A 72,089-nucleotide genomic window follows, 5' to 3' on the forward strand; every position below is an offset into this window, starting at 1 on the left:
GTCCAGGTGCTGGAGTGTACCCTTGTTTTGTCTCCTGCTAAATCCTGGAGGTTTGGGGAGTTCTTTAGACCCCCAGTAAACTTGTTTGTGGAGGTCTGGGGAATTTCTTCAGGCCCCCAATAAAACTTGTTTGGGTCCTGTTAAGAATTCCTTCATTATCTTGTCATAGACCCATTTCAAGACCCAGGAAAGACCTGGGCAAAACTCTTGGTGAGCGTTTGTTACATTCCAGACTTTGTAAGGGCACTGGGTCTATCAGCTTTTAATATTTAACTTCACCACTCAGTCAATGCTAAAACAGTTGTTACAGAGGCCTGCATTAGTGAGACGTGACCTGCCACACTCATTCTTTCTTCATAGAATTGTTACAGGAAGTGACAAATATGTAAATGATGAAGCATTTATTAACTAATCAAAACCATTGACTAGTATTACTATTTTAAAAGGTTGTACTTCCAAGGCTGTAAAAGAGAAATTTATCTCCTTTATCTTCATTTCTTCACCTAATTTTTATTTATCTTTCAGTTCTCAGCTCAGCTATCATTTCCTCATTTGCTCTGCAATCTCTATCACCTAATATGCTTTAAGATCTTTTTTTTTTTTTTGAGATGGAGTCTCACTCTGTCACCCAGGCTGGAGTGCAGTGGTGTGATCTCAGCTCACTGCAAGCTCTGCCTCCCGGGTTCATGCCATTCTCCTGCCTCAGCCTCCCGAGTAGCTGGGACTACAGGTGCCCGTCACCATGCCTGGCTAATTGTGTATGTGTGTGTGTGTGTGTATTTTTAGTAGAGACAGAGTTTCACCGTGTTAGCCAGGATGGTCTCGATTTCCTGCCATTGTGATCTGCCCACCTCGGCCTCCCAAAGTGATGCTGAGATTACAGGCATGAGCCACTGCGCCGGCCAGCTTTAATGTACTACTCCTTCCCTTTCAGATTCTTTATCAAGCACATATCATACTGTATTAAAGTTACCTATTTACTGTCTATCTTTACAGCTAGTATATAAAACACCTTAGGTTACAGAATGTGTGTTAGTCACCATTATATCACCAGGAGATAGAACATCATGGCATGCAGTAGTGCCCAATAAGTACTTATAGACTAAATGAATGAACAAACTTCATAAAATACCACCTCACCTCAGAAAAAAATTATATTGGGAAATGTAGTTCTGTAAGAAAAATAGAAGCAAGTTCCATCTAAATGTCACTAATTATCACATTCTGGTTGAATTAAAACCACTATTTTCTCCTTCAGGAGTGTTTCTGATTAACTGTGTGACTTTAGCCCAGGAATCACCAAGCAGAAAAGCAAAAGTTAAAGTAGGTTTGTAAACTTTATCTAACAGATGACAAAATTATTTGCTTTTGCTGTGTCTTCATTTTCAAGAGTAGCCAAGATTCCCACTAAGAAAGAGAATTCAGGAGTTTATATTTCACCTTTGTGAGCAACTTCCACCTCCTCCATCAAAGCTCCATGGTGTCACTGTAAATACCCACTTCCTGACGCAGGCAGCTTCTCACTCATTGTTTCTATTTTGTTAAGTTTAGAGGTCATGAAGTTCTCACTTGTGGGCTTTGTGTTGGGCACGCAAGGTGCAAGAAAAAACAGCAGACTTACTTCCACGAAGAGCTTTTTGCCATTTGTAAAAACCCTCTTTGTGAAGACCAACAAAAGAGGCCATGACTTTGAAGTGATGTTAGTCTTTTAAATATTCAATACCATATTTGTCCAACAGGAAGGCTATTAGAGGTTTTCTAGAAGTAAATGAGTAGAATGCTTCATTGACTCATACTCAAACTTTTCCCCAGCTACCTTACCTTAGGTTGAAATAACTTGCAAAATGGGGAGACAGAGTACTGGGCCAAAGACAATAGACAATGTATGTATTTCCTAATCAGGCATGCGGTAAAGATAGGACATGCTATAAAGATGGCCCATAACGCTGCCTGATTACATGCACCCACCACTCATGCTAATTGTAGAGCAATCCATATCGCCACTATCAGGGTTAGTGGGCAGCAACAGCCCTACTACAAGGTCAGACTTTCTCAAGCATGTGCAGAGCTCAGTGTGAACTATAATTCTGACTTGTATTTTTATCTTTTCTCTTGGAAAAGACAGTCACGAAGCAGTTCCTATGACTTTGTCATCCCCATATCCTACTCAAAATGATTTAATAGACTGGTTATGCAAATACTAAAGGTTGGATTAAAATATATGAGAAGTGCTTTGCAGTCATTTCTATAACATTCATTGCTGGTGTTTTAAAATTCTTCTCTCTGAAGAATTCAAGCCATATTGCCGGCATTACCTAATTCAACCTGCCAGTGCTGAGGGAGATATCAGGTTAATATCATTCTTTTCTGTTTCATCTCAAGGGAAACTGAAGCATGGAACATTGTCCAGAATGTACATGAATCCATAATACACAAAAACTAAATCAGAGAAACCCTGGAACCCTACCCAGAAAGTTCAACTAGAATGCCTCATGTAAAATTGTTATCAATGTCCTAACTGAATGTTGCAACATTACAGCACAGAGCTTACACTACCCTCATAATATAAAATTGCAGCATTCTTATTTGGTAAATAAGAGAGGCTCTTAAAGCTCTCAAAGTAGGTTGCGAATCAGTCCTAGGGTTGAGGCAGTGCCTCAGGGCACAGCAATGTTATAATGCAGTGTTTTCCAGAGTGTGTTCTAGGAAAAAAAACTCAAACAATATTTTACAAGAAAAGGTCAAATAAATATAGGAATTGCCACATGTATTACTCCCTTTGAATATTTACACTAGCATACAAAAGAACTTTGAGAAACCCTGCAGAAACCCTGCAGTACAAGAAACATGCCAATAAGATACGTATCATTTTTCTTTGTAAACAATGGAAGTAGGCTTTCGTTAACCAGAAAGAAATTTTTTGGAAGGATATTGGACAGATTGCTCATGGATTCTGCTTGGGAATGAAGAAGCCCTCTAGAAGGACAAGAACCAGTCAAGGCTCACATGGGCATTATAACCAAAATTTATGGATCTTCTTTAGGCCACGTCTGTCAAATAACATGACTCCAGATATCTTCCCCCTTCCATGCCCGTGTTTATCATTACTTTACTTTAGTTGACTAGAGAGTCTGGCTGGTTTATTGGGGAATGGAAAAAAAAAAAAAAAAAAACCCACCTCTGACAAGAATATGTCACTGAATTACAGTTTGACCTCAAGCAAATCACTAAATGAAGTGATTACTATGCATAATGGACAAAATTACTTCAACAATTGTTTATAGCTCTAATATTATCATCCAAGTTGAATTTTAAGCCTTTACATGTCTTAATGGTCTTAAGAAACCTCCCGAATGATTCTTTGGTTATTTTCCCAAACCTCTTTTTAAACTGTGCTGCACTGTGAGGCTCAAAGCAGTTTAGTTTTATTTTTCTCTTTAGTGTTTTCTCTGGGAAATCTGAAATGTGGTCAAAATAAAGCAAAGAGGGACCTGACCTCTAAAATGGAAACTTTTCACTAAAAATTCCTCTTACCATAAAAACCAGTAACAAAAAATAGGTGAAAAAACAAAGATGGAACTTTATTTTAGATTTTGATTCCATAAGATGGCCATGCCCCCACATTTGCTTGCTGTCACACATGATAAAAAGATTAGTTGCTCCTTTGGCCAGTTTAGGCTTAATATTCCCTATAAAGCTCTAATGAAATAAAATCGTAGTCAGAAAGAAGGAAGCTCTCTCTTCAACCTCTCCTTTTTACCCCCCAAAAAAGGAATATTTGTCATGTTTCAAGTCAGCAGTTGAGAGGCATTTCCAAACTGTAGGTTATCAGTGCATTAAAAATGAATTAAATGGGCCGGGTGCAGTGGCTCACACCTGTAATCCCAGCAGTTTGGGAGGTCGAGGCGGGCGGATCACCTGAGGTCGGGAGTTCCAGACCAGCCTGACCAACAAGAAAAAACCCCGTCTCTACTAAAAATACAAAACTCAGCCAGGTGTGGTGGAGCATAACTGTAATCCCAGCTACTCGGGAGGGTAAGGCAGGAGAATCGTTTGAACTCGGGAGATGGAGGCTGCAGTGAGCCAAGATCGTGCCATTGCACTCCAGCTTGGGCAACAGAGTAAAACTCAAAAATAAAAATGAAATAAATAAATAAATAAATAAATAAATAAATAAATAAATGTGACACTTTTCTTTTATCCACACAGTCATTGCAACAAAACGACACATGACCTTTTTTTATTTGCAAGGAAGCTCAGCCATGCCTTTGATATTCTCTGTCTCCTGTACCCTTTGTGTATCTTATAAGTTTTTCCCTTTTGCCATAAACATTCTTATCTCTTTCTTCTTTCTATGCAGATAAAGACAAAAGACGACCATGGCCTTTTCCCCTGAAAACAGGCTTAAAGTTACATAAGATTCTAATATTAGGATAAGTGGTAGAAATAGGTTGCCTCCAAGTCAAACAACCCACTCTAATTGAGTTTACGATATTTCTACTTGGAAGATTGGATTCAATGTACTAACAGTGAACTCTGAATTTGTTTCCCTTTGCTGTGATTTCTGTATGAAATATGATATACAGAATGGTGTCATTCTGGTTCAGAATTCTAAAATGGATTTGGGTAGCACTCATTCTAAGAAAGACTGCCTGCACAACCTGCAACCTTGAAAAAAAACAGTAACTTTGTTGAACCATTGAACTGGACCAAACTGCCACAACACCAACATCTGAAAAATAGCTGAATTTCAGCAGTGCTGCAACTCTTGAATAGCAAAAACCAACAAACTATGGACTTATGTTTAAGCCAGTTGCCTTCACCAATAACAGTTCTTTCAAAACAAGCTTATGCAATCACCCTCTGCTTCCTTTTAAAAATCCCTGCCCCATTCCCTCTCTTCAGAACACAATTTGGCTTCCAGCCAAGTCTGTGCCTCCCAAATTGCAGTTCCTAACACCCCAATAAATGCCTTGTCTTATTCATTTGCAGTCTGTTCTTTCACCTCTTCTTAGTTGACACTTGTTTGTATATTCATTTCTTCAAAAATTCTTATTAATAAAGTACACTAATGGGAACTAGGAGATACAATAGTATAACAAAAACCTGACTATTGACCTTGGAGAGCTTGAAATTCTATAGACGATTCAAAAATCAACCATATGTGGAAAGATAATATTTTGCTAAACAACCAAGTTGATGTTTTTTTCTCAAAATTATCCTTTTTGTCCCAGGAGAGGATTAATCAGCTTGAAAAAAAATAGTAAGCTGAGTTTCTGAATGGCTTTTTTGAAAGCTAATTACAGGAATAATTGCCTTGAAAGCCAGTGAGAAGAGGCTTAAAATGAAAGCTTGACTCTGAATAGCAAGAGTAGGCAAAATATTAAGGAGGTGGGTGCAAAGTTTATCCATAACTTTCTATTAGAATGACATTCAATGAAGTTGATGGTCATAGCACCCTATATGCACCCCATCTTTTCTCATCTCAGACAAAAAGCATTTAATAAGTATTTCCACTTTTTTGCCTGGAAATAGGAGCTTCAGAACTGAGAGAGAGAGCAAAAGAGTAAACCTGTCGTTAGTATGGATTGCACAGAAAGGGCCCCTTGACTCTGCTTCCTCTGAGGCAAAACCACAGAAAATTAGGCTAGAGCATGATCTCCCTGCCTTTGTTGCATCCTGGGAAGAAGGCAAGATTTGCAGGAAAGCCAGATTCTACATGGTACCACAACCCTGTGGCTAAGATGTCTAGGGAAATGGGTCTGCAGGCAGCCTCACAGAGTGCAGCGGACTCTAGTGGGATATCGTCTTAGTCCATTCTGGTTGCTTTAATGATGTACCACAGACTGGATAGCTTATAAACAACAGAAGTGTATTTCTTGCTATTCTGGAGGCTGTAAATTCCAAGATCAAGACAGATTCAATATCTGGAATTAACCCACTTCCTAGTTCATAGATGGTACTTTATCACTGTGTCCTCGCATGTTGGAAGGATTGAGAGGGGATTTCTCTTGAGCTTCTTTAATAAGGGAACAAATCTCATTTACATGGGCTCCACCCCATGACATAATCACCTCCCAAAGGCCTTACCTCCTAATACCATCACTTTAAGGGTTAGGATTTTGATATATTTTGTGGGGGCACCAACATTGACCATAGCAGGAATAGAAAATCAACTAAGTTTGAAAGCAACCTTCCTCACTCCCAGCCCTTGCCAACCAAAAGAAAATCAAGTCCTAAAATCAGTCCAGTAGGTCTCCAGGGTAGGATTGTAATGGGACAGAGAGCATGGATGTCCCTATAAGAGATTATTGCAGGATCAGGAGTAGCAGCAAGAAATTCCAGCATAGGTAGGAACAAATTGATCTCAGCACAGCTTATAGAGACTAGAGAACCACTGTGAACAAGGTATCCCTTTCCCTCTCAGATCCAGGAACTCATATCCTCCCAGGAAAAGGGAAGGAGATGGGGGAGAGAAGGCCTTTAAATTGAAAGAGTAGTATTTTTGTGAAAGGGACTAAAAAAAGTTGTAAGAAGATTATAGTAAGATCTAATTGCACCACACATGGAAATGGAATCCCAGGAGCTAAATCCTGTTGGACAGAAGTGAAGGAAATTATGTCTTTGTAAACATTTGTACTTTTTGACTATGAACATTCATAATAGCACAATTTATAATTACCATATAAAAGTACTATAAAGAAAAAGTACAAAGTGTCATGCAAGTGTACAATAGGTCTTGTCTGGGGTCTATGAAGTGGTTTCATGGACTCTGTAGAATTGACATTTGAGATGAGACTTGAAGGATGTATGGCAGGTATGCAGGAAAATAGAAGAAGAACACTTCACACACATGGAACAGCAAGTGCAAAGTCCTCAAGACAGGAAGAAGTATGATATATCATCGGAAGAGAAAATCAGCCAAAGAGGCTGTAAGATAGAGAACCTACAGAGGTGCAAGAAGAAAGCAAGATACAAGAGTTGGGGAGGAGGAGCAAGAACCAGATCCTGCAGGAACTCTTAAGCCTTATTATGCATCTTGCTCTTTGTGCTAAGGATGACCCCTTGAAATATTCTAAGTGTAAAACTGATCCAATTGAATTTATGTCTTGTAAGTAGTACTCTATCAAAATATGAGAAATGGATTATAGGTGGGTAATGATAAAGGCATGGAGACTGTTTGGGGGCAAGTGCAGTGGGGGAGGGATGAGATGATAGAAAAGGACAGGAATAGAGGTGAAATGCAGATACATGTGAACAAAATTAAATGTTAAAAATCAAAAGGACTAATTGAAATGAATTGCAAATAGGAGTGGGGAAAATGCAGAAGGATTCTGTCCTTGACATTAACATTGACAGCCATATTTGAACATTCTTAGAAACCTTAGTATTAATACTACCAAAATCCTATTATTCCTTTTCATGCATATGACATTAATCCTGAAAATAATAGAAAGAATATCTATAGATATTCTATTATAAATAATAGAAAGAATATCATTCATGAATTGTGCTTCATCTGACTTCCTAACGATAATGGTTTATAGTTCAAAGTTTAAAAAGCAGTTTATCTAAAAGAATGCTTGAAAATTACTGAAGATAAAATTAATCAATCATCCTATACTTAAGCAAGCAATTTAAAAACTTGTTTTCAATTTCCAGGTTATTTTTAAGATGTAAAATGACAATTTCCATTTTACGTTTCTCTTCTACTAGGAGTAAAGTAGTCCACATGTGCACATACAAACCTTCAAATATGCAGAGTTATCACACACAGAAGTAATTTATTGCCATTTTTCCCCTTAGCTTTCTATTTGGTTTCCCTTAAACTTCTCATTTGTTTACTCAAACTTTAAGAATATAAATATGCTCAAATGGGGTAAAATACTGTACTTCTTTTCAGTGTTCAGGAAGTGGAATATGTACTTTCAGAACTTCTTTCTTTTCAAAGTGGTAAAGTAGACACATCTGTACATCTGTGGGGTAACAAAGAGACACACATTAAAAATTCTGTGCTTGTCTAGACTTAATCAAACCCATTTCACAGTAGGTGTTAAATGTTTCTAATTAAAGTATTTAAGAAATTTTTAAAAATTCAAGAATCGTAGCAAAATGTAAACATTCAAAAATCAAAATTTTTATTTTCTACAGGCTCCACTTTGGTCTCCATAGTAACAAGAATATTTACTGGCTTGATTCTCTAATTGATTTTATATATATATATATATATATATATATGTACACACACATATGTATTATATATATATAGAGAGAGAGAGAGAAAGAGAGAAAGAAGAGAAGTATTAGCAGAGAAACAGGCTGTGTAATCTATATTCTTTCTTCTCCATGCTTCCCCACATTTCTTGCTCGTAGCCTCCTAACCAAAATAGATTGATCTTTTCCAGGTGGCATTAACACTTCCAGGGTACTCTTCAGTGGGTGTGATGGACTGGAATGAGAAAGCGAACCGCTTCTCACAAAGGGGATAGGCTACAGAATTTGACATATTATTATGTCACTTGCCAAAATGGAATAAATTGCAAGACTTCCCTTCCATTAGACCGGACAGACACCCTCCCTTTTATTTAAGCTAAAGTATTGCCACCTGAACACATTTATCTGAAGACCACACTGCACAGAAAGGCAAAGATGACTCCATAGAACTGGTCTGTCTGCTTTCTTTCGTGGATGGTAGTTAGGAATTAAAAATTAATCTCATTACAAAGGCTTTTTCCATCTCACTCCTTCAATTCTTTCTCATTGCTTCAGCTGTGCCTACTGCAACTCCTTTTTATGGTTATTCAAAAGGCACACCCTTGTAAGTCCTCCTCAACTTCATTTTTCTTGATCTCAAACCAGGAAAAAAATTAAACAATTATTTTCTCAGTGTTCTATTTAGACAAAAAACACTGTAGAAAAATGAAAAAAGAAAGATTCAAGAGACTTGAGAGTGAAACAAAGAAGTGAAATAAAAATCAAAGTTTGAAGCAATATGGTACAGAATTTTAATTCACCTTGAGGATTATTCATTTCAAAGCTCTAGTGAATTTTCTGACTGTCGTATGTAGTTCTATTCTCCCACAACATTAGAATGCTAAATGCAATGCTATCATAGGAACTGATGACTCAGAGGATTTGTTCGTTTATATAAACTGTTTATCAGAGGAAGTATTTTGGAAGGTGTGTCTTACTCTCATCTGAACTCCAGATTATTATTTCACCAATCTCAGTTGTTATACAAACTTCTGATAGCAATGTATTGGGTGTTACAGAAGCAGCCACTTCCCTTCACAATTTTGTACAAATATAAAAAGTACTTTGTTTTCACTGTTTAGTCATTTTAATTGCTCAAGTTTATTAATGATATATGACTTTATCTCATTCATCTATCATGTTAAGCTAGATTATAGTGTTATAATAAACAACTCCAAAATGTCAATCACTTAAAATAACACAAGCTAATTTATTGCTCATGGCACATATTTAGCTTGGTTTGGTAAGGAAGACTTTGCTCATGATAACCATTCAGGGCCCCGGGATGATGGAGTTGACCACTTTAGGATGCTACCAGTGCAAAAAGAGGTTTGAGGGACTCCATGGCAAGGGAAAGAAGAGCTAGAGAATTAAGCACCAGCATTACATGGTTCATCCTGGAAGTGATGCTGCATACTTTTGCTCATATTTCATTGGCTTTTAAGTGGTAGACAAGTAGAAATCAAGGAAACCCTAAAATTGACAAATATTGATAATGTCTACATCATCCCTTCTTCTCCATATTAAGCTATTTGGAGTTGTACCTCATAGCAACAGGTCCTAGGCGGCTCACATGATTCCTGCCCCCTGCTGTTGATGCCCTATATAACCCTTCAGGCTTTGTGTTTGGGCTGGACCTGCTGATAGGATTTGGCTCTGTCCCCACCCAAATCTCGCCTTTAATTGTAATAACCCCCACATGTCCAGGGTGGGGCCAGGTGGTGAAGATTGAATCATGGGGGTGGTTTCCCCCATATTGTTCTCGTGGTAGTGAATAAATCTCATGAGGTCTGATTGTTTTACAAATGGGAGTTCTCCAGCATAAGCTCTCTCTTGCCTGCTGCCATGTAAGACATGTCTTGGTACCCCTTCACTTTCCTCCATGATTGTGAGGTCTCCCCAGCCATGTGGAATTTTAAGTCAATTAAACCTCTTTCCTTTATAAATTACCCAGTCCCAGGTATGTCTTTATTAACAGCGTAAGAACAGATTAATATACCTGCATATTAGTTTGCCAGGGCTGCAGTACCAAAGTACCACAGAATGGACAATTTAAAAAACAAAAATTAATTTTCTCACAGTCTTGAAGGCTTGAGGTCTGAGATCAAAATGTTGGTAAGGTTAATTCCTTTTGAGACCTCTCTTTATGGGTTACTAATATCCATATTCTCCTCATGTCTTCACAGGGTTGTTCTTCTATATGTGGCTGTGCCTAATCTCTCCTCTTCTTATAAGGAGACCAGTCATATTGGATGAGGGCCTACCATAATAAACTCATTTAAGCTTACTTACCTCTCTAAAGGCACTATCTCCAAATTCAGTCACATTCTGAGGTACTGGGTGTTAGAGCTTCAACATGAATTTTGGGAAGGACACAACTCAGCACAACAACCTGTGACATGTCTCTATCCAGTAGAATATGGCAAAGGTGATGGGGTCTTGTGGATGTAATTAAGTCCCAAATCAGTTGATTTTCATTTAATCAAAGGGAAAATTATTCTGGATAACACTGAGTTAATCAGACCTAATCCATTAAAAGGAAGACTGAGCTTTTTCTAGGAAGAGAAACTGCCCTCATAGCCTTCATGAAGTAACCAGCCATGTGTCAAAGAACTGTAGATGACCTCTAGGACCTAATGCAACTACCAGCCAATAGCCAGCAAAATTCTGGGGCCCTCAGTCATACAGATGTAAGAAAATTAATGTTGCCAACAACCTGAACTAGCTTGGAGATGAATTCTACCCCTGTTTGGCCTCCAGACAAGAATGCAACCCTGCCAGCACATTTATTATAGCTGTGTAAGATCCTGAGCACCAACTGAACTGTGTCCAGGATCCTGACCTATGGAAACTCTAAGATAATAAATATGTGTTTTTTAGCTGCTAAATCTGAGATAATTTGTTACGTAGCAATATAAACTAATACATAGCAGTAGTGACTTTGTTCCCATTTGAGGTGTAGCAATCTGACAACTTGGAAATATGATTTTAGGCAATAATTTACTCAACTTTAAAATGTGTTTCAATGTGTGTGTGTGTGTCTGTTTTAGCAGTCTCATTCCTAGTTCCTGTGATGCCTCAAACATTATTTTCCCTTTGCCTCATTTTTCTTTCCTAATGTTCATTATCTTTCTTTTATAACTTTATTATTAATATTTTTGATTGACAAATATTAACTATATTCATTTATGGAGTACAATGTACTGCTTTGATATATGTGTACAGTGCAGAATGATTTAATCAAATTAGTTAACATGTTTATCACCTCATTTACCTATCATTTTTATAGTAAGACATTTTAAATTTGCTCTTAGTTATCTGAAATATGTAATACATTATTATTGACTATAGTCATCTTGCTGTGCATTAGATCTCAAAACCTATTTCTCTTGTTTCTTCAAAACTTTGTAGGCTTTGATCAATAACAACTTCCAATTCTCTCCTTCCCTACACTCTCAGCCTCTGGCAAGCATTGTTCTACTCTGTACTTCATAAATTAAACTTTATTTGATTCCACACATAAAGAGATCATGTAGTATTTGTTTTTCTGTGCCTAGCTTATTTCACTTAGCATAATGTCCTCCAGCTTCATCCATCTTGTTGCAAATGACAAGACTTCTTTTTTTAAGGCCTAATAATATTCCATTGTGTAAATATAGTCATGCACTTCATAATGATGTTTTCATCAATGACAGACCACATATAAGATTGTGTCCCCATAAGATTAGACTGCTGTATTTGTGCTCTAACTTTTCTACAGTGAGATGTGATTAGATATACAAATACTTACCATTTTGTTACAATTGCCAAAGTATTCAGTATAGTAACATACTCTAAAGGTTTATAGCCAAGGAGATATAGACTATACCACACATCCTAGCTGTGTAGTAGGCTATAATCTCTAGGTATAAATACACTCTATGATGTTTGCATAACAATGAAATTGCCTAACACCACATTTCTCAGGATGTATCTCTGTTGGTAAGTGAAAAATGTAACTGTATGTCACATTTTCTTTATCAATTTATACACTGATGAACACTTATGTCGTTCTCATATCTTGGTCATTGTGAACAACGTTGCAATGAACATGAAAATGCATGTATCTCAACATGTTGATTTTATTTGTCATATATATTTATGTGCTCCACTATTGGGTACACATATATTTACAATTATTATGTCTTCTTGGTGGATTAACCCCTTTATCATTACATAAGGACCTTCTTTATCTCTTTTTATAGTTTTTGACAGTCTATTTTGTGTGGTGTAAATATAGTTACCTCTCTTCTCTTTCAGTTTCAAATTATGTGGAATATCTTTTTCCATTTCTTCATGCGCATTCTTATGTGTGTCTTTATTAGTAAAGTGAATCTCTTGTAAATAGCATATGATTAGAAACTGCTTTTAATCCATTCAGCCACTCTACATCTTTTTGTTAGAGAATTTAATCTATTTATATTCATAGTAATTATTGATATGTAAGGACCTGCTATCATCATTTTGTAATTTGTTTTCTGACTGTTTTCTGCATCTTTTGTTTCTTTCATCCTCTCTTACTCTCTTTCTTTGTGGTTTGATAGTTTCCTGTAGTGGTTTGCTTTGAATCCTTTTTTTTTGTATTTTGTGCACTGACTATAGGTTTTTTCTCTGTGGTAACTATGAGGCTTACATATCCTCAAAACAGGCTACCCTAAGCTGACAACAACTTCACTTGAATCACCTACAAAAAATTCTACATGTTCACTCCCTTCCTCCCAATCTTGTATGATTTTGGTGTCAAATTTTACTTTTTGTGATTTGTATCTCTTAAAATGTGTTGTAACTATAGCTGTTTTTAAAAATCTTGTCTCTTATTTTTCCTAATAGGGATAAAAGTTATTTATACACAACTCTTAAGAGTATTAGATAATTCTGCATGTTACTATGTATTACTTATACTATTGACTTGTTTACTTTTATATGTATTTGATATTAATTAGCAGCCTTTCATTTCAGCTTGAAGAACTACCCTTAGCTATTCCTGTGAAACAGGCCTAGAGGTCATGGACTCCCTTAGGTTTAGTGTGTCTGTGCAAGTTTTATATCTCCCTCATTTCTGAAGGGCAGTGTTGCTTGGTAAATAACTTTACCAGAGTAAATACTTTGAATATATGATCCCACTCTCTCTCCTGGCCTGTAGGGTTTCTCCTGAGAAATCTCCCAAAAAGCAAATTAGGGCTGCTTTGAATGTGATATGTTTCTTATGCCTTGCTACTTTAAGTATTCATTGTCTTTAATTTTTTATAATTTGTGATATATCTGGTGAACTCCTCTTTATATTGAATTTGATCAGTGATCTCTGAGCTCCCTGTTTCTTGATGTCATCTTTCCCCAAATTTGGGAAATTTTCAACTATTATTTCTAAAAATATGTTTTCTAGGCCTTTTCTTCTCTCTTTTCCTTCATTCATTCATATTACGAGGAGGTTAATTTGTGATGGTATCCCATAATTCCTGTAGGCATTTTTTATTTCTTTTCTTTTCTTTTTTTTTTTTGAAACAGAGTCTCACTCTGTGGCTCAGGCTGGAGTGTAGTGGTCTAATCGTAGCTCACTGCAACCTCCGTGTACCAAACTCAAGTGGTCCTCCCACCTCAGTCTCCCAAGTAACTGGGATTATAGGTATGCTCCACCACACATGGCTAATTTTTCTATTTTCAAATGGGTTTTTTCTTTTTTTCTTTTCTCTTTTTTTTTTTTTTTTTTTTTTTTTTTTTTGAGACAGAGTCTTGCTCTGTCACCCAGACCCAGGCTGGAGTGCAGTGGCACAATCTCTGCTCACTGTAAGCTCTGCCTCCCCGGTTCACGCCATTCTCCTACCTCAACCTCCCTAGTAGCTGGGACTACAGGCACCCGCCACCAGGCCCGACTAATTTTTTTGTGTTTTTAGTAGACACGGGGTTTCACCGTGTTAGCCAGGATGGTCTTGATCTCCTGACCTCGTGATCTGCCAGCCTCGGCCTCCCAAAGTGCTGGGATTACAGGTGTGATTACAGGTGTGAGAAAAAGCCCGGTCTCAGATGAGCTTTTTCTTCATGTTGCCCATGCTGATCTCCAACTTCTAAGTTCAAGCGATCCACCTGCCTCTGCCTCCCAAAGTGCTGGGATTACAGCCGTGATCCCCTTCACCTGGCCTACTCCTTTTTCTTTTTGCTTCTCTGATTGTATAATTTAAAATCTCCTGTCTTCCTACTCATAGGTTTTTTATTCTATTTGATTAGGTTTGTAGCTGAAGCTTTCTATTGAATTTTCATGTAACTTATTGTATTATTTATCTCTATGACTTCTATTTGTTTTTCTTACAATTATTGTTTTTATTTCTTTGTAAAACTATTGTTCATGATCATTTTCCAAGTTTTATTTAATTTTCTACCCATATTTTCTCATAGTTCCCTGAAGTTCTTTAAGATATTTATTGTAAATTATTTGTAAGTAATTTTATAGATCTCCATTTCTTCTTGGCAGATTAATAAGCTTTATTAGTTTATTTTGGTAGTGTCATATTTCCATGATTTTTCATAATTCTTGTGTCTTTATTTTTATACCCCTACATTTGAGGGGATGGCCACCTCTTTTTGCCTTTGCAGGTGTTATTTGTTAGTAATAGACGTTTACAATATAGTGTACCTTGGGATTCTGGATGGACCAGCTGGTAGCAATCCCAAACATACAGTCCTTGGTGTCAGGTTCGCTAGTTGGGCTGGGTCACTTCCTATACTCAAGTCAAATGGTATGGCTGGCTGCTCTATGGTCCACTGAGACCACTGTCTGTACTCTACCATCAGGTGGGACTGCTGGCTGTACTCTGCAATGGTCTTTGACCAGGCGGGGCTACGGGTTGTTTTCCCTGGCTTAATGGTACTGTTATTTTGAATCTATACTTGGGCAAGGCTGTGTGATGGGTTCCAAGGCTGGATGAGGTCTCTGAGGTTGCTGCTCAGCCACAAAAGATGGCCAAGACCAGAGGCCATTCTCCACAGATATGTTTAGACTTGGGCTTGCCTTCTGACCTAGGGTGGGCTTAAGCAGAACACCAAGGTTTTGTGGAGTCATTGCTCTTCAGCTTGGGTTGAGCAGGGCCAGATGCTCTCTTCATGGGTAATCACTGACCTGCAGTTGCATTCTGGCTTTGGGAAGATTTAACAGCATATGTGCTTACTTGGATTACCTCTCCTTCAGTAGATTTGGACAGAGCCAGATGCTCACTCTGTGGGTCATTGTTGACCAGCAATTGCTTTCCAATCTGGGGATGACCTAACGTGACCACCAGAACTTAGTTGGGTTATTTTTCCGTCATTAAGATTGGGCATTGGGCAGGACCAGATGCTCCACCCATGGGTAATCACAGACCTACAGTTGCCTCATGACCTGTGTGAGAGCACCACGGCTGTGTGGAGAAGATGGATAGGGATTTAACCCTAGAAAACCCATGGACCATGTCTCCTGTGACATAATACTGTGGCTGGCTTCTCTGGTGTGGCACCTCTGTTGGCTGGAATAGACACTAACCACCAGTATCTATGTTTTGGTCAATGTGACTCCCACCCCTGTTCTTTGTTTCTAACTGAACCCAGGTGGCCTGGCCCTGCCAGATTCCCAATGTCTCCCATGGGACAAGAATGGAGTAAACCTCCTGTAAAGGTTCCCAGAATGGTGGAGAAGATGAATATCTGCTTCCAACTCACTTTTCCCACTGTAGAAACCATGGGTCCAGGGGAATCCTCTGTAGAGCTGTGCGGGCTTGAGGTAGTGGTGACACGGTCAAAGAAACTCATTCTCTTATTGTTCAATCATAGGTTTTTGCTCTGTAGCCCAAGGGAGTTTCTGAGTCTCATTCCCAAATTCTAGGCTATTCATAGTAGTATTCTTGCCTGTGGATAGTTGCTTGTTTGATTTGGGGGCCAGTGGGGAGGGGGTGAGGAGTAAGTGAAGCTGGAGAATTCCTATTCTGCCATCTTGCCGATGTCACTCTTATTATCTAAATTTCCGTGTGTGTGTGTGTGTGTGTGTGTGTGTGTGTGTGTGTGTAACAAAGTAGTCTGTGTATTCTTAAATAAACCCTGTCACTAGATTGTCATGTAGCATTAGATAAGCAATTTGATTACAACTCCCTCTCTCTCTGTTTTTCCATACAGCTAGTGGAAGCTGTCAAACAATGCTTGTTGAACTTCTGGAAAGAATCAGCTTTCAGAAATTGCATTTTGCTACCTAACTGCCATTTCAAGATGGCATGGAATCCAACATTCATTGGGCATTAGTAGAGGCTGTACTTCCAAGGAACTGGCTTTAGATTGTAAGGAGTTTCAGCAAATGATTAAATAATGTCACAACTGATGCTTTAGGAAAGTATAGACCTATAAAGTTTATGAGGAATTATTTATACATTTAATAAAAGGATTTTAGACTCTTAAAGCAATGCCTGGCATAATAAGTGGCCAAATATGTTTTTTAAATAAATGAACGGGCTTTAAATATAATTATTTAGAATAGTCACCCACTTATTCAGTAAACATTTCTGAATGCCTATGACATGTAAGCCCTGAGCTGTGTGCTGAAAAAGTGTCATGAAAGAAAGAAGGAAATAACTGTTTAAAGCTATGATGAAAATCAGGAAGTTTCAATTTTTAAAAAATAGGTTTTAAAAAAATGAAGAGAAAGCTGTCAATTGAAGTTGAGATGGGGAAAGGGAGTTGGGAAAGAAGGAAAAAAAATTCAATGCAGAGGACACCACGGGAGCAAAAATTGGGAGATGTGTGAATGACTGATTTGTCTGAGATGGGGAGTCATCCCATATGTTGGCAGAAGTGTTTAAAGGAAGGAGCCATAACCAGGAGCTTTCAGACCAGATTTTATTCGTAGACAGATTATGTTTTGACTATACAATGATTGCTACAATTTTGAATTAGCTGTCGCATTGAAAAGAGCTTAAAATAATGCATAGCCCATATATATGTTATGTACATGTTTGCTGGTATTATGGAAAAAAATTAAATTACAGCAAAACTCTAAATTTCTGAAAGATCAAAACTATGGAAACAGTTTACTGGAATAGATCCTTCAAAGAGGACATGATGCCTCACAGTCATCACACACTGTATGCACCATTCCTCACTCATACTCGAAGTCATGTCAAACATTTACACCATTCATTTGGTCCCTGCAGGCGTTCGAGCTTTCAGAAACCTGGTCAAGCACTCAAGTTCAGGGTCTATCATTAACAGAGCATGTGCTTTTATGTCATGCTGAGGAGTTTAAACATTTTCATAAAGACAATAGAGAACTATAAAAATGATTGCAATTCAGGGAATAACACAATTTAACTATGTTACATTAATACTAGGTTTAACCACATGAACTTGTCTCTTTTTTTACTAGTCAAAAATAGCCAAATATCAGCAACTTGCTTTGGTTCTAACTAATAGAAGCATCATTTTAGTTACATGTAGTAAATGTACTAGAAAACAGAAGTGAGGAAAAATTGAAGGTAGAAAAACTAGATAAGAAGAAATTATAATGACCGATACAAAATAATGACAGCCCAGATTTGGCTAATGTGAGGTAATGACAGTGGAAATGAAGCAACACCATAATTCCATTGGAGAGCTTTCCTATTACCTAGAATTTCATACATCATATTACATAAAATTATCTGAATAATCGAAGTCTGGAGGAGAAGACAAGTTTTGCCTTCATCCTTGTAGCTACTGAAAGGTACAAATAACAGCAATAAACCACATTATTTTAAAAACTGAGTTCAAATGACACTTTTCCCAAGGATGTCCAGATATTTATAAGCCATTAGCTCATAAGTGAGAGGATATCTTACGTACATTAGACAGCTGTTTGCCCACTCTCTGCCTCATTTTTCTCATCTAGAAGAGAAATAATAGCATCTACTTAAAAATGTATTGTAAGGATTGAATGAACTAATAAATAAAAAGTGGTTCAAATATTGATTAGCATATAGCAAACACCCAATAAATTTGACCATATTATTATTACCATTATTTTTAGCAATTTGGTTAATTTACATATGAGAAAAATTAATGCACAGAGAAATAAAGTAATTGATTTGAGCTGTTCCAGGGAATCAATAATGAAGTCAAAACTAGGATGTAGTGAAGAAGTCCTGAGAGTAGTGAGAAACAAGAATATAGGATTGAAAGATGGAAAGTCCTCATGAATATGAAGTGTTGCTGTAGTTGGAGTTTACAAAGGGTAGTAAGCCACAGAGATATAAGTTGGTGGTGCTTAGACAGTATATAAACTTACACCTAAAAAGGAGCTACTGTTATTGGTAATGACAAGATGTAGGGTATGACCGTGATAGTGTGTAAGGGAAGGCAGAATAAAATTATTAGAGAAGATTCCAAAAGACTGAAAAACCATGGTTTTGTGATGATCATTACTGTGTGAAATTATTAAAGAAGTAATAAAGGGTTAGTGTTGGAAAGTGAAGATGATCCAGAAGCTAAAATCTCTGAGAAATGAGAGGAAGTGACCCAACAAATGGAATAATGAGTGGTATAGTCTGGAGACATCTAGTGGTTTTGTGAAGGATAAAGGAAAAATGGTATGAAAGTAGCAAAAAGAAATATGGATGCCATCTATTCTCTTTCCAGGGTCTATATAATAGGAAAGTTTTGGGAGATAGAACAGCCTGTGATTGTGAGGAATGTTGGGGAAACATCTGAGAAAAACCAAGTTTTTGTTAGAGTGAGAGGATAAAAGAAAGGCAATTCGAGGTAAAAGATTTGCTGGTGATTAGTTTTAGAGAGCCCCAAGAGAGTTTCAGGTGCCAGGGAGGTTTTGGAGATATGGAAGGTGTGGTGTTTTAAATGTTTGTGTCCCTTCAAAAGTCATGTTGAAACTTAATCCCCAATGCAATAGTATTGCACTGGGGTCTTGAGTTGGTGATTAGGTCATAAGAGTCAACCCTCATGAATGCTGTTAGTGCTTTTATAAAAGGGCTTCAGGGATTCTATTTGGCCACTTTTTGGACTTCCACCATGTGTGAAGACACATAGAAGGTGTCATCCATAAGAAACAGTCCTCCTCAGACACCAAATTGGCTGGCATCTTGATCTCGGATTTCCCAGGTTCCAGAACTGTGAGTAATAAATTTCTATTATTTATAAATTACCCAGTCTAAGGTATTTTGTTATAGTAAACCAAATGGACTAATACAGAGGGTTAGAAAGTGACTCAGAACCACTGGGGATTAGAGTCTTGGGTAATGAGGTTTGATTGTGGTTTTCTTGGGGTGACTGACCTGATTTGGGATAAAGGTCATAAGGAGATTAGTCCTGAAGATCCCAAGGAAGATAGTGATGAAGAAGCTATGAGTACATAGGAGACAGAAATATGGGATAGGGAAGATATTTTCCAGAGCAAGAAGAGTTCTTGGCCTTCCCTTGATTGCTAATAATAAATGTGAGGTATCCTGCTGAAGAATGGTCTTATTTCAAATAGAAGCACTCTTTTTCTCTCCAGTCATATGGCACTCTGCAAGACAATAGTTCTACCCCAAGCAAATTATATCACTCTTGACTTTTAGGACAGCCTCCTTAAAATAGGATCTGGACCACAATCCTATGCACATTCTCAATAGTGGCCATTTCTCATCTGCTGAAAAATTTTAGAAATGTCCAGGCCTTCAGAGTAAGAGTGTACTAGTCCATTCTCATGCTGCTAATAAAGACTTACCTGAGATTGGGTAATTTATAAAGGAAAGAGGTTGTATTGACTCACAGTTCACCATGGCAGCAGAGGCCCTACAATCATGGCAGAAGAGAAAACAAACAGGTCCTTCTTCACATGGCAGCAGGAAGAAGAATGAGAGCTGAGTGATGGGTGGAGCCCCTTATAAAACCATCAGATCTCCTAAGAACTTACTATCATGAGAATAGCATGGGGGAAACCACTCCCATGATTCAATTACTTCCCACTGGGTCCCTCCCACCAAACTTGGATATATTATGGAAACTGCAATTCAAAATGAGATTTGGATGCAGGCACACAGCCAAACCATATCATTCTGTCCCTGGACCCTCCCAAATCTCATGTCCTCACATTTGAAAGCACAATCATGCCTTCCCAACAGTCCCCCAAAGTCTTAGCTGATTCCAGAATAAACCCAAAAGTCCAAGTTCAAAGTCTCATCTGAGACCAGGCAGGTCTCTTCCACCTACGACTCTGTAAAATCAAAAGTAAGTTTTTACTTTCTAGATACGATGGGGGTACAGCCATTGTGTAAATATACCCATTCCAAAAGGGATAATTTGTCCAAAACAAAGGGGCTATAGAACCCGCGGGAGTCTGGAATTCAATAGGGCAGTCATTAAACCTTAAAGTTTCAAAATGATCTCCTTTGAGTCGATATCTCACACCCAGGTCACACTGATGCAAGAGGTGGGTTCCCATAGCTTTGAGCAGCTCCACCTCTGTGACTTATCAGGGTAGAGCCCCCCATCCAGCTTTCACAGCTGGTGTTGAGTGTCTGTGGCTTCTCCAGGTGTATGGTGCAAGCTGTCCAGGTGTATGGTGCAAGATCTACCATTCTGCTGTCTAGAGGATGGTGACCCTCTTCTCAGAGCTCTACTAGGAAATGCCCCAGTGGGAACTTTGTGTGGGGCCTCTGACCCCACATTTCGTTTCCGCACTGTCCTAGCAGAGGTTCTCAATGAGAACTCTAGCCCTGCAGCAAGTTACTGCCTGGACATCCAGGCCTTTCCATACACCCTCTGAAATCTAGGCAGAGGTTGCCAAACCTCAATTCTTGTCTTCTGTGCACCCGTGGGACCAACACCACATGGAAGTTGCCAAGGCTGGGGGCTTGCGCTCTCCGAAGCAATGTCCTGAGCGATACCTTTGCCAATTTTAGCCATAGCTAGAGCAACTAGGATGCAGTCTAAAGGCTGCACAAAGCAGAGGTGCCCTGGACCCAGCCCAGGAAACAATTTTTTCCTCCTCAGGGCCTGTGATGGGAGGGGCTGCTGTGATGGTCTCTGACATGCCCTGGAGACATTTTCCCCATTGTCTTGGTGATTAACATTTGGCTCCTCATGACTTATGTGAATTTCTGCAATCAGCTTGAATTTCTACCCAGAAAACGGGTTTTTCTTTTTCTATTGCATCATCAGGTTGACATTTTTTTCAAACTTTTATGTTCTACTTCCTCTTGAATATTTAGAAATTTTTTTAGAAATTTCTTCCACCAGATACCCCAAATCACCTCTCTCAAGTTGAAAGTTCCACAGGTCTCCAGGGCAGGGGAAAATGCTACCAGTCTCTTTGCTAAAGCATACCAAGAGTCACCTTTGCTCCAGTTCCCAATACATTCCTCATCTTCATCTGAGACCACCTCAGCCTGTACTTCATTGTCCATATCACTATCAGCATTTTGGTCAAAACCATTCAACAAGTCTCCAGGAAGTTCCAAACTTTCCTACAACTTCCTGTCTTCTGAGCCCTCCAAGTCTCTAGGACATTCCAAACTTTTCCACATTTTTCTGTCTTCTTCTGAGTCCTCTAAGCGGTTCCACCCTCTCCTTGTTACCCAGTTCCAAAGTCACTTCCACATTTTTGGGTATCCTTATAGCAGCACACCACTTCTGGTACTAATTTACTGTATTAGTCTGTTCTCATGCTACTAATAAAGAGATACTCGAGACTGGGTAATTTCTAAAGGAAAGATGTTTGACTCATAATTCAACATGACTAGGGAGGCCTCGGAAAGTTATAATCATGGCAGAAAGGGAAGCAAACACGTGCTTCACATGGCAGCAGGAAGGAGAAGAATGAGAGCTGAATGAGAGGGAAAGCTCCATATACAACCATCAGATCTCGTGAGAACTTACTATCACAAGAATAACATGGGGGAAACTGCTTCCATGATTCAATTACCTCCCACTAGGTCCCTTCCACACACTTGGAGATTATGGGAACTACAATTCAAGATGAGATTTTGGTGGGGATACAGCCAAACCATATCAAAAAGCACCCTTATAATTTGTTTGCACATATATCTCTATGCTTGATTATGAACTACCTGCATTCAAAAAGCATATTGTAGTCATATCAATACCCCTAAGTAACTAACAGAATATTTTTGTTGAGATATTGTTGCTGAATATTTTCATATCTAAAAGGCTTTTACCATGTCTATGTAACTACCTGTTCTATCATTAAAAGTACTTATGTTTTAATGTTTTCTAATAAGGATAAATTTCTTCACAGAACTCAAGGCAATGAATATTTAATTAAATTCAATATATATTGAATACTTGTTTTATAAATGAAACACTGTTATGCACTAAAAGGAATATAACTATACAGAAAACATTGTTTCTCTCCTTGAGAAGCTAACTTTCTAAAAAGAGCATTAAAATTGTAATCTGAATTAATCAGTCTAGGCAATTATCATTTTGGAATTGTTTAACAGATTCATTGCCCATGAAAATTACAGCATCATTTATATCCATCCTTTGAAGATAAACTTGATTTTTGGAAATGCAGTAATATCAGGGTGATGATGTCTAGCAAGGCATTAAGAACCATCTCCATCTGCAGCAGTATCCCAGGAGCATGGTTGGTGAGCATTGTGCCAGGAAGGTTTTGGGAGCTATGTTATAACACCACCAACAAAAAATCCCCTCTTACGTTTAAATATTTCATATACATTTTTTAACAGAAAAGGAAAAGAGAGGCTCGGTTTCTCCTTATAATATACGTGATATTTATGGATTGTATTATACCTAAAAATACATATGCTCTAATAACATCCTCAGTAATATCTTGAGTCCTACTGAGAAGTGAGTGCTTTGAAAGCTTGACAAAAAGAAAAGAAAGGAGTTTGGCAAAAAAAAAAAAAAAAAAAGTTAACAGAAGTCACACCTCATCAGTGGGAGTCAAAATAATACAATTTACATGATCCTGGGAAACAGGGGGGTTTCTAACTAAGCAGCCACCAATAACACATATATTAGTCAACCTGCCAGCACCCTGGGAAACTATCAGTTTGTTGATGGAAAAAAATAAAAATAAAAATAAAACCACTGCCTTGAAAGTAACTTAAAATTGCTGTGTGGGCAGGGTCATGAATGATCACCACAGATTCCTGCCCCCACACGTTTTAACAGGACTTTATAAAATGCAACTCCACGTACAAATATGCTTTATTTTAAAAATTCTCAGCCATGGGGAGGTCTTCATACTCCCGGAATGCAGATCCCACGTGCTGCCTCTGTCTGCCCTATTTATTGGACAGAGTTTGAGGCAAAAGTGATCAGTTCACCAAAAGTATTAACTGTGTCAGGGAAGAGCACCGAAATGGATAAGCTTCTGGGGAGCTCATTTTGTGATGGACACTTGAAAGACGTGTATGTGGTTCACAGGTCATTATGATCTGAGAGCAGCGTTACATGTCCATTGGAACAGTTTTGTCAGCCAAAGCCTATTTCTTTCTAACAATGCTAGACTGGTCATTCTTCATTCAAACCATATTCTTCAAGCATCTATTATGTAACAGGCATGCAATACAGTGCCTCAGATAGTGCAATGCATGAGGCGGAAGTGGTGTCTTCCTTACAGATCTTCCAGTCCTATAGTAACTCAAGGAACTGAAATATGGTTCAGTTCTGATAACTGAGCACTCTGATAATGGAAACACATGGTTTTACAAGAACTCAGAAGAGACTAACCCAGAAGTGAAGGTCAGAAAAAACATGAAAAAAGACAGTAAAATCTGGAACCAGAAGAATAAGTAAACATTAGCATAATATAATAGAGAAGAAAATAGGGAGAGGCACTATTTCCAGGAGAGAAAACTGCACGGACTTGTTAACTGAGTGCTGAGACAAGTTATATCACCTCTGGCATGGAGTAATCACTATAGAATGCTCATAAAAACAATTAGCACTTTGTATGGTTTTCTGGGTCAAAACCAACAGGCTTAATCCCCTTCTTATTAAGTTCTAACCATTGTATTAATTCCAAAAACCTAACATTTGAAAACTTGCATCCTTTCTTCTTTTGAACCTAAGAGAGTCCTATGTTATGACAACCTCACCACTTTCTTAACAAACCAATAGACATGGCCTTACAAGCATTTTCCAGTAGAGTTCTCTGAATCAGGTATCTCTGACAAAGTACCATCATCACCCACTTTAGAAAAACCAGGATCTCTAAAGCCTTTGTGGCCAAAAGCTTCCCAGCCTTACTTGACAAATCTCTTGTTTCAACCTTTAGGTATCTGGTAGCCTTCAGCTGTCTCTGAAAGAATGCCCTTTAACAAACATTTACGAGGTATTCTTTCCAAATGAAGCACATTAAGCCTCTGGATCTAATCACCTATTTACAGGAAATATAGGGGATAGAGTAATATTTTATATGACATCATGAGAATCCAATCTTGAAGATCTAGAATGTGGGAAAGTACAGGACGAATGATCCCATTTCTTTGCTAAATAAATGTTTAAGAAAAATAAAGGAGGAGAAATCTATAGATCAAAACAATCTTAAGAGACATATCGACCAATTCAATGTGGCAGCTTTTCATAGGACCCGGATTTAAACAACAAAAACAACTGCTAAAAACGGACAACAAAAAAGACAATCATGAAAATTCAAATGCTGAATACTTGATGATTTTAAGAAGCAATCAATTTAAGGGGTGTGAGAGAATCAGATTGTTGCTACAAGCCTTATGACTTCTAATATTTTAGAGATAATTACCAAATTATTTATAAATAAAATGATATATGGATTGTCTTTAAAACATCTAGTGGCAGAAGGTTTATAGAGAAATAATACTACCCATAAATTAATAATTGTCAAATTGGTATCATGGCTAAGTGAGAGTTGTTTTTTTTTTTTTTTACTTTTTTCTATATTTGAAGTTTTCTATAATAAAAAGTCAGAATTCCCTCAAATGTAAAAATGTCTTTAAAAAATCGGTTGTTCATTCCCTCAAAATATATTGAACCAACATCACAGTCTTTCTCAGAGATGTCGCAAGTCAATGGTTGTTAAATGTTTTTGCAGGAATAATGAAATTGATGGCATTTCAGTAGTCTGAACACGTGGAATGAAACTGGGTATCTGCAAGGGTAGCACCATCATCACTTGGGAGCTTGTTAGAAATGTACAATCTCAGGTCCCACCTCAGACCTACTGCATCAGAATCTCTACATTTTAGCAACCTTCCTTATGGTAGATATGCCCATTAAACTTTGGGGCTCAGTAGGCTGGAGGTCAGGAAGAATTCCATAGCATTGCTTTAAACTAAAGTCACAGTGCATGGGTAAAAGAAGAAGAGAAAAGAAGCCATTATATATGAAATCGTGCAATTTACATAAGAGATGTTATTTTATTTGTTTATTCAACATATATTTATTGAGCACGTGCCATGCGTAGGGTACTGTTTTATGTGCTGAGGATATTACAGTATATAAACAGACAAAAATCCTCAACCTCATAGAGTTTGCAGTATAATTCTAACTAGCTAACTCATACTGAGTGCATAATAAGTATTAAGAACTGTTCTAAGTCCTTGATAGTCATAGCTCACAAGAAAAAAAGAGGTTAGTAACTGAAGAAAATGTTCAAAAATCATGATGTTAAAACATGTTATTAAACATTGAGCAGGTCAACCTAACCTTATAAGCAGAGTGGACTAGCATTTCAAATCTATTATACTCTGTACCTCTTCCCTTATGCTTGGCATAGTAGCCCAGGACATCTTAACTTCTACACACTACACTCATGGCGCTCTGTTCATTCTTGTTCCCCAATTCCTTGAATTTTCCCTGTGGCCCAGTTTCACCAGAAGTCACACAAAAGTGGAAGGACAAGAGAAGACATGGTTTGAAATATACTCTGTGACTGGTACTTTATAAATAAATAGAAAACAAAAAAAACACTCACTCAAATTCTCAAAACAATGCCAAGAAGTGAATAACTCTAACATTTTGCTGAAAAAATAAATCATCACTCAGAAAAATTAAGTAACTTGTCCAAAGTCACAAAGCCTCAAGGGTTAAGCCCCTCTAGACTCAAAGTCCAGTGGTTCTCAAACTTGATGTATATCAAAATCACCCAGAGGACCTATAAAAACACAGACCTCCAGGCCCATCCCCAAGGTTTCTGAGTCTGTAGGTCTGGACTAGAGTCTGAGAATGTACATTTTTAACAAGCCCCCAGGGGATGGTGGAGCTACTGCTCCCACTTTGAGAACCACTGCGTTAGTATATATTTGACCTACTTCAAAGTAAGTTCGTTCTCTCCACCATGAAATGGTCCTTTAAATATTTTAAGCAGCCATTATTTTTAATTTGTGTAATTTTAAGAGGTACAAGTACAGTCTTCTTACAGGATCTGTTGCATAGTGGTAAAGTCTAAGCTTTTAGTGTTACCATCACACTATGACGCACGTTGTAATCCTTAAGTATTTTCTCATCCCTCTCTGGTTTTCCACCCTCCCACCCTTCTGAATCTGCCATGTCTATTATTTCACAATTTATGTCCACATGTACACATTATTTAGCTTTCACTTATATATGAGAACATGCAGTATTTGACTTTTGTTTCTGAATTGTTTTACTTAAGATAATGGCCTCCAGTTCTATCCATGTTACTGCAAAAGATGTGATTTCAATCTTTTTATGGCTGAGTAGTATTCTATTGTATGGGTATGTACATCACACTTTATCCATTCATCTGCTGATGAACACTTGGGGTGATTCCAGATCTTTGCTATTGTGAACACTGTGATAAACACACTAGTGCAAGTATCTTTTTGATATAATTATTTCATTTTTTTTTTCTTTTTTGAGATGGAGTCTCACTCTGTCTCCCAGGCTGGAGTGCAGTGGCGCAATCTCAGCTCACTGCAAGCTCTGCCTCCTGGATTCATGCCATTCTCCTGCCTCAGCCTCCCGAGTAGCTAGGACTACAGGCACCCGCCACCACGCCTGGCTAATTTTTTGTATTTTTAGTAGAGATGGGGTTTCGCCATGTTAGCCAGGATGGTCTCGATCTCCTGACCTCATGATCCATAATTATTTCATTTTTTAGAAGATATCCAGTAGTAGGATTACTAGATTGAACAGTAGTTTTATTTTTAATTCTTTGAGAAACCTCCATACTATTTTCCAAAGAGATCATACTAATTTACATTCCCCCAACAGTATATAAGCATTCCTTTTTCTCTGAATCCTTGCCAATATCTGTTATGGTTTGACTTTCTAAAAATAGCCATTCTGACTGGGATAAGATGATATCTCATTGTGGTCTCAATTTGTACTTTTCTGATATGCTTAGTAATGTTAAACACTTTTTCGTATACTTCTTGGCCATTTGTATGTCTTCTTTTAAAAAAAGTCTATTCATGTCCTTTGCCCACTTTCAGTGGGGTTATTTTGTTGTTCTTATTGTTGTTGAGTTATCTGAGATTTTTGTGGATTCTATATATCAGTCCCCTATCACGTGTATAGTCTCCACATGTTTTCTCCCATTCTGCAGGTTGTCTGCTTACTTTGTTGATTCTTTTGCTGTGCAGAGGCTTTTTCATTTAATTAAGTCCCATTTGTCTATTTTTGTTTTTGTTCCTCATGCTTTTGAGATCTTAGTCATTTTATTGGTTAGCATAACAATAAGAGTTGCAACCAATATACCCCACAATGTAGAATGCCTCAAACACTAGAAGGGTTTATTTCCCGCTCATGTGTCAGTCCAACTCAGATGTTCCAGGTCAGCATATAGGTGCAGCTCCTCTCCAAGTGGACATTCAGGGACTTCAGCTAAAGGAACCACTGAAAATTTCAACATGTGGTTTCCAAGATCTGTGATCATCTCCATTTCAGCCAACCAGAAGGGAGAAAAAGTATGGAGACAAATTAATAGGAATTCCCTGTGAGAGAGGCCCAGAAGAGCACAGGGTACACACTACTTTTGCAAAACAAAATCACATGGCCACACCTAGGTGCATGTGAGGTGTCACATGTACCATAGCCTTGTGCCCCAAAAGAAGACAATGTGGATTGTGGTGAGCATCTTTCACTCTTTGTCACACAACTCAGTTCATTTCCCTGTCTCCTTTCTTTATTCTCTTTGCCTGAAGTGAAAGAGCCTAAATTTCTTGGGCAACAGATATTTATTAATACATATACGGTAGTCACTATGTTGGATCCTAGGAGTTTTTACAGCAGTAAATGCAATATGATTTCCTGAAGCTTACCATGTACCTAAGATTTTACATTAAATGATAAGTACAATTATTATAACAGCAATAAAGAAGCAATATAGGTTGTAATGGGGTCCTGACATAGTCAGGGACCAGGGTAAGGGTAGGTGTAAAGGCATACAATACAAGATTTTCCTGAGGCAAATCTGTTTAAAGGAGATGCCTGAAGAAAGAATAGGCATTTGCTGGGCAAAGATTGGAGTGGGAGGAAGCCAGGAAAACATTCTGTTCCAAGTAGAGGAAATAGCGTGTGAAAAAGTCCCAGAAAAACAAAAAGCATGAAACCTTTAAGGAACTGAGAAAAGGCCAATGCGATTGTAACAGGGGAGTGATGAGGAGGATGGCTCAAATGGGGCTGCTAATGCAGGCAGAACTGTGTAGGCAATGCTAAAGTTGATTCATTCATCTAAGAAACATTGAGTGAGTGCCTCTCATGGTTTATGTTTTCGGTTAGGTGCTAGAAATACAGAAGTGTACAACACAAACAGAGTCCCTAACCTCATAGAGCTTACAGCTTAATAGGCAAGACTTTAAACAAATAATTACCTGTAAAATGAAATAGCATAATTTATTTTAACGACCATATATTAGGTTGGTGCAAATGTAATTATGGTTTTGCATTGTTGAAATTTGCTGTTTGATATTGGAATATATTCTTAAACAAATGTGGTTACGTTATACATAATTTTAATGCACATTTTACACTATGTTTTTTGCTAATGACATTAGGGGCTGTTTATTGTATATTTATTTTAGACTATGAAAATAATGTTAGACAAAAAGCAAATTCAAACGAATTTCTTATTTGAGTTCAAAATGGGTCCCAAAGCAGTGGAGACAACTTGCAACATCAACAAGACATTTGGCCCAGGAACTGCTAATGAACGTACAGTGCAGGGGTGTTCAAGAAATTTTGCAAAGGATACGAGAGCCTTGAAGATGAGGAGCATAGTGGCCGGCCATCAGAAGTTGACAATAACCAATTGAGAGCAATTATCAAAGCTTCTTCTCTTACAGCTACACAAGGAGTTGGTGAAGAACTCAGCGTTGACCATTCTGTGGTCACTCAGCACTTGAAGCAAATTGGAAGGGTGAAAAAGCTCAGTAAACGAGTGCTTCATGAGCTGACTAAAAAATAAAAAAAAAAATTGTTGTTTTGAAGTGTTGTCTTCTCTTATTCTACACAACAACAAGGACCCATTTCTCGACTGGATTGTGACATGCAATGAAAAGTGGATTTTCTACAACAACCGACAATGAGTATCTCAGTGGTTGGACTTAGAAGAAGCTCCAAAGCATTCCCCAAAGCCAAACTTGCACCAAAAAAAGGTCATGGTCACTGTTTGGCGGTCTGCTGTCACTCTGATCCACTACAGGTTTCTGAATCCCAGCGAAACCATTACATCTGAGAAGTATGCTCAGCAAATCAATGAGATGCACCAAAAACTGTAACACCTGCAGCCAGCATTGGTCAACAGAAAGGGCCCAATTCTTCACGACAATGCCCAACTGCACATCACAGAACCACCATTTCAATAGTTGAACAAATTGGGCTACAAAGTTTTGCTTCATCCGCCATATTTACCTGACCTCTTACCAACCAACTACTGCTTCTTCAAGTATCTCAACAACTTGTTGCAGGGAAAATGTTTTCACAAACAGCAGTATGCAGAAAATGTTTTCCAAGAGTTTGTCAAATCCTGAAGCACAGACTGTTACACCACGGGAATAAACAAATTTATTTCTCATTGGCAAAAATGTGTTGATTGTAATGGCTCCTATTTTGATAAATACAGATGTGTCTAGTTATAATGATTTAAAATTCACAGTCCAAAACTGCAATTACTTTTGCACCAAACTAATATGATAAGGACCTGGTGGTCTGAGAGCATTTTAATAAGGGAGCTAACATCGTCTGAAGCTTCAAGGATGGCTTCCCTGAGCAGTTGATCAGAAACTAGACATGAAGAATGATTATGTTTATAAGGGAAAAGTTGTTCTTGTCCCCAATTTACACCTGAGGGATAAAACAAATGCTTAGTACATGACTAGTTCATGGCAGAGCAGATAGTTGATCTGAGCCTGTCTGAGTCTAGGTTCTCTGATCTTTCCATTATCCCAAGCATGTAAAGGTGCCATAGAAGACAAAATAATGAGACACATGCCCTATTTTAAAGAACTTTATGGATCATAAAACTAACACACATGAATCAAACAAAAATAGTTCTAATACTATTTTTCAATTCTTTTGTGATACAGACTGAAATAGTCAATGCTGGCCCCGAATGTGAGACATGCCTCAGTAGACCCAGAAAGAGTGAGAGGAAGAATGAATGCATTTATTCTGGGAGCAGAAATTCTATTGTGTAGATGTTTAAGTACAACTATTCAACCGGCTACTAATCCAATGAATACTACCTTTATCCAGCCAGTGTTTCTCCATCTGGTCCAACAGCCTATCATAAGAATCTGTCAAATGCCTTGCTGAAATGCAGATAAATGTCAGGATAGATTTTACATCTCCCTTTTTGTGAACTTGCTTCACTATTCCTCCAGTGCTATGGGAACCCCATAGAGAACAAAAAAAGTCAACCATTAAGGTTAAGCAACTGAGCAAACAAAGATATGTTCCTCTAAGACTGGCTGTTTGTCAAAAGTGTTGTTAAAATGTTGCCTTGTCACAACTAACCAAGTGTGGTCTAGCAAAAAGACACATGGGGCTGGATACAGTGGCACTGTGAATTCCCATATGAGCTCTGTCACTGCTAACTCAATCATTTATTGGACTCATTCTTAACAATACAGAAACGGGTGAGGAAATCAATCAGTGAATTTTATTCATTCAATCAGCCAGCATTTACTGGGAACATACTCACAGTCAGCCATTGACATTTATTGAGGATACAGAGCAGAATAAGTCAAGGTACTTTCTCTTGAGGGACTCACATATTCTAGCAAGAAGGGCAGACATGAAGTAGAGAATTGTCTGTGAAAAGCTAAATTCATGGAGAAAGAAGAATATCACTGATCCTGCATAAAGGAATCAGAAAAGCTTTCACATAGGGGATAACATTTACCGGGTCTTAAAGAGTGTGAGTCTGAAAGTGTATGGAGGGTGTAAAGAGGGCTATAAGAACATTCCAGGTAGAGTATACAATAAGCAGAGGTGTGAAAACCTGATAGGCCTTTGCCATATTCAAGAAATGGTAAGAAGACTGGTGTGGCTGGAATAGGTTGGGGTTGGGGTAACTGTCCAGAGATATAGTTGGAAGGGAAGGCTGTGCTGATATAGTCAAATATCATGTTAAAGTGTTCATATATGATATGGTTTGGCTCTGTGTCCCCACCCAAATCTCATCTTGTATTGTAGTCCCATAATTCCCACATGTTTTAGGAGGGACCCGGTGGGAGATAATTGAATCATGGGGTCAGTTTCCCCCATCCTGTTCTCCTGGTAGTGAAAAAGTCTCATGACATCTGGTTTCATTAGGGGTTTCTGCTTTTGTGTTTTCTCTCATTCTCTCTTTGCCTGCCACCATCCATTTAAGACGTGACTTGCTCTTCCCTGCCTCCCACCATGATTGCGATGTTTCCCCAGCCACAGGCAACTGTAAGTCCAATTAAACCTCTTTCTTTTGTAAATTGCCCAGTTTTGGGTATGACTTTTTCAGCAGCATGAAAATGGATTAGTACAATGTCCTACCCTGAAAGCAGTGGAGGAGTACTGAAGATTTTTATGGCAGAAATGACATGCTAGGATTACATTAACTTTGACAATGAGATTCCCATATGTTTGAATCAATCCAAATATAATCAGTAACTCATCAAACTGGCATAAAATAACAAAAGAACTTAACTCCTCTATCACTTATTAGCAATATGACCTTGAGTAATTAACTTAGCTTCTCTGTAAGGCTTCTTAAGCATAAAATGGGTATAACAATAGTTTGCATTTTATGTACACCTAGAATTGAGTATGATTTCTGTAAATATTTGTTGGGGTGGTTTTCTAAATCTAAAGCTATTATTATTATGATTCATGGGCACCTGCTTTCTATTATTATTAATAACAGTAACACCAACAATAATAATAGTTATGTTTATTGGGGGCCTACCATATGCCAGGTAATATTTACATTATTAATATTTTAATTTTTATGTCTTTAAGGGACAGATATTGTAATTCCTATTTTATAAATAAGGAAAATGAGGTTCAGAGACACTAAATACTTTGGCCCACAGTCAACAGAGTCAGTATTTAGTGAAGCCTGAAATGAAAGTACTTGTTCCATTCTACCATGCTATTTCTTGGCTTAGATAAATGACATATTCCTCCAATTACCTGAGCCAAAGATATTTTTGAGGTCATAGTTTAATTAGAAGACAGGAACGCTGTGCCGTGAGGGCTAAAGGTAATGCTATCTTTTCTTCTTTTATTTGCTACTATATGGACCAGTAAAAAGGCAAAGATTCTTTACTATAAAAGTTGGTTCATACCTTATCCTGACCTGTTTACCTCCTGACCAGATGTTCAGTGTCCATAGTTCTACCGCCTTTTGCATTTTTTCCTCTTTCATGTAGCAAGCACACAGCACAAATCTAACACCTTGGACCATGTTGTGTTTTGGGTGAATGTAATTTGGGTGAATAAAAGTCTTACGACCCTCGACCTACTTCTCATGTCTTCTGTTGGAAGTTGATATTCAGGCACACATGAGAATGTCTGTCCATATTTGGGGAAAGTCAGGAAAGAAATTCTTCTGGGGCCCCTATTACTGAGACTTATAGCTGTATACCATGAAATTTTAGGTTCCTGAGCTATTAAAAATACCTATATGCTCATCATTTCAGAATCATTTCTATCAAGACTTCTCAGTAGGAACCTTCAGAGAGGAATAGAGTGAGTGGCAGGATGAAGACCTTATGAATATCCCACTCTGAATCCACAAAAATTAGTGCCAGGAAGATGACCAAGAACTCCAAACTTCCGTCTTTCCGATGATGCTCATTTGTCAAGTGGCAGTGCGGCACAGTGGTGACAAGAGCATTGGGCATTGTGGCTAAAGGCACTGGTCTGGAGTCAGACGGGATTTGAGTTTTACTTCTTTTTTTTTTAACTGCATGATCTGGGGCCGGTTATTTAATTTTTTAAAATTAATTTTTGTTTTCTTCATTTTAAATTGGAAGAATACTTACTTTGCAGGATTGTTACAATAACTAAGTGAAATAGGAGATATGAAGTGCCTAGAATAGTGCCTTACACCCAGAAGGTACCCAATAAGTGGACGCATCCTGCCCTAATTATTACATATTAATTACATATCTTCTCTGACTACAGTGTTCAGATTTAATCCAAGAGTGGGCAAATCTCCATTCCACAAGCTGCTGCTATGAAGACAGACACAACTTAATGATTTGAAAGTATTATTTATGAAAGACAAATATAACATGAGTTATCCATTGTTTTCCTTTTGAATTATTTATGAGGTGTTTGATAATAGGAATTCAGATCAGTCCGAATAAAAGCTGTGAGTTGGTGTTTGCTGCATCATACTTAAAAAAATTGACTAGCTTGAGAAAACATTATTTCACAAACTGCATTCTCGCTTAATGATTTAATCACTAAGGATACATGTTAACAATCACTCTAAATAAGCTCTTGAAAGAAAAATATACTGCTTCTCACTACCCACCCAACAATCTGTGGCTTGGCTTTTTGGAAGTAAGTGATCATTTAGGAAAAAAAAATCAACTTGTAGCAAAAGCCCAGGAAATATGGAAAAGCAAAATAAAAGAGCCTCAAGTAATGAACTGAAAGTAGGGACCCAAATATAGAGTGGATTCCCCTTCCTAGATGTCTGTAACATCCTTAGGAAAAAAATACTGTCAGGGGAACTATGAGCAGATTTATTTCAAATTTAACAAATATCATAGACTTTTATCCACCATTACCCCCAATACACAAAAGGTAATTAAGGCCCAGAAATATTAAATAACTTGCTTAAGGCTATGCAACTAAAGATGGTGAAGAGGAAACTCTGAAGAAAGCCTCAACTATGATTTTTTTGTTTTGTTTTGTTTTGTTTTGTTTTGTTATGCTGCTGCTTTTATTAGTCCTACACAGGAGCTGGCATTTAGCGTCATTTCCATTCTAGCTAGAGAAGAATATTTAAACAGCAATAATGTTACCTATCAGTTCATAGTTACCATAAATTATATCAATACTCTTAGAGAATTTTCTAAGATTCTGATCTTGAAAAAGGGAATAAGGGAATTGTGGCAGAAAGTATTGCTCGACTGTGTATTAATAATAGCCACCTGACCCTACCAACGAAGCCTTGAGTTTCTTCAGAAGATGAGTTGCAAGTACCCAGGGGTAAGTGAGTTTACAGTGAAGCTAGTAAAGGTTACATTGAAGCTAGTCAGGGCCCCTCCCTTGTGTGACTACAAGGAAGCTACTAGCCATGACTCCAGTGAAGCTAGTCAGAGACCCTTCCTAGCATGGCTACTTGCAAGAGTGTATGTGGGGAGGCCCTAACAAGTTGATGTTTGGAATTTTGTATTCTACTTAAAGAACCTTCAAGTTTTACAAAGACTGGATCCACCCATGTGCTTAGGAATGGTGGACTCTTACCCCAGATCTAAGAGATGAAACATGATTGATATAAGGCATTCAGAGAAATATTATTTTTCTTTACCGGTAGTTTGCTCTAGAGAAAGTCTGTTGGCAGCTTACGGAGATAACATTGCTTCAGGATAAAATAAAGAACTATATAAAGAAAAGGCTTTTCATACCCTCTACCCCAACATCATCCTCTCTTTTCTTTCAGACCTTATTGTGTGATGCTCTGAGCTATGTAAACTATCTTAAAACCATAAAAAAAGACAAGATACTAACATACAAGCCAAGTGATCACCCTGATATAATTGGGTTGCTGGAACAATCCTGGGACTTCTCATCACCAAATTCCCTGTAAATAATGGATATAGCTATTCCTTATGAATATAACCACAATTTGTTTGTTGTCCATTTACCATTTGATGTATGTTTGGGTGATTTCCAGTTTATGGCTATTATGAAAAAAAGCCACTATGAGCTAGTCTGTGTGTAGGCCTATGTCTTAATTTCTGTCAGGTAAATAACTCTGTGGTAGAATCAATGGGCCCTATGGTAAGTGTATGTTCAACTGTATAAGAAACTACCAAACTGTTTTCCAAAGTGGTTGTACCATTTTGCATTCCTACAGCAATGTATGAGAGTTCCAGTTGCTCCATTTCCTTGCCAATACTTAATATTGTCAGTCTTTTTAACTTTAGCCATTCTGTGGTATGATGGTGATTCCACTCATTATGGTTTTAATTAGTCTCTCCCTAATTACTAATGATGCTGAGCATTTTTCTTGGGCTTATTTGTCCTTCCTATAGCCCTCTAAATATTCAGGTTCTATTCTTTTTAGAAACATAAAAGTTGTTTATATAGCCTGATTACAAATTATTTGTCAGATATATGTTTTGCAAATATTTTCTCTTGGTATACATTTACCTTTTCGTATTCTTTTTGTCACTATCAATGTTTATTTATTTATTTATTTATTTAAGTTCAATAGTTTGGGGGGAACAGATGGTGTTTGATTACAAGGATAAGTTCTTTAGCAGTGATTTCTGAGATTTTGGTACACCCACCCAAGCAGTGTAAACTACACCCAATGTGTAGTCCTTTATCCCTCATTCCCACTCCCACCCTTCCCCCCAGGTCCCCAGAGTCCATTATATCATTCTTATTCCTTTATGTCCTCAGAGCTTAGCTCCTACTTATAAGTGAGAACATACAATGTTTGGCTTTCCATTCTTTAGTTACTTCACTTGGAATAATGCTCTCCAATTCCATCCAGGTTGCTGCAAATGCCATTATTTCATTCTTCTTTATGGCTGAGTAGTATTACACTGCTATTTGATTATATAATTATATACATATATACACAATATATATGTGATTATATAGGTATATACAATCAAATGTAAATCAAAACCAGAATGTTTTGCAATACAATTCAAAACCACAATGTGATACCACCTTACTCCTGTAAGAATTACCAAAATTCAAAAATCAAAAAGTGTTGCCAAGGATGTGGTGAAAAGGAACACTTTTACACTACTGATGCGAATGTAAACTAGTCCAACCACTATGGAAAAAAGTGTGGAGATTCCTTAAAGAACTAAAAGTAGAACTACCATTTCATCCAGAAATCCCGCTACTGGGTATCTACCCAAAGGAAAATAAGTTGTTATATGAAAAAGACACTTGTACAAGCATATTTACAGCAATACAACTTACAATTGCAGAAATATGGAACCAGCCTCAATGCCCATCAACCAGTGAGTGAGTAAAGAAATGTGATATATATAATATATATACCACATAATATATAAAATGTAATAATAGTTCATTGTATCATTCTTATGCCTTTGCATCCTCATAGCTTAGCTCCTACATATCAGTGAGAACATATGATATTTGGTTTTCCATTCCTGAGTTACATCACTTAGAATAATAGTCTCAAATCTCATCTAGGTCACTGCAAATGCTGTTAATTAATTTCTTTTTATGGCTTGTGTAGTATTCCATCATATATATATATACACACACATATATATCACAGTATCTCTATCCACTCGGTTTTTGATGGGCATTCTGGTTGTTTCCACAATTTTGAAGTTGTGAATTGTGCTGCTATAAACATGAGTCTACAAGTGTCTTTTTCATATGATGACTTATTTTCCTCTAGGTAGATACCCGGTAGTGGGATTTCTGGATCAGATGATACTTCTACTTTAATTCTTTAAAGAGTCTCCACCTCCACACTTTTTCCATAGTGGTTGTACTAGTTTACATTTCCATCAGCAGTATAAAAGAGTATCCTTTTCACCACATCTTTGCCAACATTTTATAATTTTTTAAATTTGGCCATTCTTGTAGGAGTAAGGTGTTATTGAACTGTGGCTTTGATTTGCAATTCCCTGATCATTAGTGATGTTGAACTTTTTTTAATACATTTGTTGGCCATTTATCTGTCTCCTTTTGAGAATTGTCTGTGCATCTCCTTAGCCCACTTTTTTATGGGATTATTATTATTATTATTATTTGTTGTTGTTGTTGTTGTTGCTGATTTGTTTGAGTTCCTTGTAGATTGTGTATATTAGACCTTCATCAGATGAATAGTTAGTGAATAATTTCTCCCACTCTATGAGTTGTCTGTTTACTCTTATTATTATTATTATTGTTATTATTTTGCTGCACAGAAACATTTTAGTTTAATTAAATACCATCTATTTATCTTTGCTTTTGTTATATTTTCTTTCGGGTTCTTGGTCATGAACTCTGCCTATGCCAAAGTCTAGAAGAGCTTTTCTGATGTTATCTGCTAGAATTTGTATGGTTTCAGATGTTAGATTTAAGTCTTTGATCCATCTTGAGGTGATTTTTGTGCACGGTGAAACATGAGGATCCAGTTACATTCTTCTACATGTGGCTTGCCAATTATCCCAGCATCATTTGTTGAATAGGGTGTCCTTTCCCCACTTTATGTTTTTGTTCGCTTTGTCAAAGATCAGTTGGCTGTTGGTATTTGGCTTTATTTCTGGGTTCTCTATTTGGTTCCATTGGCCTATGTGCCTATTTTTATACCAGTATCATGCTGTTTGGTAACTAAAGCCTTGTAGTTAGTTTGAAGTTGGGTAAGGCAATACCTCCAAATTTATCCTTTTTGCTTAGTGTTGCTTTGGCCATGTGGGCTCTTTTTTGGTTCCACACGAATTTCCAGATTCTTTTTTTTAGTTCTGTGAAGAATGATGATGGTATTTTTTATGGGAATTTCATTGAATTTATAGACTGCCTTTGTCAGTATGGCCATTTTCACAATATCGATTCTACTTATCCATGAGCATGGCATATGTTTCTATTTGTTTGTGACATCTATGATTTCTTTCAGCAATGTGTTGTAGTTTTACTTGTAGAGATCTTTCACTTCCTTGGTTAGTTATATTTGTAAGTATTTTATTTTATTTTTGCAGCTTTTGTAAAAGAGTTGAGTTCTTGATTTGATTCTCAGTTTGGTCACTATTAGTGTATAGCAGTGCTACTAATTTGTGTACATTGATTTTGTATCTGAAACTTTACTGAATTCATTTATCAGATATAGGAGCTTTTTGGAAGAGGGTTTCCTAGGTATATGATCATGTCATGTCATGGTGAGCAGTGACAATTTAACTTCCTCTTTACTGAGTTGAATGCCATCTATTTCCTTCTCTTGTCTGATTGCTCTGGCTAGGACTTCCAATACTATGTTGAATAGGAGTGGTGAAAGTGGGCATCCGTGTCTTGTTCCAGTTCTCAGGGGAAATGCTTTCAACTATTTCTCATTCAGTATAACATTGGCTGTGGGTTTTTCATACATGGCTTTTATCACCTTAGTATGTCCGTTCTATACCAATTTTGCTGAGGGTTTTAATCATAAAGTGATGCTGGATTTTGTCAAATGCTTTTTCTGAATCTATTGAGATGACAATATTAGTTTTGTTTTTAATTCTGTTTACATGGTGTATCAAATTTATTGGCTTGCATATGTTAAACCAACTCTGTATCCCTGAAATGAAACCCACTTAATTATGGTATATTATCTTTTTGATATGCTGTTGGATTCAGTTAGCTAGTGTTTTGTTGAGGATTTTTACCTCTATGTTCTTCGGAGATATTGGTCTGTAGTTTTCTTTTTTTATATATCCTTTCCTGGTTTTGGCATTAGGATAACACTGGCTTCATAGATTGATTTAGGAAGAATCCCCTCTTTCCCGGTCTTTTGGAATAGCTTTAGTGAGGTTGGTACTAGTTCTTTCTTGAATGTCTGATAGAACTCAGCTGAGAATCTGGACTTTTTTGTTGACATTTTAAAAAAAAAAATTACTGTTTTAATCTCAATACTTGTTGTTGGTCTATTCAGACTTTCTATTATTTCCTGGTTTAATCTAGGAGGCTTGTATATTTCCAGGAATGTATCCATCTCCTCTAGGTCTTCTAGTTTGTGTATATAAAGGTGTTCATAGTAGCCTTGAATGATCTCTTGTATTTCTGTGGTATCAGTTGTAATATCTCCCATTTAGTTTTTAACTGGGCTTATTTTCCTGGTTAATCTCAGTAATGGTCTGTCTATTTTGTTTATTTTTTCAAAGAACCAGCTTTTTATTTCACTTATATTTTGTGTTTTTTTGTTCTAATTTCATTTATTTCTTGTCTGATCTTTGTTATCCCTTTTCTTCTGCTGTGTTTGGGTTTGATATGTTCTTCTGTCTCTAGTTCCTTGAGGTGTGAGCTTAGATTGTCTATCTGTGCTTTTTCAGACTTTTTGATGTAGGCATTTGATACTATGAACATTCCTCTTAGTACTTCGTTTGCTGTATCCCAGAGTTTTTCATAGGTTGAGTCACTATTATCATTCAGTTTAAAAAATTTTAAATTTCCATCTTCATTTTATTATTGACCTAAAGATTATTCAGGAGCAGATTATTTAATTTTCATGTATTTGTATAGTTTCAAGTTTCCCTTTTGGAGTTAATTTCTAATTTTATTCCACTGCAGTCTGAGAGAGTACCTGATACAATTCCTATTTTCTTAAATTTATTGAGGCTTGTTTTGTGGCCTATCATATGGTTTGTCTTAGAGAATGTTCCATGTATTAATAAATATAATTCATATTCTGCAGTTGTTGGGCAGAATATTCTGTAAATATCTGTTAAGTTCATTTGTTCTAGGATATAATTTAAATCCACTGTTTCTTTGTCGACTTTCTGTCTTGATGTCCTGTCCAGTGCTGTGAGTGGAGTACTGAGGCCCACCAGTATTATTGTGTTGTCATCTACTGCATTTCTTAGGACTAGTAGTAATTGTTTTATAAATTTGAGAGCTCCAGTGTTAGTTGCATATATATTTAGGACTGTGATATTTTCTTGTTGGACTAATTGTTCTATAATTATATAATGTCCCTCTTTTTCTTTTTTAACTGTTTTGCTTTAAAGTCTGTTTTGTCTGATATAAAAATAGCTATTCCTGCTCGCTTTTGGTTTCCATTTGCATGCAAAATCCTTTTTCCACCCCTTTACCTTAAGTTTATGTGAGTCCTTATGTGTAAGGTGAGTCTCTTGAAGACAGCGAATACTTGGTTAGTGAATTTTTATCCATTCTGCCATTCTGTATCTCTTATGTGGAGGATTTCATCCATTTACATTCTATGTTAGTATTGAGATGTGAAGTACTCTTCTCTTTATCATGCTAGTTGTTGCCTGAATACTGTGGGTGTTTTTTTTTTTTTCATTGTGTTATTGTTTTATAGGCTCGGTGAGATTTATACTTTAAGCAGATTCTATTTTGGTGTATTTTGAGTTTTGTTTCAAGAGATAGAATTCCTTTTAGCCTTTCTTCTAGTGCTAACTTGGTAGGGGTGAATTCTCTCAGCAATTGTTTGTCTAAAAGAGACTATCTCTCAGCTGGGTGTGGTGGCTCATGCCTATAATCCCAGCACTTTAGGAGGCCAAGGCGGGTGGATCACGAGTTCGGGAGATTGAGACCATCCTGGCTAACATAGTGAAGCCTGGTCTCTACTGAAAAGTAAAATACAAAAAATTAGCTGGGTGTGGTGGCGGTTGCCTGTAGTCCCAGCTACTTAGGAGGCTGAGGCAGGAGAATGGTGTGAACCCAGAAAACAGAGCTTGCAGTGAACCGAGATTGCACCACTGCACTCCGGCCTGGGTGACAGAGAGAGACTCTCTCTCCACAAAAAAAAAAAAGAAAAAAAAAAAAAAGACTATCTCTCGTTCATTTATGAAGTTTAGTTTCTCTGGATACAAAATTCTTCACAAAACAAAATAATTATTTTATTTAAGGAGGCTAAAGATAGGACCCTAATCCCTTCTGGATTGTAGAGTTTCTGCGGAGAAATCTGCTGTTAATCTGACAGGTTTTCCTTTATAGGTTACCTGATGCTTTTGCCTCAAAGCTCTTAGGATTCTTTTCTTTGTCTTGACTTTAGATAACCTGATGACTACGTGCCTAGGTGATGATCTTTTTTGCAATACATTTCCCTGGTGTTCTTTGAACTTCTTATATTTGGATGTCTAGATCTCTAGCAAAACCAGATAAGTTTTCCTCAGTTATTCCCTCAAATATGTTTTCCAAACTTTTAGATTTATCTTCTTCCTCAGGAACACCAATTATTCTTAGCTTTGGTCATTTAACATAATCCCAAACTTTTTGGAGGTTTTGTTCATTTTCTAAAAATTATCTCTTTGTCTTTGGTGAATGGAGTAAATTCAAAAGCATTGTCTTCAAGCTCTGATGTTGTTTATTCTACTTCTTCAAGTCTATTGTTGAAACTTTCCTGTGTATCTTGCATTTCTCTAAGTGTGTCTTTCATTTCCAGGAGTTGTGATTGTCTTTTCTTTATGATATCTATTTCTCTGGAGGCTTTTTCATCCATATCCTTTATTTAAAAAAAAATTTCTTTAAGTTGATTTTCACCTTTCTCTGGTACCTCCTTAAGTAGCTTAATAATCAACCTTCTAAATTCTTTATCTGGCACTTCAGAGATTTTGTCTTCTTTTGGATCCATTGCTGGAGAGCTAGTGTGATATTTTGGTGGTGTTATACAACCTTGGTTTATCATATTACAAGAATTACTTTTCTGGTTCTGTCTCATTTGAGTAGACTGTTTCAGTGGAAAAATCTGGAACATAAGAGCTGCTATTCAGATTCTTTTGTGCCACCGGGTGATCCCTTGATGTGGTGCTTTCCCCCTTACTCTAGGGATGGGGCTTCTTGAGAGCCAGACTGCAGTGATGGTTATTGCTCTTCTGAGTCTAGCCACAAAGCAGGGCTACTGGGCTCCATGCTGGTGTTGGGGAATGTCTGCAAAAAGTTCTGTGATGTGATCTATCTTCAGGTCTCTCAGCCATGGATACCAGCACCTGCTCTGGTGGATGTGGCAGGGGAGTGAAGCGGACTCTGCGGGAGTCCTTGGTTGTAGATTTGTTTTGTATACTGGTTTTTTCAAATGCTGGTTTGCACATGAAAATCAATTGTTTTGGTATCATTTATTGGGTCTTTTCAACAAGTCCATTAATTACCTTGGCAGTTTTGTGAAAAATCAAGTGAAGTTGTCACATGGACAGACTTAGGACCTCTGGTTAGCCAGGATGTTGCAGGTGATGGAATTGGCTGTTGTTTTCTCCTTCTTTAGAGCAGGGTTCTGTTATGAGTTACTTGAATGGCTTGAGTTGGTTGGCCTCCAGCCAGGAGGTGATGCTTTCAAGAGAGCATCAGCTGTAGTAGTAGAAGGGGGATATAATATTGCCCAACATTGGCCAGGATAAGTACCCAGGTTTCTCAGGCAATGGGCAGGACCATAGAGCTCCCAGGAATTTATGACTTTTGTCTTCAGCTACCAGGGTGGTTAGAGAAAAACCATCAGGCGGGGGCAGGGTTAGGCAGGTCTGAGCTCAAATTCTCCTTGGGCAGAGCTTGCTGTGTCCACTGTGGGGGATGGGAGGGTGGTTCTCAGACCAATGGAGTTATGTTCCTAGGTGGATTATGGCTGTCTCTGCTGCATCATACAGGTTGCCAGGGCAGTGGTGGAACACTGGCAGTGACAAGCCTCACCCAGCTATCATGCAGCCAGCAAGTCCAGTCTCACTCCCACCGTGCCCCACCAACAGTACCCAGTTTATATCCAGGCAGCCTGCAACCAGAGCTGAGATCTTGCCCCAGGCTACAAGCCTCTCTACTGAGAAAGCAAGCAGGGATCTCAGGTCTTGCCCCTCCCCACCTGCCCTCATCTTTGGCTGTGGCTTCTGTGCTGATATCTCCACTTCACCTCCCCCCACCCAGGAATTCTGCTCAGGAAAATTCAAGCTCAGTTGAAATTATTACAAAGTTCTGCTAGACGTTTCCTTAACCCTGTGACCCCTCCCCAATTCCACTGGCTGCTTTCCCCAAGGACTCCATGAAATATGGCCAGGAATGGGTTCCTTGGGCATGAGCTGGGTAGTGACTTCAGGGCTCTTCCCACTGCTGCTTCTACTTTTATATTTCGCTTGGCTCTCTAAGTCCATTTCTGTTCTAGGTAAGGTTAAATCCTTCTCCCATGATCTGGATTTTTAGATATCCCAGTGAAGATGTGTGTTTTGAGGCAGACTTTTCTCCCTGTCACTTTGGGGACTCACAGTGTTTTGTCTCTCTTGTGGAGTTTGCAGTGGCAAGTCACATTTTTCAAAGGGTCCGTGAAAGGGTCACTCAGTTTTTCCAGTATGTTCTTGTGGTGGTTGTTAGAGCAAAAGTTCACAATGTGAGTCTCCACATGCTTTTCTGTCCATCAAACTGGGAGCTGCATGTTAGTCCTGTCTCCTATTTCCCGTTTTTCCTAAACTCCCACCTTTTCATACTCTGAATGGGATCTTTTGGAGAGTAAAGTTTTAATTTTAAAGAAGTTCAATATATTATTATTTTTCTGTTGTGCTTTGTGTTTTTAGTGTCCTATTTAAGAAATCTGTGCCTAACCTAAAGATATAATCTTTTTTCTGCTATAGGTTATTCTATAAATGTCATAGTATTTGCTCTTAAATTTGTGTCTATAATCTATTTCAAGTTCACTTTTATAAAGTGTTAATAAAAGGTTAAAATTTGTTTACACATGAAAATCCAATTGTTTTGGTATTATTTATTGAGTATTCTCAACAAGTCCATTAATTACCTTGACAGTTTTGTAAAATATCAATTGACCTTATAAGCATTGTCTAATTTCAGACTTTCTAGTTTGTTCCATTGACCTACATGCCTGCCTTTCCCCATACCACACTGCCTTGTTTGCTGTACCTTTATAATAAGTTTTGCACTCACTTAGTAAATGTCCTCCAACTTTGCTTTTTTTGTTGTTGTTTTCTATTTTAATTCCTTTGCATGAATTTTAGACTAAGCTTGTCAATTTTCATGAAGAAAGCTTGCTGAAATTTTGATTAGTACTGAATCGAATCTACAGAATACTTAAGGTAAAATTGACATCTTAAAAATACTTTGTTTTCTGATACATGAACATGAGATGTATCTCTATTTAGGTCATCTTGAGTTTCTCACAGTTGGTTTTCAATGGAGAAGTCTAATACATATTTACCCCAAAATATTTCATATTGTTCAATGCTGTAGCAAATAATATTTTTACTTTAATTTCCAATTGTTTCTTTTTACTATATAAAAATACAATTGATGTTTGTATATTGATCTTATGTCCTACAAATGGGCTAAACATAATCATTAGTTCTAGTAGCATTTTTGAAAATGCCTTCAGATTTTTGGCAGAGACCATGATATCATCTGCAAATTAAGACAGTTTTTATTTCTCCTTTTCCAATCTCAATGCCATTTATTTCTTGTGTTTTGTTTTTAATACATTAGCTAGGACCACCAATACAATATTAAATACAAGTGGGGAAAGAGAATATTCTTGCCTCATATGAGAAATAATTTATATTTGTTTATTTATTTATTTGTTTATTGAGATAGATTCTCACTTTGTTACCCAGGCTGTAGTAGAGTGGCGCAATCACAGCTCACTGCAGCCTTGACCTCCAGGGCTCAAGTGATCATTCCACCTCAGCCCCCCAAGTAGCGGGCACCGCAGGCACACATCACTATGCCCGGCTAATTTTTAGTAGAGATGGGATTTTGACATGTTGCCCAGGCTGGTCTTGAACTCCTGAGCTCAAATGATCCAATGGCCTTGACCTCCCAAAATGCTGGGATTCCAGGCATTAACCATCGTGCGCAGGCAGAACTTAGTCTTTCATCATAATATTGGCTATAAGTTTTTCAGAAATTTTCTTTTTCAGGTTGAAGTAGTACTTTTCTATACCAAGTATTCTGAGGATTTTCATTGTGAAAAGTGTTGAATCTTTTAAGTGCTTTTTTTGCATCTATTGAGATGATACTAAGGATTTCCCTTTCTGTCTATTAGCATAGCAAGTTCCAGTGACTGATTTCTGAGTGTTAAACCAATCATGTATTTTGGTGAGAAATTCTACTTGGTTATAAAATATTATCTTTTGATACATTTGTGAATTATATTTGCTAAAATCTTGTTAGGAAATTTGCATCTATATTCATTAAAGCTATATATTGTTGCTATGTCTTTGGTTTTAGTATCAAAGTACTACTGGCTTCAAAGAATGAGATAGAATTTATTCCCACCTTATTTTGGTTGCACTGATATTTGTCTATTGATTTTTTGTTTTCTATTTCACCATTTTCTGTGCTGATTATTTCATCTGCTTAGTTGGATTCCATTTCTTTAAAGTGGAAGCTAAGATCATTGACTTGAGAACTTTCTTCTTTCCTAGTATAGACATTTTGTGCTATAAATTTCCCTCTTAATTCAGCTTTGGTGGCATCCACAAATTTTGATATGTTTTATTTTTATTTTCATTCAGTTCGAAGTATTTTTTAATTATGCTTTTGATTACTTTTTAGTTCATGGGGTATTTAGAATTGTGTTATTTCGTTTCCAAATATTTGGGATATTTCCAGATGTTTTTACATTATTGATTTCTAGTTTAATTTCACTGTGGTCGAAGAACATAGTTTGTATGACTTAAATAATTTAAAATTTTATATAGACTTGCTTTATGGCCAACAATATGGTCTATGTGGGTAAACATTCTATGTTAACTTGATAAAACTATCTATTTTGCTGTTGTTGGGTGGAACATTCTATAAATGTCAATTAGGTCAAATTGATTGACAGTGTTGTACAGATTTTATACACCTTTACTGATTTTTGTCCACTTGGTCTATCAATTATTGAGAAAGGGGCATTGAAATATTCAAGTATAACTGTTGATGTGTCTACTTCTCTTTGCAGTTCCATCAGGTTTTGCTCTGTGTATTTGAGTATCTAGGATTGTTGCATAAATCTTTAGGGTTGTTAAGTCCTCTAGATGAACTGATCCCTTTATTATTAAGAAATGATCTTTTCGTCCCTGGTAATATACTTCGCTTTCAAATTGACTTTGATATTAATAGAGCTACATAAGCTTTCTTTTGATTAGTGTTGGCAAATGTATTTTTTACCAACTTTTACTTTTTTTTTTTTGAGACAGAGTTTGGCCCTGTCGCCCAGGCTGGAGTGCAGTGTGGCGCGATCTCGGCTCATGGCAAGTTCCACCTCCTGGGTTCATGCCTTCCAAGTTGCTGGGACTACAGGCGCCGCCCCCTCCAACCCCCACCCCCGCCATGATCAGCTAATTTTTTTTTTTTTTTTTTTTTTTTTGTATTTTCAGTAGAGACGGGGTTTCACCGTGTTAGCCAGGATGATCTCGATCTCCTGGCCTCGTGATCCGCCCGCCTCGGTCTCCCAAAGTGCTGGGATTACATGCGTAAGCCACCGCGCCCGGCCCCATCTTTTACTTTTAATTTATGTCAGTCTTTCTGCTTAAAGTGTTTTGCTGACAGCATATAATTAGGTCTTTCTAGTTTATCCAAATGCCAATCTCTACCTTTTAATCAGGATATTAAGCCATTCACATTTAATGATAATATTGATATGATGATGTTTAAACCTATTTTAATTTAACCATCATAATTTCTTACTATATAACAAGAACCTCCTGCTTTGCAATCTCTGAACAACAAGCCTAGCTTAGTACAATGAGAAGATGCTGAAATGGCAAAGGTTCCTGTTACAGGTCAGCTGTTCCAAGAATCTGAGACAGCAGCCCCAATCTTCGATGAACTTGAGGTATCTGAGAGTAAAAATATCCCAGATAAAATCATAGAATGAGAATAAAAATAACTAATCAGAAGCCAAGATATAGTCCCATAAATTACCAGTCTTTACTTACTGTCTACCTTAAATATCTATTCTGGGAATAAAATAAATTTTATCAGTAGAGTACATTGTGAAACACAGGATTTGCATCTTCATTTAGAATTTTTTCGTAAAATTCCAAGTACTTTGAATCTGGTTTCCTTGCTTCTGATTAAACTTTCCTATACACACAAACATATAAAATGTGCGTATGTCTTTGGAAGAAAAAAACATGACTAAATATCACCCACAAATAAATAAAATTCAGTGAGACAAAAATAACTGGGAACAAATTTAGAATAGCCCTAAACTTTTATTTTTTCTAAAGATAGGAACCAAATAATGCTTTTGAAATGATTTCCTAGTACATTAGGTATTCTCTTATAATTAATGAGAGGAATATTCCAGCTGCCAGGAGCTTCGAGTATTAGTAGAGGGTCCTAGGTCAGATGGAAAAGGATACAGTGTCTTTAAGATACTGAGAATTTTCTCTAGGGAGCTAGTAATTTTGAAAATATAAAACCAATTGTCTTCTCAGGATGTATAGTGAGTCTTGTAATGTATCTCATATCTTCAGAGGACTAAAAGTGGATTAAAAAAATAAAAATTCCAGACAAAGCAGGAAAGACTTATTGAACTCTATGATGTCACATGACAGTGTAGATTGATTAACTTTCCTCAATGAATTGATTTGGTACAAGCAAAAATCTTATGGATCAAACTCATTATATTTTATCATAAATAGATACAAATGTGTATATTCTGTTATTTTAAAAAGTAATACTGATAATTCAGAGAAGTTATCAGATATAATTCAGAAAATGTCCTTGCAGAAAAACTGAGAATAGATGTGGGTGGGGAGTATGAGTGTGGCAGGATAGGGGAACCCAAATATCATATTATCTCTGATGGGAGACAGACAGAAAGAGAGAGAGAGACAGAGAGAGGGAGAGACCTGGAGAAAATCAGCTGTAACTGGCTCCATCCTGAAGCTGTCATCTTTTGGCAAGGTTGCAAGGATGTCTTTTCATCGCAATGTACAACAGAAAAAAAGAGTTATCTGTTAATAACCGTGGTGACAGTCATCTAATGAAACACATAGAAGCAGCAGCTTGCAAAGGAAACAGTCACCAAAAAAAGAAGACTCTATCTTCCTTTGTTATTAAATAGATAATACATGCACAGAATGGCACAGCCAATTAACTTCCTTTAATAAACAAAATCTATTTGATGGGTTATGGTAAGGCAATGTATAAGGTCAGATAAAGCAGCACCAGATGAAAATAAACCCAAAAGTTGCTATTATGATATAATTTCTGCCCAGGACATTTCATACAGCCACAGGTCACTTATGACTCATTGTTTTATAATATGTACATCCTCTCCAATGCATCCTATTAATTCCTCTTTTGAAAATTTAACCCCTATCTTGGAGATTACAAACCACTGTCATGGTAGTTTACCAAAAAGGTATCAGACAAAATAGCACCACCAAAGGTTAGAGGAGATAGAGCTCTTCTAGTACCCAAGAGTCACCATGACTCTGAGGGCATGTTTCTAATCACTCTGGAAATAAGAAGGAACTACACAATACAAAGCTCTACTCAATACTACTCAATAGTTCTGCTTTGTTGCTCCCAACAACCCTGTGTTTCAGATCTGCCACAATACCAGCCAATCCCTAAATATACTGCAAATATACTTTCCAGCTTCTCTGCCTATATAGATATAATTCTCTTTATAAGAAGCCCTTTGTCTTATCCTTCAGCATGCAGCTCACCTGTTAGATCCTCTCTGAATCTTCCATTTTTCCCCAACTCACACCACTGAATTCTTCTGAGCTGCTGAGTTTGTACTTAGCTCTCACAGAAACTTACATTGCAATTGCTTGCTTTGATAGCAGTGTTTCACTTTTAAAGTGGTTCTTGTTTAATATATTTATGTTTATTATATGCATACATCTTTCCACAAAGATCTTGAGGTGGCTTATAATAAAAGAAACTGACATCAAATATTTACATAAAAATAGAAAACTAGGACCAGAGAAAAGAAGAATATAAAAATGTCAAATCTAAGAACAACAAAGTTGTCCTGCTGAGGTTTCAACTATTTCTGTGAGCTTCTTAGAATCTGCTGTAAAAAGATTCTCATCAGAAAGGAAAGGAGGAAACTGTTATTTCTATTGGTTCTTCAAGGGAAACAAAATCATCCCCATCAAGCATATAAAATAAAATTCAGTGTAGAAGATTATATGTAAAAGAGATCTTAGTCTATTTTCTGCTGCTATAACAGAATAACTGAAAGTGAGTAATTTATCAAGAAGAAAAATGTACTTTACTTGTGGCTCTGGAGGCTGGGAAGTCCAAGCCGCAGCTAGTGAGAGCCTCCTTGCTGCATCATCATGTAATGAACAGTGGAAGGGCAAGGGAACACTCAAGCAAGATCAAGAGAGAAAGGGGCTATGCTTATCCCCAATTTTTTTAATCAAGAATCCACCCCTAAGGTAACTAAGGGGTAACTAAGCTCCTCCCATAATAATTTATCTCATCAATAATTAATCCACTGATGAGACCAGAGCCATTGTGACCTAGCACATTTTATAGGTTCCAGCAGTGTTGCATGGGGGATTAAGTATCCAATACCTAAATTTTGGGGGGCATATTCAAGCCATAGTGACTTTAGTCCACAGCAAAGGCAATGTTCTCGACATGATGGAGCACAATATCTCAAATGAATTTCAAATTACTGTTTCTTATCTCTATATTCAGCATAAATAGAGCTCATAAGTTTAAAATGCAACATGGTGTTGGTGATTCTGCAATACTCTGAATCAAGGTAAGCTAACAATTAGCCTTCTGATAATTTAGTTTGCTACAAAAATAGAAATCCTATAGGGTCAATATTTAACACAGGTTTTCCTAAGGACTTTCTTCAGGCATTCTCTTACTAACAAAAGTCAGAGCTCACTAGACAAGTATTGTCAACACTGTGTGGGTATTTTCTTAATAAATAGAAGGGTGAATTGGGAAAATAATTTAGGAAGCACTATTTTAAACAAAATTAAACTCATTCATTTTCTCTTGGAATTCTCAGGGAAGTAAATTTGCTCATATTTATTATAAATTCCCAAGCAGATATTATAGGTCATTGCAGTTCCCAAGTTTATGTGGCACACAAATGACACAAACGTATATGACTTGAAAAGAATCTTTTTAACACTTTTGCCAAAGGAGTCTAAGGAACATTGGACCAAGTTACAGTGCAATGTACATTTAAGGAAAGAAGGTATCAAGCTGTTACCTGTCTGCCTAGGTAACTAACACCGTACCTGAAACCACAAAAATAAAATGTTTAAAGATGACAACTGAAGGTTAGGAAAGAAAACCATAATTATATGTCATACATTGAATGAGTTTAGAGAGGGAACATCATGCTGAGACCTCACAACCCAGACTACTATATAACCAACACAGATATAGCTCTTACCATGTTCCAAGCAGTGTTCTAAGTGCTTTGATTAAAACAACTCACTTAATTTTCCCAACAACCTTCACATGGGTACTATTATCTCCATCTTACCGATGAGGAAACAGACATACTGAAGTTAAGTAACTTGCTGAAGGCCACACAGCTATGAGCTGTGAAGCTGGAATCTGAACCTGGGCATTCTAGTTCTAAAGTCTATAGTCTTTAGTCTAAAGTCTGTAGTCTAATTCTAAAGTCTATAGTCTTTAGTCTAAAGTCTAGTAGTCTCTTAACTACTACCATGGAAAGTATGAAAAGCCTGGACCAAATGATAGGATAACTTGGCAACTTGGCTTTAAAGACTAGAGCTGTAAAAAGAAATAGGTGGGTCAAAGGACAGAGTCCAACAGGTGAAGGAAACTCATAAGTGGTTTACACTGTCATCAACCATAGAGGTAGATTACAGGCAATATTTGAAACCTAGTGGAAAGCACTGTCATATTCCACAAGACCATCCCTTTGTGGCCACAGACATCTGGGTTCAAAACCTGTCTGACTTCAAAAGCTAGAGAAACTTCTATGGGTCTCAGTGTCCTAATATATACAAATGATGATATAACAGCCTACTCTGGAGAGCTGTTTTGAAGATGGGAAAATTTGGGTAAAGCACTTTACATGGTGTCTAACATAAGCTGGCACTCACTGGAGCATGGCTATCATCATCAGTCAGTCCTCGTGAGGTAAGCTTGCTTGGCTCCATTTTGTAGATTAGTAAAGTATAGAGACAGGTTTCAAATAACTTGTCCAAGGTCACAGAGCTGGTGAGAAGAGAACAGATTAATACCCTGCTCACTTGACTTGAAATCACTGGACCACAAAAAACAAATGATGCTGCAGTTCCTAGTCGATTTGCTGCAATAACCTAAAAAACAGACAGCATTAGCAAAAGGCAAATGAAAGAAAAAATATACTAAGGATACATGATCAATCTGTTAGAGAGAAAAAGGTGTGCATGGCAAGAGAGAAAAATCTAGAGCTGACAAAGAATTCATGTCCATGATGAAAGATTTACAGAAACTCATGCAGAAGGCCTTGTGAGGGTTCAGAGAGAATCCTGATGTGATAAATCATTCCTCAGCTCCTGATGTGAGTTTCTACCCAGGTGCCTACACACTGATATTCAGATTCAGGGACCATTCTTTGTGTAAATGATTATAGTTCACTTCCAAGACTTTCCAGAAAAACTTTTACATATGTGGCAATAGACTGGAAATAGCCAAATGATTCTCCTTGCAGGAATTCATCACTCCATTTCAACAATAGCAGCAGTGCTACAATTTAGGGAAGAATGATGGTCTTTTCCACTTGACCCAGGATTTCAAAAGTAGCTGAAGGATTTTCCCCTAACATCTCTCCATGCAAGTGCCACTGAAAGTACTAATTTAGAAAGAAGTGCTTTTGAATTTAGCCTAAAAGATAGCTGCTTCCTCATAGCCATACATTTCTTCTTTTCCTTTTTCATTTATTTATTTATTTATTTATTTATTTATTTATTTATTTATTTTGAGATGGTGTTTCACTCTTGTTGCCCAGGCTAGAGTGCAATCTCTCGGCTCACCGCAACCTCTGCCTCCCAGGTTCAAAGAATTCTACTGCCCCAGCCTCCCGAGTAGCTGAGATTACAGGCATGCACCACCACGCCTGGCTAATTTTGCAATTTTTAGTAGAGACGTGGTTTCTCCATGTTGGTCAGGCTGGTCTCGAACTCCCGACCTCACGTGATCCACCCTCCTCAGCCTCCCAAAGTGTTGGAATTACAGGAGTGAGCCACCATGCCTGACCCTAGCCATACATTTTTTTCTAAACTGTTGCTGGGCTGCTCTAGCTTCAATCCACTAGCCACAAGCTAGAATGCGGAAATTTTCCTGAAGCATGCATTTCTTTAGGCTGGAAATATTTTGATGGAAATAGATGATTCTTTGAAAAATCTCTAGGGTGCTTAAAATGTTCCTAAAGAATTACACTGTGGTGCTATTCTATACATTTTCAAAATCACATTTACAGAAAAGTGGAGGAAGAGACTGATAATAATAATACAATTAACAAGCCTAAACTGGGTAATCAACATTTTTTAAAAAATCAGACAGTTGAAATCAAATAGCTTAGAATTAGTAAATGTCAATGTTTTTCCTTTCCAGAGTGATAAAGAAAGGGAAATTTCTAGCTTCAAAAATGCATAAATCATTTTGTTGATAGATATATCATGATGACGATGGAGGATTTACAGAGCCTACTCAATTAAACCATATTTATTGTTTCAATAATGTTGCTCATAAAATAACCTAAGCTTCAGTTACCTGTCTATAAAGGTGATGGAGGATAAGAGGAGGTTGGCTCTCCAGTTCTAAAAGTCCATCATTCAATCTCAACTGACAGACAAAAAGGAACCCTATAAAATTAATTGGCATCTGGAGGAACACCCAAAATAAACCTGGGAAAAAATATTATAAAGAAACAGTTTACTTTTTCTTTAGCCAAATCTAATCACTCTTATTTTTCTTTAATACAACTTCATTTCCACAGTAAAAGTATTTGTAGGCCAGGCACGGTGGCTCACGCCTGTAATCCCAGCACTTTGGGTGGCTGAGGTGGGCGGATCACAAGGTTAGGAGATCGAGACCATCTTGTCTAACACAGTGAAACCTCACCTCTACTAAAAATACAAAAAAATTAGCCGGGCATGGTGGCAGGTGCCTGTAGTCCCGGGTACTCGGGAGGTTGAGGCAGGAGAATGACGTGAACCCAGGAGGTGGAGCTTGCTGTGAGCCAAGATCGCACCACTGCACTCCAGCCTGGCTAACAGAGTAAGACTCCATTGCAAACAAAAAAGAAAAAAAAGTATTTGTAAATATTCAGCTCATTAAAAAATAAACATGTCAATGAAAATTAAATTCATTGAGTTTTGCTAAACATATTAATATTTTTATTTTGATTTTTATTTTCAAAAATAAATTTAACATTTGGGTTAAATTTTTTCCTCAACATTTTTATATGATTTCATCTGTGAATAAAAAAAACTTTTAAACAAAGCCATATTTATCAAAGTACAAAAAACGATTGTTAATATTAACACAACTCAATTAATGCCTTCAGTATAAATACCAATGACATTATTAATCTTATAAAATAGCCATGTTAAAATGACATACTCTTTTGTGTTTCTCAAGGGGAAGGGTGGAAACAGTCTCCAACTCTCAGGAAACTCTAGGATAAAAAGTGAGGAAAGGAGGGAATATTCATTCAAGATTTTTCACTGATGGCATTCTTCAAGCAAAATATGTCAGACTTCTCCCTTTTCTGTTTAGAGCCCATTGTCTAAAATGAGAAGAGAAGGAGGTAGGCCAGGACTGAACTGTAGACACCACCATGTGGAGACCATCTTCCTAGGCCTGAGTAATAAATCTAAAGTGCAATTTCCAAGGTCAGATTTCTCTACTCATTCCTTCAGCAAAGATACCTTCCTTCCACTAGACCCCCATAATGGGCAGATATCTCAAATCCCTAGGCAACTATTTGCATTTCAAGAGAAAGTAAAACCCCTCCCACCCAAAGTTCTTTCCTACATACACAGCCCTGCTATGGGTAGTACAGGTACATACTTTGACACCCTATGACATTAAATAGTAAGTCACCTCTTTAAACTTTAATTTTGTCAAATAATAGTAAGAATTGCATAGAGGCAAAGTGAAAGTTAAATGAGGTCATCCATGTGCTTGACATAATGTTGGGTACATAATAAGAACTCAGTTAAATATTAGCTACTATTACTGATAACATTTGTGTAGGAAAGCACTTTCTAAACTCTACTTTATAAAAATCTATATGTGTAAATCATGATGGCAACATCCTTGTGAGGTAGAGCTTGTCATTTAAACCCCATTTTATCGATAAGGAATTAGAGGCTCAGAGAGAGGTTATATAAATTATTAAATTTAATATAGAAAAAGAAAAGGCAAAGAGGTGACACAGCAGGAACCCAAACCCAGGTGTTTTAGTCTATAGGCCCCAAATCCATCTCATTACCTGATTTTGTGAGATCTCTTTGTCTGTCATTAACTTGGAGCTATCTTACAACTCTGAAAATTATACATAACCAGTAACAATGCAAATAATACTTATCAATAAATACCCAAATGGATTTTGACTGGTAGAGGTGCATTTACTTTTCTTCTCTCCTGGCAGAAGAAACCAGTTTGGCATTTATTAAGCAAATTCATTTAAGCATTCTAATTGCCTATAAATATTTCTGCTCTTTGGATTCTCCTTTGAACCAGTTGTAACATCTTACTGGTTTCCTCACTAATTAATCAGTTAAATAAAATCATTGGCATATGTTCATTTTATTTTTATGGAAGAGAAGAAGTCATGCTTTTAATTTTTGTTTGTTTGGTTTTTAATTAAACTTTAATACACGGGAGATTTTGTCCAGTTCTCATACCCTCCTTGGAGCACAGGGGAAGCTTTCCTGGGAAGTCACCAATGTGCAAACTTTGGTAGCAGAAAGATGACAAATATTGAGCTTGATTCTCAAATGTGTAAACTGTTCTGTTAGTCACTCTAGAAAACTACAGTAACTTTTACTCTTACAGGTCTCTGTTGAGAAACAAATTTAGGCTTTTGTTCTACAGGTTCAGAGAGAAATAGCAGCGAGACAATCGGAACAACTTAATGAGGTCCCATTGACCTTCTCTCTTAACTTCTCTCCTTTCAATCCCACAGCATTTACGGAAAACAGAATGGTCGCTGCATTACCATTCACCTCTACCTTGGCTCTTAACTGACCCTACTCACAGCCAATCAGTTGGAGTTGCTTTGCCTTTTCTAAAGTCTAGCAGCCTGGATACAAACAGAACAGAGCACCCACTGTAGATTCATGCTCCCTTGCAAACCAAGGACAGAAAATGCTGAGCCCTCAGAAGGCAGCCCTTCTCTTTTCAACCTTGCAGTAGGAAAGGAAACCCTGCTCTCTCCCCACTTCCATGGTGCTCCACTCCATCTTTCATGTTGTCCACATTCCAGGAGGGGTGTGGAGCCCTTGTACTCATTTATAAGGTAGGGAAACAGATGGGGCTGGCTTAATTTGCAAAGACAACTAGTTATCTTATAAGTACAGATGGAGTAAGTAGCATAATTATTACCGAAGAACTGGGCTCTGAGGCTGCCAGATGGTTTGGTTAAAAAAAAAAGAAGGCTGGCTGCCAGATTCACAGCAGGGACCATCCTGCTCCCGGGATATTGAAAATCATACAAATTTAAATCACCCTGGCTACTTCTCTAGTACTCTGTTTCTCCACAAATCTAACCCTTCTCTGTGGCTGCATAAGAAACAGGAAAAAGTCTGATTACCAGCTGATCAGAATGGCACATGAACAGGCTTCCCAAAGGTGAACATGAGAAAAGGGAAAGATTGCTTGTCCATAATAGAGGTAGTTTCAGAAATCTGCTTTTTCAAAAATAAGAACTAAACTCTAAAAGGGGCACCCTGGTGCAAGGTAAAGAGATTGTGTTCTTTGTGTGTTTCCCAAGTCCAGTGCTTACATTTAGAGCTCTTCCTTTCTTGGCAGTCTCCCTCAAATGAGATCTTCTTGACTCTCTACTGAGGCTCAGCACTGAAAACCGTGTCGTTGGTATCTCCTGGTTAAGTTCACTCAAAGTACTAAGCTAATTAGTCTGGCAAAGTAAAGAAACACTTTTTAAAAAGAGAAAGTTAGTCTGCACAAACTCCAGATGGTTGATTAAGCAATCTGAGTCCTGTGGCTAATTTTATCATTTCCAGGGAGGACAGCCGTCTTCATCCTGCACCAGTTCCTCTGTGGATCACATCCGTTAATGGTGATGATGGAGAAAGGCTTCTGAACACCAACTGAACCCTGCAAGTTAATAATCCCATAGTACTTTTTTCTTAATATTGTAGGTGCTATTCCTTTCTTGAGTTTGTTGTCCCAAAGGGTTAGCTGTGGTTATTTGAGGGTCTGAAACTATATACCTGCACTGTGGGTGGAAGCCATGAACACCAGAATCTTCTAGGATCATGTTCTTGTGAGACTGGAATCTGGAAGGCTTTATGATGTGGCAGGGCTGGAACTTGATGCAGACATTACAGAATGATTGTCAAAGATGTTTTACACGTCTCAAAGCCTTTCATTCTTGTCTTTGTTTTCTAATCTTAGGTGCATTTGGGGAAAGCATTTAAAAATTATTAAGTGAGCAACTACTTCTTTTTCATAAACCTCTGCATACTGGCTTTTTCATTCAACAAGTGTTTATCAAATCGTATTCCGGTACCAGGGACCTCTGCCATGATAGAAATACAGTGTAGCCATGCAATTCGATTCTAAAAGCAGAAAGATCAGGGTTTAAATCCCATCTACCTATTTACAGGACAAATAAGCAAGTTAGTTTACATCTCTAGTCTTTAGTTTCCTCAGTTTTGAAGTGAGAATAATAATAGTACCTATTCCCTCTTGCTATTATTATAACATTCGAGACCGAGATACAGCATAAATATAGTGAACAAAGTACCTAGCAGGCAGAAGTCACTCAGTCATCAAATAAAAGATTTCTTTACTATATGTAAAAACATTATATTCTATTCTAAGCTCCATCTGGCCTCCTTCCATCTTTCTGGCTTCAAAGAATCATAAAGTAAATGTCTTGAGGGTCTGTTTAGCCCAGTATTTTTAAAGTTATTTGAGGTCATTATTAGACCAAAAGAATACACTTAACCAATGTATTAGTCCATATTCATGCTGCTGATAAAGACATACTTTTGACTAGGAAGAAAAATAGGTTTAATAGACTCACGGTTCCATGTGGCTGGGGAGGCCTCACAATCATGGCAGAAGGCAAAAGGCACTTCTTACATGGTGGTGCCAAGGGAGAATGAGAGAGAAGCGAAAACCTAAACCCCTTATCAAACCACCAGAACTTGTGAGACTTATTCACTATCATGAGAACAGTATGGGGAAAAATCACATCCATGATTCAATTATCTCCCACTGGGTCCCTCCCACAACATGTGGGGATTATGGGAGTACAATTCAAAATGAGACTTGGGTAGGGACACAGAGCCAAACCATATCATTTCCCCCCAGCACCTGCCAAATCTCATGTACTCACATTTCAAACCAATCATACCTCCCAACAGTCCCCTAAAGTCTTAACACATTTCAGCATTAACTCAAAAGTCCACAGTCCAAGTCTCATATGAGACTAGGCAAGTCGTTTCTGCCTATGAACCCATAAAATCAAAAGCAAGTTAGTTACTTCTTAGATACAATGGGCCTAAAGGCATTAGGTAAATGCCATTCCACATGGGGAAAAAAATGGCCAAAACAAAGGAGCTACAGGCCCCATGCAAGTCTGAAATCCAGCAGGGTAGCCAAATCTTAAAGCTCCAAAATGATCTCCTTTGATTTCAGGTCTCACATCCAGGTCATGCTATGCAAAAGATGAGTCCCCATGGTATTGGGCAGTTCCATCCCTGTGGCTTTGCAGGGTACAGCCTCCCTCCCAGCTGCTTTCACAGACTGATATTAGGTGTTTGTGGCTTTTCCAGGTGCACCATGCAAGATATCAGTGGATCTACCATCCTGGGGTCTGGAGGACAGTGGCCCTTTTCTCACAGCTCCATAAGGCCCCAGTAGGTCCTCTGTATGAGGGCTTCTGACCCCACATTTTTCTTCTCCACTACTGTAGTAGAGGTTCTCCATGAGGGCTCCACCCCTGCAGCAAACTTCTACCTAGGCATCCAAGCATCTCCATACATCCTCTGAAATCTAGGCAGAGGTACCCAAACCTCAATTCTTGACTTCTGTGTACCTGCAGGCTCAATACCAGGTGGAAGTTGCCAAGGCCTGGGGCTTACACCCTCTGAGGCCATGTCCCAAGCTGCACCTTGGCTCCTTTTAGCCATGGCTAGAGCAGCTGAGATGCAGGGCAACAAGTCCCTAGGCTGCACACAGCAGGGGGGCCCTGGGCCTCACCCATGAAACCATTTTTTTCTCCTAGGACTCTGGGCCTGTGATGAGAGGGGCTGCCATTGAAGATCTCTGACATGTCCTGGAGACTTTTCCCCATTTGGTTCCTCCTTACTTATCCAAATTTCTGCAGCTTGAATTTCTCTGCAGAGAATGGGTTTTTCTTTTCTACTGCATGGTCAGGCTGCACATTTTCTGAACTTTGATGCTGTGTTTCCCTTTTAAAATTGAATGCCTTTAACACACCCAAGTAACCTCTTGAATGCTTTGCTGCTTAGAAATTTCTTCCACCAGAAACCCTAAATAGTTTCTCTCAAGTTCAAAGTTCCACAAATCTCTAGGTCAGGGGCAAAATGCTGCCAGTCTTTTTGCTAAAATGTAACAAGAATCACCTTTGCTCTAGTTCCCAACAAGTTCCTCATCTCCATCTGAGACCACTTCATCCTGAATTTCATTTTCTATATCATTATTAGCATTTTGGTCAAAGCCATTCAACAAGTTTCTAGGGAGTTACAAACTTTCCCACATTTTCCTTTCTTCTTCTGAGCCCTCCAAACTGTTCCAACTTCTGCCTGTTAGCTAGTTCCAAAGCTGCTTCCACATTTCCGGGTATCTTTTCAGCAATACCCTACTTTTGGTACCAACTTACTATATAAGTCCCTTTTCATGCTGCTGATAAAGACATGCCCGAGACTTGGAAGAAAAATAGGTTTAATGGACTCACAGTTCCACGTGGCTGGGGGAGGTCTCACAATCATGGCAGAAGACAAAAGGCACTTCTTATGTGGCAGTGCCAAGATAGAATGAAAGAGAAGTGAAAGTCAAAACCCCTTATCAAACCATCAGATCTCATGAGACTTACTACCATGAGAATAGTATGGGGAAAACTTCACCCATGATTTAATTATCTCCCACTGAGTCCCTCCCATAAGATGTGGGAATTATGGGAGTATAATTTAAGATGAGATTTTGGTGGAAACATGGAGCCAAGTCACAGCAACCAGTAATTGTCAAGGAAGGAGGCATGATTTTAAAATTTGGCAGAACAATTTTGCTGTTCTAATGTGATCTTTCAAAAAAATATAGACATTGAAATATATTGATTTTCTATCATTTACTTTGTTAATACTTCTTTATATTTATTGTAACTGTTAAGGTAAAATATTGATTTTATAAGAATACACAAAATTAAGTTATATTACTTAAATTTCATTTAAGAATAATAAAGAGAACATTAAATATATTTGTTATAAAGAGGATGCCATAAGCCTGGTAAAACTGAAAACAGTTTAACCATATGTTTCATAGCTAAATTCTTTTCATTGTTCCTGCTTTTGTATCTGTACCCATGTTTTCTAATGTCCTTACCACATTTCAACTTTGTTATCCAGAAACCATGATTCTTGAATTAATTTTTCTGATCCTTCCCAGCACTCAAACTGGACCCTTGCATTCCCTGGGAAGCAGAAGGGCAATCTCACCCTGCCTCACACTTGTTTCAGTTATGATCACAGCACAAAATACTCGGGGTCTACCTTCCACAGAACTCTACTCCAGGTTATTTGTGCCTCCCCCTCCTTGGCTAATTTTTCCTCTGCTAACTACATGCCCCAGTATTTTTATACCATACATGCCAAAATACTAACAAATTTCTTACACTTTCTGTGGTTCTTAATGGGGCACTTCCGGCACCCATTCCTCCCCTCTTCCATGATAACAGTTCCTTCTCCTTATACCATACAATCCATCAGTCACATGATTATTCTCCTAGCTCCTCAATGCTAATCTCACCCTCTCAAAATTTCATCCTCTTTTGGAGTTGATGTTGTCCCAATAGATCACCTTCACTCTTTGTTAGTGCTGTCACCTAACGTTGGCCCTGGCATATCTCACACGTTCTTTGTGTAGCAAGATAAATCTTCCTTATTTCCATTATTTTGTTCCCACCATTCATAATTTTCTATATAGTTTACAGAAGGACAAAACAGACATAGACCAAATGAAAAAGTTAATTGAAATGTCTAAAAGGAGACATAAAGTCTTAAAAGTGATAGCTTTTCCAGCCAGGCTCCTGAGAAAGAGAAATGTTATTGAATTCTAAAAGCTTCCTTTAAATATGAAGAGCCATACTGTGGTCAACATAAAGCATAGAGTTTATAACACAAACCAGAGCCTAAACGTAAGGAAACTAAAGAAATAAAGATGTCTTATGCACAAGTGCTATGAAGGAAAACAACAGGGTTCTATGAATAACAGACTTCCCTAATTTAGATTGCAGGGACAGGGAAAACTACTTAGAGGAAGTAACCCGAGATAAGAAAGATTTATTAGTATTATTCTAACTAAAATTTATGTAGAAAAGCCTAAGTTATAAGCTAAGTGGACACTGGAGAGTGTTGAATGAAAGGGATGTGAAATTGAAGAGTCAGTGGGAATTTGAGGACCATTTATTCATTTACTCAACAAATACTTCTAGGTGATTTCTATATGCCATGGATTGGTCTATGTATTAAAGATCTGGTAGTGAGCAAAACAGAATAAAATCCATGCTCTCACAAAGCCTATATTTTGTTGACAAGAGATGGTCAATATACAAAATAAATTAGTAAATTATAGAAAATATAATTCTAAGGAGATAAATGAGTTCAGGAAGAGACAAAGAGAGTATGGGTCACTGTTTTAAATAGGGCAACTAAAGAATACCTCATTAAGAAAGAACACTTTGAACAAAGACCTAAAGGCAAGGGAGTTAATAACAGGGGAAATCTGAGGAGCTATGTCCTAGGAAGATAAAGCAGCAAGTAAAAGACTAGGAGTCGAAGGAAGATTCTATGTGCTCTGTGAAGCAAAGAAGCCAGTAAGGCTAGAAAAGATGCACATGGAGGAGAGAGGGGACGAAGTTAGGGAGATAATGGAAGAAAAATCATGCAAAGCCTTATAGACTGCTGTGAGGACTTCATTTTTCTTTTTCTATGAGTGAAATGGCAAGCCATTGGAGAGTTCAGAGCACAGAAGTGCCATGATCTGACTTATGTTTAGACAAATCATCTTGGCTCTGTTTTGAGAGAATGGATTTTGGGTATAGGTAGGAAAATCATGTAAAAGATTATTGCAACAATGCAGGTGAGAAATTGATGGTAGCTTGGATCTGGGTGGTAGTAAAAGAGATGGTAAAAACTAGACAGATTTTGAAACATGATTTTGTGATATGGTAGATATATTTTGTGAGGAAAAGAGAGAAGTTTAATGACTCCAAGGTGGCTTTGTTTGCTCCCTCTAAACAACTAGAAAAACAAGATCACTATTTTAAGAATGGAATTGTAATTCATTCAGTTTGGGAAGACTTGGTTGGAAGGGGTTTAACAAGCAAGAGTAGTATTAGGCATGCCAAGCTAACTATGACAAGTAAACATCCAGTGGAGATGTTGTGGCAGCAGTTAGATGAAGCAGTCTGGGGTTGAGATGAGAAGACAAGATTGTAGCTTTAAATTTGGGAGTCATCTAGATGATATTTAAATATATGATATTCAGTGAGATCCCTAAGGAAGTGAACATGTGAAGGCAGGAAGGGCTGAAACTTGGGACATTCCAAAAAGAGACCCCCAAAGGAATCAGCAAAAGTGGTTGATGCTGCAGAAGAAACGGACAGTGTGTTGCACTAGAAGCAAAGTGGAGAAAATGTTTCAAGATGGAGGGAATAAATTACTGTTCAATTGCTTAAGACTACTTAAGTAAGAAGACTGAAAACCAATCATTGGTTCTACAACATGGAGATGATCTTTTACCTTACGGGAGTAATTTTGTTGAAATGATGGGTGCAGAAATTTCAATGAAATGGACTTCAGAGAGAGTGGGAGGAGGAAAATAGCAGACAGAAAGCTTAGAGAACTCTTTTAAGAAGTATCCCTGTGAATAGGGGATCTGAAAAGTGAGACTAGCTAATAGGGATCTAAAAAAATGAGGCTATAGAGAAAAATGGGGACAAAAATAATAGCATTGATGCCAACTAATTAGAATGAATCAGTTAAAGAAGAAAAACTGATGATTCAGGAGAAACAACAAAGAACTGATGGGGAAGTGTTCTTAAAAAGAGAGTTTGTGTAGACAGTTGGTGGAAGTGTCGACCTCTGGGTGGAGGATAGACAATTCATCTGTGGGAAAACGAAAAGATTGAGCATATGGGTGAGGATACTGCAGGTGTGAAGGTGGGAACTTGGGGAAGAGCATATATCTTATGTTTCCTTAAAAATGTGTCAGTATCTCATGAGCAGGACCGCTATGGATTCACCCTTCATAGTGCCAAAACTTCACATAATAGAACCCCGACAAATTGATCTTTAAGAAGAATAAAATGCTACACACTATATATACATATGAACACACACATGCACACACACACACTACATATGTGTGTACACAATTCATCCTTCCCACAACTTCAGGAAAAAACAATGTCCTAAACTGCCCTATGATTGTTAAACACCAAGTTCAAATGTGAAAAAGAACTCTGAAAACGTTACATAGCTTTCTCCCTATGTCCTCATATTTTAATGACTTGACACTTTAAGCTTGCCTCTTACACAAAGTTATTTTTATTTATGAAATAAGCTTTGGAAAGCAGACTCCAAATCTTGTCACATGTAATGATAGCTCTACCTTGTTTTAAGATAATCAAAACTGAGTCCACATAACTACTTATTTATTTAGCATTTGCACTATCTATTGTCAGTTGAAAATTGATTGGATACTTTTTAATTGCTTGACCAACCAAGTAGGAAAATTAAATTAAATATATTGGCTCAATCCATTTAGGAAAAATATCTAATTTTCTGAATGAATAGGTTGACTTCTGTCCCTGGAAGTCTGGCAGCTGGATATCCTGATGGACACTCCCACTATAAAGAACTAAAAATGCTGGATGAAATATATTTTAAAATCTGTCATGTATCAGTGAACTAGCAAGTAGGAAAACTCACACATAACCAAAAGCAAAGTGAAATCAGCTAAGCTGAGCTACAGAACCTGAGCTTTGTCCATGAATTTTGTTTTTCATGGACACAGAGATTGGAAGACAAGACTTGGGGTCAATCTACAATGTAATAGGAGACCATGTCATTAAATCAGGGATCCTCATGTAAATTAGCATTTCCAGGGAAAGGAAAACTAGAGATTACCCTCAGGGTCTTAAAAGGAAAACTGATTCCCTTGAACTTTTGCACTCAGTGAATGGGGATAAAAATTTCTCTTGATAATTTGAGACCTCAAACTGGTCTTTAGAGACTGATATCACACTATGGATAATGTGAAAAATCTTACGCTAAGAATTTAATTATAAGTGATCTCATATTTGTATTGTCTTAAGGTGCCTGAAATAAGCAAACACAAATCTTCTTTGAGGAACATACTTCCATCACAGATCTCAAAGAATTATTAGGAATAAAGTTTTAAGAAATATTACTATAGTCTAAAATCATCTAACTGACAAGAAATAAGATACTATGAGGGTGAACCAACAAAGACAAAAGACAACAAAATCAGAATGGAAAAAATTGTAAATTGAAAATATCAGGCCTACGACCTAGAAGTGGATTGTGCGCTCCACTTCTTTCACCTCAAAGTTGGCCGTCACAGCTGCCACCTGCTCAGAGTGAAATCATGAAGGTGGTCAACCTGAAGCAAGCCATTTTGCAAGCCTGGAAGGAGCGTTGGAGTGACTACCAGTGGGCAATCAACATGAAGAAATTCTTTCCTAAAGGAGCCACCTGGGACATTCTCAACCTGGCAGATGCATTACTAGAGCAGGCCATGATTGGACCATCCCCCAATCCTCTCATCTTGTCCTACCTGAAGTATGCCATTAGTTCCCAGATGGTGTCCTACTCTTCTGTCCTCACAGCCATCAGTAAGTTTGATGACTTTTCTCGGGACCTGTGTGTCCAGGCATTGCTAGACATCATGGACATGTTTTGTGACCGTCTGAGCTGTCACTGCAAAGCCGAGGAGTGCATCGGACTGTGCCGAGCCCTTCTTAGCGCCCTCCACCGGCTGCTGCGCTGCACGGCAGCCTCTGCAGAGCGGCTCCGGGAGGGGCTGGAGGCCGGCACTCCAGCAGCTGGGGAGAAGCAGCTTGCCATGTGCCTTCAGCGCCTGGAGAAAACTCTCAGCAGCACCAAGAACCGGGCCCTGCTGCACATCGCCAAACTAGAGGAGGCCTCATTGCACACATCCCAGGGACTTGGGCAGGGTGGCACCCGAGCCAATCAACCAACAGCTTCCTGGACTGCCATCGAGCATTCTCTCTTGAAACTTGGAGAGATCCTGGCCAATCTCAGCAACTCCCAGCTCCGGAGCCAGGCTGAGCAGTGCGGCACCCTCATTAGGAGCATCCCCATGATGCTGTCTGTGCATGCGGAGCAGATGAACAAGACCGGCTTCCCCACCGTCCACGCCGTGATCCTGCTCGAGGGCACCATGAACCTGACAGGCCAGACACAGTCCCTGGTGGAGCAGCTGACGATGGTGAAGCGCATGCAGCATATCCCCACCCCACTTTTTGTCCTGGAGATCTGGAAAGCTTGCTTCGTGGGGCTCATTGAGTCTCCCGAGGGTACGGAGGAGCTCAAGTGGACAGCTTTCACTTTCCTCAAGATTCCACAGGTTTTGGTGAAGTTGAAGTACTCTCATGGGGACAAGGACTTCACTGAGGATGTCAACTGTGCTTTTGAGTTCCTGCTGAAACTCACACCCTTGTTGGACAAAGCTGACCAGCGCTGCAACTGTGACTGTACAAACTTCCTGCTCCAAGAATGTGGCAAGCAGGGGCTTCTGTCTGAGGCCAGTGTCAACAGCCTTATGGCTAAGCGCAAAGCAGACCGAGAGCACGCACCCCAGCAGAAATCGGGAGAGAATGTCAACATCCAGCCCAACATCCAGCTGATCCTCCGGGCAGAGCCCACTGTCACAAACATCCTCAAGACGATGGATGCGGACCACTCTAAGTCCCCGGAAGGACTGCTGGGAGTCCTGGGCCACATGCTGTCCGAGAAGAGTCTGGACTTGTTGCTGGCTGCCGCTGCTGCCACTGAAAAGCTGAAATCCTTCGCCCGGAAATTCATCAATTTGAATGAATTCACAACCTATGGCAGCGAAGAAAGCACCAAACCGGCCTCCGTCTGGGCCCTGCTGTTTGACATCTCCTTCCTCACGCTGTGCCATGTGGCCCAGACCTATGGTTCAGAGGTGATTCTGTCTGAGTCACGCACAGGAGCTGACGTGCCCTTCTTCGAGACCTGGATGTAGACCTGCATGCCTGAGGAGGGCAAGATCCTGAACCCTGACCACCCCTGCTTCCGCCCCGATTCCACCAAAGTGGAGTCCCTGGTGGCCCTGCTCAACAACTCCTCGGAGATGAAGCTGGTGCAGATGAAGTGGCACGAGGCCTGTCTCAGCATCTCAGCCGCCATCTTGGAAATCCTCAATGCCTGGGAGAATGGGGTCCTGGCCTTCGAGTCCATCCAGAAAAATCACTGATAACATCAAAGGGAAGGTATGCAGTCTGGCCGTGTGTGCTGTGGCTTGGCTTGTGGCCCACGTCCGGATGCTGGGGCTGGATGAGCGTGAGAAGTCGCTGCAGATGATCCGCCAGCTGGCAGGGCCACTGTTTAGTGAGAACACCCTGCAGTTCTACAATGAGAGGGTGGTGATCATGAACTCGATCCTGGAGCGCTTGTGTGCCGACGTGCTGCAGCAGACAGCCACACAGATCAAGTTTCCCTCCACCGGGGTGGACACGATGCCCTACTGGAACCTGCTGCCCCCCAAGCGGCCCATCAAGGAGGTGCTGACAGACATCTTTGCCAAAGTGCTGGAGAAGGGCTCGGTGGACAGCCGCTCCATCCACATCTTGGACACTCTGCTGCACATGGGCGGCGTCTACTGGTTCTGCAACAACCTGATCAAGGAGCTGCTGAAGGAGACGCGGAAGGAGCGCGCTCTACGGGCAGTGGAACTGCTCTACTCCATCCTCTGCCTGGACATGCAGCAAGGGACCCTGGTCCTGCTGGGCCACATCTTGCCTGGCCTGCTCACTGACTCCTCCAAGTGGCACAGCCTCATGGACCCCCCAGGCACTGCTCTTGCCAAGCTGGCCGTATGGTGTGCCCTCAGTTCCTATTCCTCCCACAAGGGACAGGCATCCACCCGCCAAAAGAAGAGACACCGTGAAGACATCGAGGACTGTATCAGCCTCTTCCCCCTGGACGATGTGCAGCCTTCGAAGTTGATGCGACTGCTGAGCTCCAATGAGGATGATGCCAACATCCTTTCAAGCCCCAACCGGTCCATGAGCAGCTCCCTCTCAGCCTCTCAGCTCCACACGGTCAACATGCGGGACCCTCTGAACCAAGTCCTGGCCAACCTCTTCCTGCTCATCTCCTCCATCCTGGGGTCGCGCACCGCTGGCCCCCACACCCAGTTCGTGCAGTGGTTCATGGAGGAGTGTGTGGACTGCCTGAAGCAGGGTGGCCGCGGCAGTGTCCTGCAGTTCATGCCCTTCACCACCGTGAGTACCACCTTCCTGGCTCTCCCGCTGGTGCTGGGGCCTTGGCGCAGCCCTTGGAGCAGGTAGGGGCCTCCTTCCTCTGGGACAGCACGCCCACCACCAGCCATCCAGCAAGCAGCCTCTCTGTCTGTGGCAGGTGTCGGAACTGGTGAAGGTGTCAGCCATGTCCAGCCCCAAGGTGGTTCTGGCCATCACGGACCTCAGCCTGCCCCTGGGCCGCCAGGTGGCTGCTAAAGCCATTGCTGCACTCTGAGGGGCTTGGCATGGCCGCAGTGGGGGCTGGGGGCTGGGGACTGGCGCAGCCCCAGGTGCCTCCAAGGGAAGCAGTGAGGAAAGATGAGGCATCGTGGCTCACATCCGCTCCACATGGTGCAAGAGCCTCTGGCAGCTTCTAATTCCCGGCTTCTGACTCCTGACCTCCAGGATGTCTCCTGGTTTCCTCTTTTGAAATTTCTTCTCTGTCTGCCAGCACCTGAGGAGTGTGAGCAGCCTGGACCACAAGCCCAGTGGTCACCCCTGTGTGCGCCCGCCCCAGCCCAGGGGTAGTCTTACTTCTGAGGAACTTTCTAGATGCAGTGTGTGTGTGTGTGTGTGTGTGTGTGTGTGTGTATTTTGTAATATGTGAGGGAAATCTACCTTTGTTCATGTGTAAATAAAGCTCCTCGTGGAAAAAAAAAAAAAGAAAATACCAAATTTAGACAATAAAGTAAGTAGATATTCTATATGTAAAAAATAACATAAGAAATAAAAAATATGAAAAAAAGTAAGAGGCTAGGTCAATGTGGTGGACTAAATACTCTGAAGGGCTCTCCCACTACAAAATAAAAAGTCCTCCATTAGCTGTAATTTTTATACATTACAGGCTTGCAGAAGATAAAGGAAATTGCCAAGCAAAAACAGTATCAAAAATATTAGTTAAAGTAACAGTAATAAGTGTTAAATACATGCATAATGCAGAGTGGTCATCAGTGCAACTGCCAGTTATTGAAAGACTAATCTTTGAGATAGCAGCAAGTTGCTGGAGCTGAATCTGAGTCATCAGGAAAATCAATGGAAAGGATCAAAGAAGTTCAAAGACAGAAGATTCCTGTTGTTGTTAAATGAAGCAAACATTAAATCTCTGAATGAAGCAATAATTAATTTTAGCTCCTATTGTTTAGCACAGATTCAAATCAACCTAGACTGGGCTCAAAATCAAAGAATAGCAAAAACATATGAAAACATGATAGAAGGGTAATAGCTCATAACTCAGTGATCGTCAAAAGTAGATCTTGGAGAGGCATATAATGTTTAACAAGTATGTATGATATATTTTAAAAAATAAACAGTGGAATAAAAATGACGAGTAAGCAATAGGGATTATCCCACATAATTAGGTAGATTTAAAAATTAATAGCTAGAACAATTGTGTTAGTCTGTTCTCTAATTGCTATAACAAAATAACTGAGACTAGGCAATTTATAAAGAAAGGAGGTTTAATTTAGCTCCTGGTTCTGCAGGCTGTATAGGAAGCATAGTGGCTTCTACTTGGCTCCTGGGGAGGCCTCAGGAAATTAACAATCATGGCAGAAGATGAAGCGATAGCAAGATGTCTCACATGGAGTAAGAAGGAGCAAGGAAGTGAGGGGAGAGGTGCTACACGCTTTTAAACAACCAGATCTCAGGATAACTCACTATCACAAGAACAGCACCTAGGGGATGGTGCTAACCCATTCATGAGAACACCACCTCTATAAGCCAGTCACCTCCCACCAGGCCCCAACACTGGGGATTACAATTCAACATGAGATTTGGGTAGGAACACAGATCCAAACCATATCAACAGTATATAATCATTATTTTTTTAAGTGTAATGGTTGGGGTTGAAAAGCACATTATCTACAGCTGAAGAGATAGTTAGAAGCAGTCGAACTGAAAAATGCAAAACTGACAGGGTATAGAAGCTAATAAAGAGAGATTAAGATATATGGAAGACAGAATGAAAAGGTCTAACATGAAGCTAACTTCAGGTCCAGAAGGAAAGAATAGAGAAAATAAAGACACGTGTGGCTTTAATGGCTTATAGCTTTCCAGAACTGACAAAGGGTGTGAATTAATGATACATGAATCCCACTTACTACGATGAATAAATAAAGGGAAATGCACATCTAAAAACATTGTACTGAAACTGCAGAAAATCAAAAACATAGAGAAGATATAAAAAGAGTGAGAAATAAAACACAGTTTATCTAGAAAGGAAAGACAATTAGGCTGATACCATGCTTCTTAATATCAACAATGGAAACTAAAAAATAACAAAATAATATATTCAAATTGCTGAGACAATGGCTATCAAGTCCTACTTTTGCACCCAGAAAATCATAATTTTTAAGAATAAGGGACAAATAAATCCAGTACATGATTTTTTTAAGTGTTTTTATGCAACACTCTTATGTTAAAGGATATCTAACGTATGTATTTTACTAGAAAAGGAAATTATCCCAGGAAGAACTTCTAAGATCTAAAAAAAAGATAAGCAAATAAATTTATAAGCTTGTATATAAATCTCAAACACAAAATAACATATATATCGGGACAGTAATAAAGTGTGTTAAGGCCCTTGAATTACTTGGAGGAGGAATTAAAGTACTAACTCCTGAGTTTGTTAGGTAAAGCATGCACAGAAACATTTTAATGTTAACCATGAAAAAGTAGTAATAGGCTATATAATTTCCACACTAGTAGAATGGAGAAAAAAAGGACAGAAAAACAAACAAACAAAAATGACAACAAAACTCAATCAATGATTAAAAAAAAAAAAAAAGAAACAAAGGCCAGAAAATAAAAACAAAGATACTGGGAATAAATTAAAATAAGTGAATACTCATAATAAATACAAATGAATTGCAGATGTCATTTAAAAGAACCAGACTGCAGAATTTAAGTTAAAACAAACCAAAAAAAAACACTTTATGCTGTTTAAGAGAAGTACTAAGAACATAAGGACAAAAACATTTGGAAATGTAAACATTGAAAAAGATACCAGACAACTCTAAACAAAAAGCAAAATAATATAATATTAACAGACAAAAAAGGGTTTTAAAATGCTTTTATGAGTTCAACAAATTACTACATAAAAGTAGGTGATTCAATTCTCTAGGAAGATATAATAACATTAACCCAATTCATATAATAAATAATTCTCAAATTATGCAAATAAATTTTGATGAAGGAAGAATGGACAAATACATCATTAAAGTGGAAAGTTCCAATACAACTCTCTCAATTGAATAAACAACCAAAAAATAGTGAAGATATTGAATATTTGAAAAACACAGTAAGTTTGAATTATTGGACATAAGTTCTTATTTACATATCATTGATTAAAGAACATTTATAAAAATTGTGGCATAAAGCAAGTATCAAAGAATTTGCATCATATAAACTATCTGCTCATACATCACAAATATCTTAAAAGTTAATTTTAAAATTCTTAAATTCTATGTTGGAATTCAAAATCACACTTTTAAATAGCTTATGAATTAAAGAAGAAATTATAAATAAGTCATAAATGTACAAGAATTAGACAAAAATGAAGATATGATATTGAAATTTATGAAATGCAAATAATCTATTACTTAGAAATTTGTAGACTTAAATGCTTACATTAGAAAAGTAGAAGTTGTGTTAGAACAAAAGATGAAATAAATTTGGGTGCTCTGTCTTTTGGTAAAGGACAATTTACGCCAAAAATGACAGAAAAAATAATGAAAGATTCTATTACAAAATTTATTAATTTTTATCTGTTGTACATTATGGAAGAATTGAGCCAAAGGCATTTAGGACATTTTCTATAGACACTAAAAAAAAAAAGTCAAAAATCTCGCAAATCTCAATTGAAATTAACAATCCATTATGTGTGTATTAATATTAAAGGCAGTTGGCCATAAAACAATATAGATTTTATAAAGTATCAGGACTCACTTAACTACATAAATATTGTTTGTCTCAAAGGAGTTATACCTAATATAAGAAACAATGAGATAGTGATTGCTTTCAAAAATAATGTGATGGGTTTCAGCTTCTGGAAATAGCTGAATACATCCCAACAAACCAAACCTCCTGCCAATAACAACTATAAATTCTGGGCAAAACATAATTTCAGTATCCATAAAATAGAATGAGATCATGCCTTTTGTGGGAACATGGATGGAGCTGGAGGCTATTATCCTCAGCAAACTAATGCAGAAACAGAAAACCAAATACCACATGTTCTCAGATATATGTGGGAGCTAAATGATTAGAACACAAGGACACATAGTGGGGAGCAACACACTGGGGTTTGCGGGAGGGCCTGGAGATGGGAGCAGGGAGAGGAGCAAAAAAGATAACTATTATGTACTGGGATTAACACTTGCGTCACTAAATAATCTGTACAACAAACCCCCTGAAATGAGTTTACCTATGTAACAAACCTTCACACATAACCTTGAACCTGAAATAAAAGTTTTCCAAAAAACTTCCTGGAGGCACTGGAGAATGAACAAAAGCAAGCAGATAATGGGTATGAGGAGGGGCAAATTGTTGGAAGAAGGAAATAGCATGAGCGAGT

General features: G+C 38.2%; 1 protein-coding gene and 1 long non-coding RNA gene across 4 annotated transcripts; one reads left to right on the plus strand and one right to left on the minus strand.

Moving 5' to 3' along the window:
* Positions 1-7,774: 7,774 nt before the first annotated feature.
* On the minus strand, positions 7,775-57,029 carry LOC105498357 (uncharacterized). 3 transcript variants are annotated; one of them, XR_011619941.1, is made up of 4 exons: positions 56,498-57,029; positions 54,109-54,163; positions 18,124-18,165; positions 7,775-7,976 (listed from the first exon to the last, which is right to left on the minus strand). It is a non-coding gene; the product is annotated as an uncharacterized lncRNA (long non-coding RNA). The 3 variants fall into 3 exon arrangements; XR_011619940.1 differs by lacking the exon at positions 54,109-54,163 and having other exon boundaries at positions 56,498-57,026; XR_011619942.1 differs by lacking the exons at positions 54,109-54,163; positions 56,498-57,029 and adding an exon at positions 50,921-51,100.
* A 7,487-nt stretch (positions 57,030-64,516) lies between these two features.
* Positions 64,517-68,162, plus strand: LOC105498354 (mediator of RNA polymerase II transcription subunit 24-like). Its single transcript, XM_011770411.3, is given in 3 exon segments — positions 64,517-66,456; positions 66,458-67,498; positions 67,635-68,162. Coding segments are annotated over 3 exon segments (3,021 nt in total). The 5' UTR covers positions 64,517-64,593; the 3' UTR covers positions 67,752-68,162.
* Positions 68,163-72,089: the final 3,927 nt, after the last annotated feature.

The sequence above is a fragment of the Macaca nemestrina genome, chromosome 1 (genome assembly GCF_043159975.1).
Source record: "Macaca nemestrina isolate mMacNem1 chromosome 1, mMacNem.hap1, whole genome shotgun sequence".
NCBI lineage: Eukaryota > Metazoa > Chordata > Mammalia > Primates > Cercopithecidae > Macaca > Macaca nemestrina.